We start from the raw sequence: 70,847 nt of genomic DNA, 5'->3' as shown, positions 1-70,847 counted from the left end.
ACACTGCTGCTTCTTTGATCAGACTGTACCCTATCTACTTCCAACTCCTCTCTTTCAAGCTCTCCACTCTCAAGACTCGAACTCCTCCTAATCTTTTCCTCAGTTAGAGATCCATCTTCATCATCACTATCAGAAGCCCAACGTGATGTAAATATGTTGGGTGCTCGAACATTTTCTTTTCCAATCAACTCTGGTTCTTGTTCATCATCCTGGCATTGCTGCTCAGGCAGTGAAGGAGATAAAGCAGCACCAAAATCAGATACCAGAGACTTGGATGCCATATGCTCCACTTCTTTGATCATGTTTGCAGAGAACGGTTGATGCTTATAAACCTGATTGGAAACAGTATTTGACACCTTGGAAGGTGAAGAAGGAGATGACAGAATGGTAGTCGTCACAACATCCCTGTTCTTGAATGAAATTCTTCCTTCCTTGTCTTCCAGGTCCCATACAATCGGGGAAAACTTCCTCTTTTTTTCCGGGGGCTGCTGAACCCCATCATCCATCATCTGTTTCACATCATTTTTAACCCTGGCAACATCGTCTAACCCACATCGCCTAGGACCCAGATCGAACTTATTCTTATGATTAGATGGATAATTGTATCCATTCTTAACGGGATTTGCATGAACATGGCCCCGATTCAATTTCTCAACATCAATTCTCCTCCGAACATCAACTCGCCCTGCCGCCATACCAATCAAGAACCACACAACTCTTCTCAATAAAAAGATTCAAGACAAAAGAAAACAAAATCTCCAAGAAAAAGCACAAAAAAAATATCCAATTACTTTTTTTTCTTTTTTTTAGGGTTCGTAAAAAGAATAAACCCTAGATATACAGACGAAGTTTAAAAATTCAATCAACAGAGAGAGGAATACAACAATTACACGTAGATTTCAGATATGGAATTCAAACAAAGATGAAAAAGGTAAAATCAAACAAAAAAAAAACGATGACAATCAAATCCAAAACCCTAGAACATGAAATTTTTGTGCTTCTTTTGGCGGATCTGATCTGACCTGACCTCGATAAATCAGAGGTAATTGAAGATCTTACCAGAAAGAAGAAGAAGGAGGAGACGGAAACCACACGCAAAGAAAATCAGAGAATCGGGACACAATCTCTTGGAAGAGTTTTTGTTTTATACGCGTTGCTTTGTTTTCAAGCCGCCCCTCGTCCCCTTTATAAATATTAATATAAAAAGCGCGTTGGGAGGTTAGGACTTTAGGGCTTTTATTATTTATTTAGTCGGTGCCCGTTTCATTTTCGAATGGGCTTTGAAGTTTCAACCCAATAAATTTATTAGTACTTCCATATTTTTTTCATATAAGAATTGATACAGGTGGAAAGTGAACGCTTTTCTCATGATTCAATCATTATGCCAAATTTTATTTATTTTTGTTGAAATCTAATTTTTCATGTAAACCATATAAATTAGAAAGTTTTAAAAAATGTTAAGATAAAATTAATTTAGAATATTCATCTACTAATAAGCATAAAAGAAGAAGATGAAATAAAAGCTTTTACCTCTTTCCTTCTACCTGCTACTTAATTTTCTCTGCCACTTCAACTAATTCTTCGAAAATAAGATGTTTTTTTCTGAATTTATTTTTTATACGTATATTTAATCATTTATATAGTATATGCTTACATATTTTTTTTTATTTTTTATTTTTTCTCTTTTTCTGTTTTTGATTGAAAATTTAATTTTATTGTAGTATTCATAAACGTTTACGAGCAAATGTATATATATAAAAATAAAAAAAAAGTTTAAGTTTAACTCTAAAATTAATTTATTGTGGAGTTATAATTTATTGCTGCTAACGCAATATTAACAAATAAATATTTTGTCGGCAACATAGATATATAATATATATTTAACATTAACTAGGAAAATTTAAATCGTTACTTGGGTTTAATTTAGAATGTTTTTGAGCATTAACTAAGCAATTTAAAATCATTACTTGGGTCTTGGATTGGAACTACAGAGCAACAATGATTTTCGCCAACGTGTAAATTATTCGCAGCGAATATAAAAGCAAAATATAGAAGTGATTGGTCAAATTTTAAATCAGATTTGTATTATATTTAAGTAAATTATGTTATATTGGGGTTTTGATTATATTATATGAACTGTTTTTTTAAAGGGTTGCTAGAATTAACAGAGTTTTATGGGGACAAAAGTTTTTTATATGCTCTGGGTTTGCGATCGACGGTGTCGAAGAGGTGACGTCAAGCATTTTAATCATGGCGGTATAGTGTTGCAGTGTTGTTATCTATCTAAGGTGTATGTTTTGGTAACTGATATAAGATGTTTTGGTAACTGCTTTCGATATTGTATCTAATATAGTAATTAGAGGTCATCGCGGTTGGATCGAGCCAAGATAAAAAGTTTTTAAATAGTGTCTCTATTTATGCTCTAAATATGGGCTTTCATTTTATCTAAACCCAATCCTATATAAAATAGGGTATTTCAGGTCCAGTATGTTAATTGTTTTTTTCAATTAAAATGTATTTTCAAATTTACAATTAACAACTAATTATATAAAGAAGTGCTTTGGATTCCACTGCTAATTGCGATCTGCTATTGAATCCTAACATAAAACCATAAGGCAATATTTATAATCAACCCAGTTTTTTTTATGCACATTTGGTTTAGGTTTCGGGAAATTAGTAGCAAACTATATATTTCAATTGGGTTTAGAATTTGGGTTTATACTCTAAATTATATATAGTCGAGCCTAGCAGAATTGAGCCGGGTCCAAGCTTTAAAAAATTCGCCTAAGGCCAAGCTCGAATGGACAACAAAACAAAGGAAGAAGCAATATAAAAAAGGAGCAGAGTCTCTAGCTAATGCAATGGACAACAAAAAAGAAGGAAGAAGCATAATTTGAATGGCAAAGGATGTTTCACAAGCTTACAATGTTCGTTGTTCTAATAGGGTCGGGTGTAAATTATTGTACTAAAAAATCATACAAAGTTCAATTCCTAGGAAAGAGAGGTGGATCACAAGGATCTCTTAAGTACCAAGTCTTTCCTTAGTCAGAATATCCCTTCTATCGTAATTTAATAGTACAATTAAATACTACTATTATACCCTCAAATATTGAAAGAAAAATAGGACAAGAAAAAACACAAGAGTTTTAACTAGGTTCGGTAAATTATACCTACGTCCTTGGGCACTAACACCAGATGATAACTTTATTATCTCCAAAATATTACAAACAAATAGAATTCCTTAAGAATTCTCAAATGGGAGAAGAGAGAAAACTAAGAGATAAAGATTGGTTGGGATGGTTGAAATGAGAAATGGTTAGGCCTATTTATAGTTAAGGTTCAGGGACTAACTTGCAAATGGCCTAAAAAATTAGGGACCAGACTTGGAATTATCCTATTCAACTTTAAACTCAACTTGCCAACCACTTTTTATTTTATTCTTTCGGTGCCAATTGCACCTCCCACCATTTTTGACTTTTCAACAATCTCCACCTTGAAGATTTGATTAGGATAATCACATCTTCACACACTTCCTTCAACTTCCCAAATTCGATAAAGCTATCTTTTGTAGTGCCTCCAAATGCGCTCTCGAGCGCCATACACCTGAAGGTGCTCAAATTCTCAGGATGTTAATCAAGTTCAAATAATGATTAAACTTGATTATTGTTACCACCTTGGTCATCATATCTGCGGGATTATCTGGTGTCGGAATCTTCTGAAGTAGAATTTTTCCTTTTTCAAAGACTTCTTACACAAAGTGATATCTTACGTCGATATGCTTGGTTCTTGAATGATAGACTTGATTTTTCGCTAAATGAATAGTGCTCTGACTGTCACAATATAGACTAAAGTGACTTTGAACAACTCCCAAGTCTTTCAACAATCCATTAAGCCAAATAGCCTCCTTAACAGCTTCTGTAACTGTCATATATTCTGCCTCTGTAGTAGACACAGCTACTGTAGACTGTAAGGTAGACTTCCAACTCACTAGGGCTTTAGCAAAACTAAACAGATACTCCGTAGTTGAACGACATTTATCTAAATCACCAGCAAAGTCGGAATCAACATATCCAACTACAAACTGACCAAGTGTTTCATCCTTCTCAAAAACTAAACCAATGTCTACGATTTTTTGAAGATACCGTAGAATCCATTTCACAGCTTGCCAATGTCCTTTTCCAAGATCATGTATATACCTGCTCACAACTCCAACAGCTTGTGAAATGTCAGGCCGCGTACACACCATCGCATACATCAAACTCCCAATTGCATTAGCATAATGGACTTTTGCCATATATTCTCTTTCTTCTTCAGTTTTCGGAGATAATTGAGCACTAAGTTTCAAATGAGAAGCAAGTGGGGTACTTACATGTTTTGTGTTTTCATTTACACCAAAACATTGTAATACATTTTTCAGATATTGCTTCTGATTCAAACAAAGCTTGCCTCTCTGTCTATCTCTACTTATCTCCATACCGAGAATCTTCTTGGCCTCACCTAGATCTTTCATCTCGAACTCTTGATTCAACTGAGCCTTCAGCTTATCTATCTCTTTTTGGCTCTTCGAAGCGATTAACATATCATCAACATACAAGAGTAGATAAATGAAAGACCCGTCATGCAGCTTCTGCAAATACACACAATTGTCATATTTGCTTATTGTGTACTTCTGCCTTCTCATAAAGCTATCAAATCGCTTGTACCACTGCCTCGGGGATTGCTTCAATCCATATAGCGATTTGTTCAGCTTACAAACCCAATTTCTACCACCAACATCTGTGTATCCTTCGGGGTGAGTCATATAGATCTCCTCTTCTAACTCACCATGCAAGAAAGCCGTCTTAACATCAAGTTGAGCTAGCTCCAAATTCAACTGTGCTACCAAGGCCAACAAAATTCTAATGGAGGAATGCTTCACAACAGGGGAAAATACATCATTGTAGTCAATTCCCTCCTTCTGAGCGTAGCCTTTAGCTACCAATCTTGCCTTGTAGCGAACATCTTTCTTGCTAAGAAATCCATCTTTCTTTGCGAATACCCACTTGCATCCGATTGCCCTTTTACCTTTCTGTAATTGCGCCAACTCCCAAGTATTGTTCTTCCGGAGAGACTGCATTTCTTCATCCATGACGTTTTTCCATTTGTCACTTTCTAAGCTTTGCATTGCTTCTTGATAAGTGACAGGAATATCATCATTAACAACGGGAAGGGCGTAGGCTACCATATCAGTAAATCGAGCAGGTCTACGAATTTCTCTCCGTGGCCTTGCAACTGCAACTGGTTCTGGTGTACTTAACGGTTCTTGGGTCAGAACCTCTTCAACCTCTAATTCCTCCATTGTGGCTGGAGAATTAGACTTATTAACTGGGCAAATCCCCATCTGCTCAAACTCTACATGTTTTGGCGTACACTCCACCTGCTGTGGAGTATCGCTTGTCTGAATATCTTCATCTGCTACCTTTTTCAATGTGGCAGATTCATCAAAAGTAACATCTCTGCTACAGATCATTTTCTTTGTATCTAAGCACCAAAGACGAAATCCCTTCACTCCAGAAGTGATTCCCATAAAGAGAGCTTTCTTTGCCCTCGGATCTAACTTTGACTCCTTCACATGGTAATATGCAGTGGATCCAAACACATGTAAGGAATCATAATCTGTAGCTGGTTTTCCAAACCATACCTCCATAGGAGTTTTTCTTTCTAAAGCAGATGATGGCAAACAATTAACAAGATGGTCAGCGTATGTCACAGCCTCAGCCCAAAATTGCTTGCCCAACCCAGCATTGGACAACATACATCGAACTTTCTCCAGCAATGTTCGATTCATACGCTCTGCCACTCTATTCTATTGTGGTGTATCCCTAACTGTGAAGTGTCGAACAATACCATACTCTTGGCACACATCGAATAACGGATCACTTTTATATTCCCCTCCATTGTTCGTCCTAAGCCACTTGATTTTCTTGCCAGTCTGGTTTTCGATCATAGTTTTCCATTTAAGAAAAACTCCAAGCACTTCATCCTTAGTTCTCATGGTATACACCCAAACTCTTCTGGAAAAGTCATCAACAAAAGTAACAAAGTAGTGTTTTCCTCCCAATGAAGGTGTCTTAGAAGGCCCCCACACATTTGAGTGAACATATTCCAAAATACCTTTTGTATTATGGATAGCAGTGCCGAATTTCACTCTCTTTTGCTTTCCCAGAACACAATGCTCGTAAAATTTTAGTTTGCAAGCCTTTGCACCTTTCAACAATCATTGCTTTGCCAGAATTTGCAATGATTTTTTGCTGGCATGTCTCAACTTCATATGCCACAACTGCATTGAGTCCAATTCTTTGTTACCGGAAGCTGCAGCGACTGCTCCAATAACTGTACTACCTTGGTAGTAATACAAGTTATTTTTCATGATGCCCTTCAATATCACAAGTGCACCAGATGTCACTTTCAAAACCCCATCTCTCATAGTAACAACTGAACCATTGGATTCCAAGGCTCCCAATGAGATGAGATTTTTCTTCAAACTGGGCACGTACCGAACATCAGTCAGAACTCTGCTTGATCCATCTTGATTCTTTAATTGGATTGAACCTATCCCAACAGTTTTACATGCATTGTCATTGCCCATATAAACAACTCCTCCATTTAGTTCTACTAAATCAGATAACCACTCCCGGTTAGGGGACATATGATAGGTACAACCCGAATCCAATATCCACTCATCTGAATGGAACGACAATGATGATGCAACCAGTGATAGTTCAGAGTCACTGGTATCATGCTTTGCAACACAAGCATCTACAGCAGCTTTTCCCTTATTCTTCAGCTTTGGACAATTTTTCTTCTAGTGGCCTTTCTCATGACAAAAGGCACATTCATCTTTCCCAAGTCTGGACTTTGATTTTTATCTCCCCTTCTGAGTTTTCTTCCGAGTGTACGAATGACCTCGGACTACTAAAGCTTCTGTATCTCTGATTGAGTTTTTCTGTTTGTCATTCTTTCTCTGTTCATAACTGTATAAGGCCGCACAGACTTCGCTCAGAGATATATCACTACTGCCATGAAGTAGAATAGTTTCTAGGAACTCAAAATCCTCAGGAAGTGACACCAACAGCATCAAAGCCAAATCTTCATCTTTAAATGTCTCATCCATATTTAGTAAATCAGTGACTAACTGATTAAATTTGGTGATGTGATCATTCATTGTGGTACCTGGGACGTAAGTGAAGCGAAACAATCTTTTCTTCAAGTGAAGCTTATTTTGACTGTTTTCTTCAAAAAATTTTCTTCAAGTGCCACCCACAACTTATTTGCAGAAGTCTCCTTTGAAAAAGCATACCTCTACTCTTGAGAAAGGCATGATCGAATTATACCACATGCCAACCGATTGATCGCTTTCCAATCTTTCTCCTGTACATCATCTGGTTTCTCTTCATCAATGGCAATGTCTAGACCCTGCTGAAAAAGGGCATCTAGAACCTCACTTTGCCACATACCAAAATGGCCCGTGCCATCAAAGATCTCCATGGCCAATCTTGCATTTGTAATTGTCGGTCTTGTCCACATGGACGATGTTGAAGCTCCTAAACTGTCCATCTTCTCCATAATCTTTCAATGTATCTAAGGAAATCTTTTCTGATGTGGAAGATCAGTTTAAACTGCAACCACAGAGCATACTACGATTAACCTTCGGCTCTGACACCACTTGTTGTTCCAATAGGGTCGGAAGCTTGTAAATTATTATACTAAAAAATCATACAAAGTTCAATTCCCAGGAAAGAGAGGTAGATCACAAGGATCTCTTAAGTACCGAGTCTTTCCTTAGTCAGAATATCCCTTCTACGTAATTTAATAGTACAATTAAATACTACTATTATACCCTCAAATATTGAAAGAAAAATAGGACAAGAAAAAACACAAGAGTTTTAACGAGGTTCGGTAAATTATACCTACATTCTTGGGCACTAACACCAGATGATAACTTTATTATCTCCAAAATATTACAAACAAATAGAATTCCTTAAGAATGCTCAAATGGGAGAAGAGAGAAAACTAAGAGAGAAATATTGGTTGGGATGGTTGAAATGAGAAATGGTTAGGCCTATTTATAGTTAAGGTTCAGAGACTAACTTGTAAATGGCCTAAAAAATTAGGGACCAAACTTGGAATTATCCCATTCAACTTTAAACTCAACTTGCCAACCACTTTTTACTTTATTCTTTCGGTGCCAATTGCACCTCCCACCATTTTTTACTTTTCAACAATGTTCACTTTTATGCTTAAACTGGGGTTTAATGTTGTGAATAATCCCTTTACTTTGTAGGTTAGAGTTCTTTGATCAAAATATGGGATTAAAGAAGATCTACCTGAAAATATTGCTCGAAGTAGGTAATCTTTTTATGGAGTGTCCTCTCTAAAGTATAGCCTTTACTGAGAGAGAATTTGTTTTGGTCTGTTGGAAATAGGGCTAAGGTCAAGTGCGGATAGAATCCATGAATTTGGGGTGTAGGACTTTTAGTAAATGAGATCCCATTTCACGGTAACCTTGATTTGGATTGCATTATTAAGGATTTGATCACAGAGAATGGGTATTGAAATCTTGATATTTTTCGCTTATAAGTCCCAGAGGAGACTATTAGACGAGTTGTAAGCATATCGCCTCTGCATCCCTCGGCGAGACCTGACAAGATCGTATGGATGGGCACCTCTTTGGGTAACTTTTTCCTTAAAAGTGCTTATTGGAAGTTAAAGGAGAGTTATTGGGATCCTAAGGATACGAATTGGAATATCCTGTAGAAATTTCAGGGACCCCAAAGGGTTAAAGTCTTTATTTAGCTTGTGCTCAAACAAAGGTTGCTCACTGATATGGAACAAGTAAGGTGTGGCATTGGGAGTGACAGTTCTTGCGTAGTGTGTAGCTTTGAATTAGAGGACATCTTACATGCAATTAGAGACTGTATTGCGGCAAAGGAAATCTTGGCACAGGTTATTCTTTCTGATAAACAAAGATGGTTTTGTTCAGGTAATATCCATGAGTGGTTAGTGGACAATTTGCAAAGCAAGCAAAGTTTAGCGCTGGGGGGTAGAATAGGCGACCCTTTTTTGGTATTCTTGCATGGCGTATTTGGAAAAATAGAAACATTTTCATATTCCAATGTATGACTTAGTGTGCTAGTGAAATTCTCAAGATCTCCTATATTGGGCTAAACAACATGCTTCTTTGAGTAATAATAGTCTGTACAAGTGAAGACAAATAAAGAAGATAATGCCATGGAAGGACGGATGGGTTCAATTGAATACGAATGTGGTTGTCATGAAATATTCTGGAATCGTTGCTTCTGGAGGAACCTTGCGAGATCATATAAGGAAGTGGATTTTAGGATTCAATAGATGATTGGGGAAGTGTTGAGTATTTGAGGCAGAACTATGGGGAATTTTTATAGATTAAACTTGTTGCAGAGCCGAAGCTATGAGAGAGTGTTGATCCAGATTGATAGTGTTGAGGCTGCGAAGGCTATTCAAAAATCTTCCTTGTCATCCTCAAATTCATCTAATTTTGAAGAAGGTTGGCCAGTGACTATTACAGCATATCTTAGGGAAGAAAATAAGAATGCGAATTTTATAACTAGAACGTCCTTTCATAGAGAGGAGGGATTGCTTTCTTATGTATTAAACTAATGTAATTTTGTTTCTTTACATAAAAAAAAAAGAAAAGAAAAAAAAACTCATGCTCCCTGTAAACTAATCATTCGGTTAACTGTTTCATGCAATAAAATTTTGGTTTGGTTGATGTTATGAAGTTGATCATTCTAATTATTTTACTGTTGTTAAGCTGCTTATGGATTTGGGCACTGTGAAGAAGAGATTAACGCCAAGGATGATGAAGCCACAACTTGTTTTTTTTCCCTTAAATTTTGACACAATGTTTAAAATTATATGTAGCTCTTTCGTAATTTATAAATAAAAAAATGATGCGCTTCAACACACTTAAACTCACATCCTTCTATATTGACAATAACACTCATATTAATTGAGTTAAAACTCGATCGATATTTAACTTGGAAATTTTGAGTGCTTTAACATATTGAAAATTGAATTTGCTCTTTTCTCTCCGGTAGGTATCAACCAAAAAGAGCACATTCTATTTTGAGCGTCTTTATATGGATTAATATCAAATTTTGATTTTCCTTTTTCATCAGGCTACTTTTTACAGGGTAGTCCATTGGAGCAAAATTTGGGCCTCATGTTGAATTTTGGGGGCCTTTTAATAAAATTTTCTTCTTAAAAACTTTGAGCCTAATATATATTTTTGCATCAATTTTGAATTTTTATATTTTTATATATGAAATTTTGATTTGATTTAATTTTCATTAATTATTAACATAATTGTTAATATAACACAAATTTAAGTTTATATATTATATACACAAATAATTATATTTACTCAATATAAAAATAAAGTTATGTATTTACTTATTTAAATATGTAGAATTGAATCAAGATTAAAATTCTACATATACATACATTTGAATCATAATCAAAGTTACATGTGTATACTTGAACTAAATCAAAGTTCATTTATTAAATTACACAATAAATCAAAATTCCTGTATAGTTTTAAAATTTATCCTTAAAAATAAGATAAAACTTTTTAATTAATTAATAACCGAGTTTTTATTTTCCGGAAAGTTAGATGGCAAATATCATTTTGAAATGGAATAGAAAATATAAAGAAAAAAAGTTAACTAAAAAATACTTACAGAAAAATAGTTACCTAAATTATGTAATACAATTTTCAGTTATGTACCTAATATTTTTTATTTTGTCAAAGTAGCTGTCTAAAGTTTTATTCCAATTAGCACTTTAAGTATTAACCGTTAATTACCATTAAATAAAAATTATTAACCAATCAAATTATGACATGTGTTATTTTAATTAAATAAAATATTTAAAATTAACATTAAGTAAATATTATATTAAATTAAAAATAAAAAAGTATTAGCTCTCAATCTCTCTCCTTCCATTTTCATTTTCTCTTAAAAAAATTCTATAAAATTTTGAAATAAGTTCTACTTCAATTTTCTCTCATTAAAACAACTCCCATTTCTAGTATTGAAATAAACCCCATCTTATTTGCTATAAAACCAAACCCACATTTTCATTTTCATTGTTAAGAACTATAAATAGGAAAAAAAACAAAACAAAAAAAAAACCATTTTCTTTATTTTGAGTCCATGCCAAGTTTTTTTTAGGGGTTTTTTAGTTTCACACATAACTAAGAAGATCAAGGAGGAAAGGGAGGGGGAGAGAAAGAGAAAAGATTGAGTAGTGAAATTTTTTATTTTTAATTTAAAATAATTTTAAATTTATTTTAAATTTAAACACTTTTATTTAATTAAAAATGGCACAAGTCTTAAATTAATTAGTTCAAGGATTTTTTTTAACCAAAGATAAATGTTGGTACTTAAAGTGATAACAATATACAACTTTAGATACCTACTTTAACAAAAAAAAATTAGATATCTAAATGATAAACGTTACATAATTTGAATATCTATTTTCCTTATAAACCATTAAAAAATTCAGCTCCCAATATATAGAAAAAGGAAATTTATAAATAAAAGTTTAAAGTCTCAAAGTTGATTCAACTTAGGTGATTTTCTTGCTCTTGTGTTTTAAGATTGAATTGGACTGATTAGTTAAACCAATTAAGAGTATGTCGGTATGCTAGTTTAGAACAAAAAATATATATATATTAACCCGTAAATTAACATAAATTAATTAAACTAAGCTAAAAAAATTGATAAAATTAATAGTTAAACCGAAGTATATATATTTTTATTAATTTATTTGATTTAAACCCCACAAAATCCATTCGATTGGTGGAACTCCAAAACATTACTTTGCTCTCATTTATGTATATACAGACAAATCAGTGCTTAGGTGTAGAAGTTAAAGTGGCGGTTGATTCCATCCGTAGGAGCTAATTAGAATCAAACTTATTCTTATACATAATTGAAGTGAATAATAGATACAGCCAGGATGGCAAAGCCAAAAACTAAACTGGTTTCTAACTTATATGGTAGTTGAGTATATATACATGTAAGGTAGGAAGACAAAGATCCAGTCTGTAATAATAGTCAAATCATGTGAATGTATATATTTGCATATATTCACACCAAAAATGAAATATAAAAAGAGAAGGAAAAAAAAGAGTAAGTTCCAAATCCGAACAAGTAGATATGTTTAGAGAAACATAGAGACTTTCGTTGTTTGTATAATAATGGAGTCAAATGGAGTTATCCATTGAAAATCTTGATGGGAATGGTGAGGGGTCAAACCGGCCAAGATGGCTTGTTACGAGAATAGCCAACATCCCATTTTCTTTAGCCATGGCCCCTTCATTGTTGAGAATTATGGGTTCATGACCCTCACCCCTCATTTACTTGTCTTCTTCGATCCCAACAAAACTCATTTCCCTAGCTTCATTCTTTTATGTTTTCACCATAAAATTTTTATTTTTTCTGTTTGGGCTTTGGGGTGGGGGACTCATTAATACGTGTTCCTTAGAACTGAAACGGGTTGTCGTGCACCCCACAACCGACCCACCCTTTGTGCTTGGTGCATATCATCTTCACTTGTGAGGAACACTCGTGCATGCATTTATGAACCAAAAAAAAAAAAACCCCTCATGCATGCATTTGAACATTGAAAACTGTGAAGAGGTTTTGGCTTCTACTTTCTAGTATTTTAGCTTCAAGATTCAGATTTAGGGTGAAAATTAAGACATACACTGTTAAAAGAAAAGGGACAAGCTCTCACTTTGCATATGGAAGTTTAGGTTCAAGCTTTAATAGTGACATTGCTCCCTAATTTATAATGTCTCCCCCCCCAAAAAAAAAATAGTGTTCATAAGTTAAATGTAAAAGTTTGCAACATGATTAATTTATAATTCAAACCAAACCAAATAAATTTAAATTATGATTTTAAATCTAATTACTATTTTTTAATTTAAGAATATGAGTTTCTTTTTGTCCCACTTAAGCATATAAGCTTAGCTTTTAAATGTTGAATTGTGCATCTAAATTAAATGATATAACTCGATGAATATTTGACACGTATATTCTAATAAAAAAATATAGGTACAATTTATCAAGAAAACCTCGTATATCAAATTGAATATATTTAAATCTAAACATAAATATTTAACTAAAAAATAACTTAAGTATTAAAATAAATATTGAAATTAAAGTCAGATACTAGATTGATAAAAAAAAAAACTTAGATAGTGAATGTGAAACTCATACCAAATCCTATATTAACAAAAAAAAAACAGAAAAGGAGAAAAGAAAGATGAATTTGATATTTGATATATGATATACATCCCAAGGTCTGGGGTCAGCCTGGCGAAGCGGCGGGTCAGCCAAGAAGACGACGAAAACATAAACACATGCTCACATGGTTAAGCACATGAACTAAACTACACTTCTGACCCCCACCCCTTTCTTTCTGCCATTCAAACTCTAATCATTAAATGATTTGAAATCATTTTGCTTTGCTTATTTTCCTTAATCTTTTTTCAATCTTATTTATATTATTGGCGCTAGGTATTTTAATTGACTTCTCCCTATAAATAAATTACTAGTTTCTCCTTCCTCTTCTTTTTTAAATCTAATTTTTAAAATATACCAGCTAAGAAATATTATTAATTACTCCATGGTTATTTCTGTGTATTATTTGGCTGTTTGAAGGAGAATTAGAATCCAATGCAAAACTTTCATCTGGATTAACCATTGATCTAACGTAACTTTGCTTTTAGTATGAACTTGACATTTTTTTTTATATTCATGTGGAGTAATTTTCTGAGTTTTTTTTTTTCAAATTGGGTTATGTTGATAATAATGTATAATATATGTTTGTTGAAAGCAATTATCCTAGATTATTTCAGATTTACAATGTGGGGAAAGAAAAAGAAATTATATAAAAATGTATTTATAAAAAATATATTTATCTTTTAAATTAATAATATTTTTTTTATGGATGGTTTAAATTAATAATAGTTTTGTTTCAAAGGAATGGTGATATTTAGAGGGGTGGTTTATTTAAAGATGTCATATAAAAAATATTTTTATAATAATAATTTTACATTTAAAATTTATTATTTGTACTTTTTTTATTAAATTAATGTACAATTTTTTAATACAACATTAAAAATAAAAAAAATGAAAGTAATATAATTTGAATCTGTATTAAAGGCGACTCCTTTCAAATCAAAACAAATTTATGTAGAATTAAACATGATTAATTACTTTATATTAATTTCACCATCTTTGAATGTTTGAGGTGAAAATTAAAATTAAAAATGAAATGTAAAATGTTAAAAACATGTAGGACCATGCTTTAATCCAATTATTCAATAACTTAAAAAGAAACACTTCAATTGGATGCATATCACCTCACCATGTCATCTATATTATTTATATTATTACATTTCAGATCATACAAATTATTTAATTAATCATTGGATTTTTATGATTTGAAAGTGAAAATAAAAAAGAAAAAAATTAATAATTTGTGTGACTCGAATTCTATCATTTGTTAAAGAAATAAAATATAGTGGTAAAATGAGAGGTTTTGTGGGTACGGATCATGCCCTGCAAATAGAATCTATATAGACTACACTTCTTCTATTTAACATTAATTAGAATAAGGTTTTTCAATATTTAAATAAATATAGTCGAAACTCCTCTTGTATTATTCGTTTTTTAATATTAATAAATTTTATTTTATTTATTCGTGATTTTTTCCTAGAAGAATGTTGGCGTAAAATTTGTATGTTCTTATTTTATAATAATTTAATTGCCATTATCAACGCAACATGGACTTTATTGAATTTGATTTAGGTATAATATTTTTTCCAGAAAAGTTGAGGTAATAATTTAAAATAATTGTATCATTACTTAGGAAAGAAAAAGAAAAAAAGACATCTCTATTATTTCTTATTCCTATATTTCGTGAATGGGATAAAGAATAGGAAGCAAGGGCAAAATGGTACAAGAAAGTAGTATAAATTGCGGTCTAAGTTGGTCACTTCACTCAGTCCCATGCACAACCCATCTCATCTAAAAGAATAAAAATATCAAAGAAGTAGGGACAACTATGGTTTCCAGAGTGGAAGAAGCAATGAGAAGGCAACAAAATCCAAACGGAAAAAAGGAGCATTTGCATCAGCAGTCGCCGGCGGCGTTGCAGAAGCAGCCGTCGATGATACAATGCAACAAAGGGAAGACTTCAAAGTTCAAGAGAAGCAGTTCCAACCTTGAAGAAGATGGCGCCTCTTCCGCCATTCTGTTGCTCGCTTGCATTGCCTGCACTCCCTCTTATTGATCAACAATTACATATATATATATATTAATTAAAATTATATACATATATATTATATGCTTAATTTCTTGCTCATGCCCTTACTCTCTTTCTGTCTAACTCCTTGTTTCTCTCTCTCTCTTTATGTAGTTGGAAATTTCCGATGGAAGTTTCCATCGGAAACTGTATTTGTATTTCTAACTTCTTTTTGCGTTGTATCAGTTGAAATTTATGCATTAAACTACTGTCTACTTTTTGCTTATGGTATCTGTATTTTTATTTTTAAATCATGAAATTTCTTTCTCTTTAATAAAAATAAATCATGAAAATAAATAAATATTACCGAAAATTTTTTTATCATTTATGTTTAATGACCATAACTCTTTCTTTTTTTGGTTAGCGAGAAAAAGTAGAAGTAGATTAGTAGAATGATATTCATCCTGTTTTCTCCATGGTGGGAAAAAGTACAAGTAGAATGATATTCATCGATAATAATAAAGACAATAAATTCGAATAATTAGAAAAAAAAAATTAATTATTACACTAAAATGACCCTTTTTCAATATATGAAAAGTTTAAAAAAGAAATTGAATATTTAATTGCTGGCATTCAATATTGATCTCAAATTCAAATAAAGGAATATTGTCTTTAATAAATCTAAAACTGACTTTAAAGAATGTTTTTGAACTCAAATTTAAATTTACGTGCAGTGCATATGGAAGAAGAATATAGAGGGAAAAAAATGGGGAAAAGACAGTACTGTTAAGTGAAAGTAACGAGACAGTAAAACGGGTGCCGTTAAATGCGAAAAATGTTGGGTAAAGAAGTGGTGCTGTCTGTCCGTGGACATTTTTATTTATATATGCAAAAATAAAAGAGTATCAAGTATATTTTTGTATTCAAGATTTATATCAAATTTACATGTCCATTTGTTTATATGAAAAATATTTTTTATTTTTTTGTGACTGTATATGATTTATAGAAAATAGTTTAGTTAAAGAAAAATTATTTACAAATCAATGTAAATAAACTCTCTTCACAAATTTGTATTTTAACCTCTGTATTTTTATTTTCAAGAACTTAGTCTATCTACTTTTCAGATTTGAAAATGAAGTCTAGTTGTTGAGATTGTTAAATTTTTTGTCAAATTTGTTGATGTCACATTTTTAAATAAAAATACTTACTTGTTAGTCATGTAACTAACAAATGATATTGTAATGAATCTGAATTTAACAAAATATTTTTAATATATGTAAAAAAATATAAAATATAAATTTATAGATATAAAATAAACTCAATCAAACAATAAAAAGATAAAAATCTTATATGTATGTTTGTTTCATTGAAAATAACTTTTATGAAATATTTTTAGAAAATCTATCAAACAACATAAAGTATTTTACATATATTCATTCAAATACCAAAAAATATAATTTTTTAAAAAAATGAGTCATTTTTTGAAAATCATTTTTAATAAAACAAGCATACCATAAATTATTTTTAAGAAAAAGCAATTAGAAGATTATAAACATATTTACTACATCTGTGGCTGACATGAAAATGGAGAGATTAGGGAAGGTACAAGGATACTTATAATCTATTATGGTTATCTTACCAGACAAAAATCCAAAATTTCAAAAGAATGCCCGCCATGTTCAGATAAGGTAATGCCCCTTTCTAACCACATATCTTTAACTTTTCGCATCTTTATATTTCTATTTTCTTAAATTTTAAATATGTTTTGCAATTTAAGATTTATTTCTTTTATGATGTACTAAAAGATATTTGAATTCCTTCTATTTTAATTTTGAGAAATTATTTTTTTGTTTTTTTCATTTAAAAATTTTGATACCTTTATGTAATTTTATCTCTTTCTAGCAATGTTAATTTGATTTTTGCTTTTAAATAATAAATAAATTATTATATTTTGACATAATGATAATAAATGATTATATTTTTGGTTAATTTGGTCCTTATTCCATTTTAATTAAATTTGCCCACTAACCTTTCAAAAAAAATTTAAATAATTTTTTAATGAAAATGACAACTAAAACATTCATTTAAAAATTCTATTTAAATATATTTATTACATAATTCTATTTTTTCACGTACTAAAATCATATCATTGATTACTTGTTTTGTATTTTTTAAAATATTCAGGTGTTTATGGGAAGTTTAATCGGTCATTCATGCCAATGATTCCATTTCACTTGGAATCACATCATGCTATTATTTCATTGCTCAAGCTTTACAATAAACGGTGAGGAGTAGTGACATGGAAGGTCTGAACCTACAAGGCCAACCGAAACCCACACGATTCCATCAACTGGGTTCGATTGGACTAGATTAATATCCCAATATACGAGAGTAAAGGGGGATAAAATAGAATCAAATTCATTGACCAAAAGGGAATAGTATCAGAATCATGAAACAAAAGAACAAAATTGAATCCAAAAGCATTATTTTATATTTTCCATATTTCTTTCAAACTTGAAAATATTAGTTATCCATTTCTAAATCCGATGAAATACCTAACTAATTCATAGATCAATGACACGAGACAACTTCTGGATCCGGTTTAATAAGAAGTCACCTTGTTTAATAGTGGCCTGGTAAAGAGCATTCTTCGCATCAGGGCGGTTAGTTTCGAGGACACCAGCAACCTTGTCAATCTTGCAATGAAGCTTCCCTGCTGCGATAAAACGAGATAGCTCCCTGGAATCATGAAGAAAAACCAATTAAATGAGAAGTTGCCTTAAAGAAACTCCAGCAATTCTAACTGCAATCGCAAGAAATTGTGGAAAAAGGTATGCATGCCTATATAGAGAGAGGTGTTAATCAGACGTAATTAGTTACTGATCAATGAACTCTACTGTCACCCCAAAAGCCTTTGCCATGGCTTCAATAGTAACACTCTTGTAGGATTCCAAAAATTGAGAGTAAACAACAGTCCTGACCTCTCTCATGTAAAACCGGAAATGTAGATGCAAATAGCGGTCCAATTTTATCTGCTCTGTCAGGCCAGCTGATATATATAGTTCAAACAAATCGAACGAACTGATCAGTTGAAAACATTTTAGCATTGATTAAATATGAGATAGCTCATAAATATTAGGAACATAGATAAGAAGGGATAAATATTGGGACAAACTGATGATTCTTATCTAGTTATAAAAAAAAAATAGCAGATCTATACATACCGAATGCTAAGAAGAATGATTTGTACTGACAATTGTAAAGAGAATTTAAAAATTCCGAAAGATGTGGAATTTTTCCAATCACAGTCAAGATTTCAGGAGCATCAACCACCTACAAAACATTTGGCCATTCAGTAACTTTAAATACCCAAAAATGTGTAATATAAGACATAGGACAGAAATGCGAGGCAAATAACAAAATAATACCTTTTGTTTCAGAGAAACTCTATCCAATGATATGATGCTTGTAAGCACAGTGTAAAATATGAATGTGTCATAAGGGAAAAGTTCGTAAGTTGTGAAGGTAGAAATGGAATCCAAAAATAGATTGGCAGCCTTCTTAAAATTTCGAGTGGACATGCAATACAAGCCTTCATACACCTTCAAACGGTTTTTTCTCTTCCAGTCACCTCCTTTCTCGAACAAGCTGGCATCCAAATAGTGAGCAGGCAATTAGTAAAAGACGTACATCTCAAGTATTGCAAGAGTCAGAACTAATGAATATTTGTCAATCGATAGGATTATATACATTTTTGCTTTATCAATACTGTTAGAAATAAGATCAAAATCCATATAGAAAAAGCCTATCTGCAACGAGCAGAAGACCAAGTCCATCTTTTGCCCAACAGCAACTGTCTTGTTTTCTGACACCTTCAGTTGCTCCAATGCTTTCTCCTAGATTGAGAAGGGCATAAGTCAAGATGACAAATATATGACTCGAAACATATATAGACAAAGAAGACATCAACTTCAAGAGAAATAAACTATAACTCTAAATACCTTTTCACCAATCTGAATGAAATACAAGAATTTAGCTAAATGTGCTTCTCGAACTTCACTTTCACCTAAGTTTTCTTCAGCATCAGCAATCCTACAATGCCAAAAGCCAGATTTGGATTAAACATATTCAATAGATAAACAACAATTAATCTAATATGAAGATGTGCTTCTTTCCCTTTTTCTTCTTAAAAAGGGGTTGGTGGTTGATGAAACCTATTGAGACGTAGTTGATGTACAAATTTTTAGAAGAAAACTAAGCCTTCTACTGTCCATGTATTATAACATTTGTCATTACTTATAGATTCTTGGTTGACAGACAACGCCATTAGTTCCAAATCCTAATTACCATGAAACTCTGAGGCAATTGAAAAGGAGTTATGATCTTGGAGGGGTGTACATCTTGTATAGAAAGAAAAAATGTTATAGATCCAAATACCTCTAACTAATTTTTGGAGGTTTTGGAAGGACAGAATGGGTAAGAATTACCCACCTCAAAGCTCTTGACATGTGAGTTTACACGGTTTTGTTTTTGGTTTCATAACCAGGAAGTGTTAGAATAACATGATGTTATATATGTTGACGATCACTTGTTTTTTTATAAATATTAGCGTTGTACTTCAGTTGGCACTATCTTGGTGCTCTTAGGGTTTTCATTTCATCTACCAAAAGAGGGGGAAGTGACAATTACCACTTCATCCCAATTCAAAATTTTTTTACTGGTTTCAAGAACTAGAGAGTTGATTGATTCAGCAAGAACCAAAAGCCATAGGGTACCCAATCTCTGAGCAGAGATTCTAGTTGTTTCAACTCAACTAGAGAGTTGAGATAAATTGGCAGAGGCTCCCATGTAGCTTTTCAGTACAATCCATGGCCACCTCCAGTCCCAGAATCTCGGCCAACCAACCACCAAGGACCATTCTACCCCTTTAATGGCTAATTACAGCTAAATCAAAAACTAATGGACCAATATCAAATAGATTAAACTGGCCCAAGCGAATAGGTCCAAGAATAACTAAAGGTCTCCAATCCTGACACCGGACTTGCCACCATTCTGATTGCTAATTTTATTTAAGCCTTCTACCTGTTAAACATAGAACACTGAACTAACCTGTTAAACATAGAACACTGAACTAACATCTATCGGACTCAGCAGTATCTGATGACCAGATCACTCCAGCATTTCATAGACATAATTCTAGTAAACATCATCACTCCAAACATGAAACCGTTAACACTAAAGCACCTCTCAAAGTAACCGCTTAACACTTTCACCTCCTCCATAGGCCATAAGCCTCATCAATCACGGAGCAAATGGTTCAGTCAACATGCTTTAGTCTAAAAGTTTCACATTATATTCTTATCAATTTTAGAATTAAATGAACAATAACAATGTGAGTTTGTCACTCTTTTACGTCTTGGTTGGCATTATTGCTATTGCAACATGCAAGGGGTTATGCGTAGTAGTAGGAATTTTACCAAAAACAATGTCTATTACTGGAATCTAAAATCTTATACTTCCCATTAACGATTAAGAACAGAAAACCTAAATTCATAATAAAGTTCCAATCACTCTTTAATATATCAAACAGGAAAAGAAATTGAAATTTCTTTTTCGAAAAACTCACTTTTCATCGAGCTTTTTAATCTCTTCCTCATTCTTTGCACGCATTGAGTCCAAAGCGCTGTGGTCCAGGTCCAGCACCTTGTCGGCGACTAGGTTTTCATAATATGGAGTCATATCTAAAACCGCCACAAAGACGAGCATACACGCAAAGCAATTCGTGTCAGATTTGAATAAGAATAAATTGCTGGGAAAAAGGAAGGAGAGAATTGGGGGAGTTACCATTGGATTTGACAGTGTTTAGGACCTCATCCTTGAGGCGGACCTTCTCGATGTCAGGGACATCCCGGTGCTTAAGAAGGAAGACTTTGTGAGCAAGGATTAGCTGCTGTGACTGCTGAGTTCCTTCTTGCGCATCCATGAGCACTGAGTTGGAATGAAGGAGTTCTGCTTTCTTTCTTAAAGGAAAAACTGCTGCGTTTTTGAGTTTGCTTGCGCAAGGAGAAATCAGCAAAAAGCCAAAAACAGAAATTTCTACCTTAAGGATCCTACCACGGTAGCTTGTAAGTCATTATAAAAAAAATGGGTTTATCCAATTTTTGGTTGATTTTTCCTTTTCAAAATTAGCCTTTAAATTTAACAGTTATTCTCGTATTAACATTAGAATTAAATAATTGTTCTTTCATCAAGACTTAAATTATGAACTATTTTAATTCATGTTAGTCTATAAATTTGATAATTGTTACTATATTGGATCTGAACTTTTTTTTCAGTATAACTATTTTTAAAGAAAATATGATTAATCTAGATAAAAAAAAGTTTAAATTCTATAATGAGAATAATTAACAAGTTTAAGGAATAATTTGAAAAAAAATCTAAAATTTAATGTGAAAATAATTATTAAATTTAGAGATTAACTTAAATAAAAAAGAAGTTTAAGTCTCTGGACTTCTAATAATAAATAAATATAGTTAAAATTTTATTCGAAAATATATCAAAGAAATAGATAATTTAATTCATTAGTTATTATTATTTCATTTTGATTTAAGTAAAAAAAGTGTAAAATTGTTTAAAAAAATGTCACAATACCTAGATAACGTAAAATTATTTAAAGAAGTAGTATTGAGTAATCAAATATTGTAAAATATTGACATTGTTTATATATATATATATAATTTTTATTTAGTAGTTCAAAACAGTTTCGTCTATTTTTTGTTAACATAGAATTTGAATGATGAATGAAAAGTAAATAATAAAATCGAAATCATGATAAAAAATGAATTTTTAAATTATTAAATTAATAATTTATTTTAATTATACCTAAATTAGATTATTAATTTTTCTATTTAACTTAAATTAAATAATAAATGGTAACTGTTGAACTGTTAAAACAGTTTATTTTGAATTAAATCCAGTCTGATTTCAACAATATTAAATTAAATTACATGTTATACTAGTTCAAAATAGACAAAAAAAACTACTAATTAATGAATAAAGAAAAAAAAGTGTAAAAAAAATATGATTTCTAAAAAATGAATAAATACTTATATTTTTAATTTTAAAACTTTAATATATATTATTTTTGTTTTTATATTTTCTCAAATTACATCAAATTCAATAAATATTTTTATTATAGTGTATATATACAACGGTTAGATAGTGATAAATTATTAAAAAAAATTAAACATACTGTAAAAAATAACACATCTATTGCTTTATGCTCCATTAGATACTATATTAATTGTGTTCTGTATGATATTAATACATGTTACAGTCTTTTAATGGAGTTGATGAAATTGTGGAGCTGTCTGAAAATGCTTTGAGTCGAAATTTGAATTAGTCATTTTTAATTAATAATGATTTTTTTGTAAATCGAAGAAAATCACAACGTCACCGAATAACGTTGATCTATCAAACAAGTTTTTGGTTAGAAAACTAATAAAAAAAAGACCTTTTTAAAATATTTGTCTACCCTCTCAAAACGTCTCATTTTCATTTTCATGTCTAGCGTTTATTTTTTTCAATACATACGGCTTAATATAAGTTATTATGGGTTGACAGTCCAAAAATGGTTTAATCCACTCTAATTTAACACAGCTACGCCAAATATCCACTTATCAATAGTGATTACTATAATAGCAAACCCCTTCAAAAAAATTTATAAAATATATATTTATTAAAATTTTATATAAAAACTAAATAATACTTTATGAAAATGGTAAAATTGAAGTTAAAAAAAATTATGATTTTATATAAACATATCTTTAAAACAAAAACAAAAACCTTTGTAATAATATAACTGTAAAAATAATGATTTTTTTTTCTCAATTGAATTTATATCCAAACCAACTCAATCAACATCAGTGGTATAACTATTGATATAGATATCAAGTAGTATAGATATCAAGTATCAGCTCGAATTAATAGAAAACACAGCTCACATCTCGATCCATATTCCTCAATCAATATAACATTAAATACAAAAATATTATATCCACCAAAATTTCTTCAGATTTAATACATATTTTACCATAGAAAGAACAGTTCTACGGCCAATCGTAGAGTTCGCGTGCGTGACAAATCTTAGTTTGGAGGCCATAAATTAAACCAACAAAATTTTTAAAATTTCACAGCTTACCCAAAGTCTGAAAGTATTGCAAATGCAGGGTGCTAAATTCTTAAACTCTCTTTTTCCCTCTCTTTCTCGAACTTGTTTCTGGTCCTTCTGCCTCTTCAGCCTTCTGTTCTGCCTCTAATATGGCCAACTGCAGCATACAGAACGAAACCAAACTCATTAGTTCAAGAAACAAATATGATCACTTGAGCGATCCCGCAGCAGTCTGTATAAACATTGAGAAAGAAAGTGAGAACTTTACCTCGTCAAGAAGTGGTTTAAGTTCCCTGTAACGAGCCTCAGCAAGATCAAAACCATCTTTACGGAGTTCCTGCAAAGTCAGAGACTTCATCATGTTTTGTACCCCAAAAAGAAGAGAAAAAATGGCGCATAATGTTTACTCGGACATGAAGCTCTGATATAATTGTCCACACATCAGTTTATATGTGTGCGGTTATTTAAAAGAGAATAGAAAAAGTAAAATAGAAAATGAGTGACGGATGGTGTTCTCCATTTAGAATAAGAAAGCACAATTATGAATCCATACATAGAAAATCCATTAAATTTAAAACAAATAAATAATAAATTATAAAATAAACAGACCTTGCCAGTGTGCTGAGTATGTTCATGGGCAGCCATTTGCCAGTACAAATTAGTACGTCTATAGAAATCCCTCAATGATTCTCCAGGCTGCAAAAGGAAACACATGACAATCAATAAAACTATGACTAACCTATGTAAAACTCATCAAAAATAGATTCAAACATCATTCTAGAATATTGGAAATTTAAAATGATTATTAAGGGGCTACCGTTGGTGTTCTCTGTGAATCTGAGAGGCCAAGGTTAGCTCTAATCTGCTCGATCCTGACTCGTTTCTCTTTCCTCCGCAAATTCTTTCCCTCGCCCCTTATTAAAGCAACAGCATCTCCCATTTGAACTGATTTCGTACCATCATTTGTACCCTGCAAGGGCAAGTGAACATAAAATCATATAAATTGGTTGGTCCATATATTTCTAACATGCCAAAGAAACAAGTATCTCTTTCCCAGACAATTATTACATATTTTCATCTTAATTTGTTTTTTAAGAAGAAATAGAATAAGAAAAGACATAATGAATTCCAAAAGCAGGCGAGATCTATGACATAATCTTCTCCCAATGATGTAACAGCAAAACCACTAGCAATTAACAAAAGTATTTTGGCTTAAACAAGTAAGCAATCACCTTTGCCTCGTCATCATCGTCAGATTCCTCATCATCGCTACCGCTCTCACCTTCATCTTCGCTATCATCATCATCATCATCATCTTCATCTTCATCATCTTCATCCTCTGAGGCTTCCACCCATTCACTTTCAGATGCCTATGAATTGACATGGATAAGCAAGAAGAGAAAGAAATCAAACATGCATGCTTAATTGTAAAACAGCATTCACTACCTAATCAAGAACTCGTAAAAAAAATTGGTATTGAAAATAGATGGATGTATATTTTAAAGATTCAGCTTTCAGGATTTAATCCAGAAGGTGCCCAGAGAGGGGGTCGTGGAGAGGAGAAAACTTAGTTAAATCACAATATCCATAAAACTTAGTTAAATCACAATATCCATTTGTATTCTTAATGAGATCTATCTAATCCTATTGAACATATGTCAGCAAGCTGTCACAGTATTCGGATATATGATGATAATGATTTGTGCCTGTCCAATGTTTAGAAATCACAATATCCATAAAACTTAGTTAAATCACAATATCCACTTGTATTCTTAATGAGATCTATCTAATCCTATTGAACATATGTCAGCAAGCTTACACAGTATTCGGATATATGTTGATAATGATTTGTGCCTGTCCAATGTTTAGAAATAAATATATGAACACTTAAAGAAGAGAAGAGAAGAGAATTCAACAAACCGGTATGATGCACTTCCATTCGTCAAGTTTACTAAGATTAAGAGAATATAAATCATCAAGTGTAATTTCTCGATCTTTAACCTCCATCATGCCCCCGTATATATATAAAGTGTCTTTACCAACAACCATGCAGGAATTTATTCGTCCACAAGGCTTTACAACCTGAAAATTGATGACAGATTCATGCATCAATAAATTGGACATATTTAAAAGCAATAAACAATTACTTCAATGCAGTATGACAAACCTCAGGTGAAACAGAATCTTGAACATTGAATTTAGATTTAGATTTAGTTTGCTGAGGCTTTGAAGTAGATTTGATTGACCTTTCATCATTGATTGTCATGCTTGCTACGATGTGCTCAGACATTTCATCAATGTTGCTTTCCTCATCACCAGCTTCTTCATCATACTCCATAATTTGGTCTTTATCATCTATGCCACTAGTCTTTGCTTCAATATTTACCTTATCATTATAATCAGAACCAGGTGTTTCTTGTTTTGAATCCTTTCTTGACTGCAGAACACCAATTGAAAAAGAAATTTGTATTATTAAAGTAAAAGCTAGCACAAGAGAATTACAATTATAATTGAACGATCAACAGAAAGAAATGCCTTTACAACTTGAAAAGAAGAAAAGGTAGTAGTGACAGATGTGTAACCAGAAGTTAGATCCAATACTTATAGGCTTATTACTGGCAATACCTTAACCTTGGTTGACTTTTCCTTCCGTAGCTCCAAAGGATACCTAACACAAACAACACTCTCATTTAGTGAAAAGAAAAAGAACAAAAATATCACCCACTAGCCCTTCTTAAAATTTGAACTAAAATGAGAGTGAAACACATTGATAGGAGGTAAAATAAAAAAGGGGACTGCGATGACTCCTTAAAAATGTAAAGTTATTGCTTCATTGACAATTATTTACTGAGCCTACAGCTACTAAGCTTTGCCTCTTTGGACAAGTTACCAGCTCACTATTCCAAACCAGTTGTGAAGTGGCAAAGTTTCAGTTAATGACTATAAAAGTTTTACTCTATAGCATGGGTAGAAACTAAAGATCCTAAGTTGTTGAATAGACCAAGCTTACCATCGGTGGTTATCTAGTTGGAAGCCATAAAGTTCATTCAAGAACAAGCTCATCATTACATCACCTGCACAAATATATATAGTCAGAAACAAAGAAGATGGCAATCAACTCAGAAGCATCACTTAACAGACCATTAATCCTGTGGGTGAAGTGAATATATTGAGAACCTCAAAAACAACAGTTTGGTAAACTGCAATTAGGTGTGATTGTTTAAACTGCAACAGTTTGATAAACCAGATATACTTTTCCCCTAAGGTACATCACTGTCAAAGGTCATTTAAAAAAGAGAAATTTCTGCAGAAGAAGATCAGAGAGATGATAGGAAATTACCTTCCATTTCCATATCTACTACACCCCCAAATAGCATAGCACGTTTCTTATGAACACACATGGAAAACCCGGCACGAGCACTAGGAGGCATCCCACTTTTTTTAACCTATAAGACAGGAGATGTTGTATCATATACAGACGAATATGTTGATCCAGTCAAAAGTAGATCACAATGTGCTTTCATTTTTATTGCCATTTATGCATACTTCTTTTTTTGAAAGAACCATTTATTCATACTTATAGGAGATAAGAAAGACCTAAAACCTTGTTCCACTCCCAAGTCTTAGGATCAAGAGACCACATGTCCGCATGAACAATTCCTTTCTCCAAGGCTGAGCTGTTCTTATCAGAAGACACTTCTTTGTAGTACCCTCCATATAAATAAATCTGAAAATTATATTTAAAGCAAAGAAATTAATTTATAAATATTACTTCTGTACGAAATGCTCTTGCTTGGAACTGGTGAGAAAAATTATGAGGCAAAATCCATTGTTAAGCTAACGGACAATATCAAGCATTAATCAGAACACCAGTTTAGATTTAAAGCATTCAAATAGATTCAGGATGCCTTTTTTGGCCAACTCACCTGATCTTGATACACGAAAAATTGGAAACCACTCCGAGCACTAGGCCACATGAAACCAAGCCTAGGCTTTATTTCTTGCCACTACACGCCAAAAGACATATCTTTAGTTCAAGAGCTGAATGAAACTTGACAAGTAAAACATCTAAATTAAATCAATAATAGACGCAAGAAAATGTTTACCTTGAACTCATCTAGGTCAAAGATGTGCAAATCATTATAATACCTATAGACAAGCAATTTCAGGGGGAGTCAAAGGTCAACCGCGAAAGTAAAAGGGGTAATAATGTTAAGCAAAATATTAGAATGTTATAGTTCATTGATGGAAAGGGTGAAGGGGGGAAGTGAATAAAGTAGTACCCGTAAAGTTAATGCATGATTTATCAATCTTATTATCATTGATATATGGTTTTAGAGAATCTTAAGTACTTCATATTTCAATAGCACAAGAATAAAAGAGAGGAAAAAGGAAAAGATACACAAACATAATTCCTGAAATCATAATGAATTTTGACTTAAATTCCTAAAATTTAGCAAAAGTAGAATCCCTAAAAGCTAGACAAGAAAGGTGTTCCTTAGATGAGAATCAATCTTACGTCGGAGCATCTCTGTATCATATTTTATTGATACCACATGACATGAGGTAATTAACTCATCTTCCAAATTCCAGAGAGTTCGTTCTCATACATATCAAGAGTTAGCTATTGTAATGACAGCTATGAACAGGTAATACATTATACACCACGCTGGTAATGTTGATAAGAACTAAGCAGAGCTTAAAGTAGAGAAGAAGAAATTGGTTTTAGTGTAATGAAAATTTTCAATTGTGAATAAGATTATGAAACCTCTAATAGTATCTCAAAAAGACCATTAACAACCTCACTTCTCTGAGCGTATCATAGAAGCCACCAAAAACAATAATCTTATGCTTGTACAGGACCTGCAAGAAGAACAACATAATACAAAAAGTTGAAGATGTAGACAATTTTTTTTTCCTAAATAGACATTAAACCCTAAAGAAAATGAATATAATTTGGCTCTCTGATTCCAAATGAAAATTTCATTTTCTTAGCAATTAAATATGCAAATATGTAAAGAAAACTAAACTTACCATTCGATGACCAGACCGTGGACTTGGACAACCTTTCAAATTTAGTTGTTCCCATTGATTTGTTTTTAGATCCAACATCCAGAAGTCCTGAAAGAATTCTCAACATTAAATCTTTAACTTTGGAAGAGATGATACAGAAGAGGTGGACGGAAGGATACAATGTAGTTTAAATCAGTTTCACCTTGTAATGATGGAACCGTTCTTGATTTGGAGATGTAAATTCACCACCTAAGAACAAAGAATACAGTATTGCATGAGATGAAGAAAAATCAAGAGTTAACATAATTGCTTATACAAATTGAAGCAAAGTTTAGCAGTCTACCAAAGATATAGAGACAATTTTTCCAAGCAACTGCCTGATGAGCACTACGAGGAGGCGGACTGTTGGGACTTGAAACCAACTTCCATTCCATCTTTTCTACATCAAACCTGTAAAGATCACCATACACAAATGTCTGCACCAATCCAAATCAGCATCTTTTGCTACCAAACCGAAACTGCAAGCATTCACCAACTCCAAATCAATTACTCTAGAACAGTTCGTTATAGAATCTAACCTTACTGCCATTGTAGAATTCACCCCCGTATAGTATCAACTCTGTATCTTTCAGAGGATTAACTGTTAACTACACAATTAAGTAAAAAAATCAATTTTAAAGGAAAAAAGTAAAAATAAAAAATAAAAGGAAAAGATTGATAGAAATGTATTAGCAGTCATTGGCAAGGCAGTACCGAGCAGTTCGATCGAGGAGATGGCGCAGGGACATTTTCATCAACATGAACTTCCTTTTTCTTTGCTTCCTCCTTTTGAATACTCAACTGTTCAAATAAAGAGTTTTAAACACAAAGTTCCAAAAATAAAATAAACCGAAATTACCTTCAAAGAAAATCTTAAAACTATATTTTCTCGAAAGCTGATTTTAAGCTTGAAACACACATACACATCTATATGAAATTAGAAAGAAGTGAAGATTTTTTAATTACCAAAATGGCGTCAATGTCATCTTCGGGAGAAAGTTTCTTGGACTCTCGACGAGCTCTCTTCTCCTCAGCTTTTGCTGTTTTCCTTTCCGTTTTCTCTTTGCCTTTGCCTGGCTTCTTCGATTTCTTCCCCATTTTTTACAAGTGTTTTTTTGACTAAACCCGCTCCTCCTTTTTAACACTAACTCAACCGAAAGCCTGCCTCTCTCCGAGTTAATACAGTACGAGAAACACAGGGTTTCAAACAAGCTCAGAACCCAGATATGGACACACTTTTTTTTCCACGTAACGGTGACGTTTCCTGATTTGTAAAACGCTAAACGTTCGAAAACATCGTCGTTTTAATATCCAAAATGCGGCCAAAAATATAAACGGGTCGACCTTGTGTTGAGTAAGCCCGCAAACCTTGGATTTTAATAGAAAGTCCCCGAAGGCGAAAGAAAGAAAGAAAGAAACGAGTAATTTGATCATCTTTAATCGGGTTGGGCCTAAATTTTAAATGCGGGCCAATGAAATTTGGGTTTAGGAGAAACACCCAAATAAAATACCGCAACATAAAAATTAGTTACTCTTACTGGCAATGGACACTTTAGCCTCAACTAAAAAATACAGTGTGTTTGGATAGATAAATTAATATTTTATATTTAATCTATTTTAAAATATTAGTATAATTTTTTTTTGTTGTTGTTGTTTGGATGAATACTTTTAAGAAGAAAATATATGCTATTGGAATTTATTATTGAAATTAATGATAATAAAAAAATACATACCTTAAAAAAAAACATATATAAAAAATACATATATGAATAAAAATATGGCATATAGATAATAATAAATACTCCAGCTGGTTATCACTCAAAAAAATATGGCATATAGATATAATTATATTTTAAAAATATATAAATATTATTAATAATATAAAATATAATATATGCATTGGACGAAATAAGTAAAATATAAAAACCACTTTCTAAGGGTAATTTTGGATAAAGGATTTTTTTTTTTTAAATTATCATAAATTTTAAATTTTCATTAACTTAATAAAAGTGTATTTGAAATCAAAAGCCATGGATTTTAAATTTTAAAAATGTGTAATTACACTGAATTAAAATTCTTTAAGAATGCAGTGATATTCCTTTAAGGAAGCACGAAAGGGCACAAATAAATGCAAATAATACCACCCACAATTATGGATTATCTTGAAAATGCTTCAACCAATTGGCAATTCCTTTATGGTTAATACAAAATGCGAATCACAATAGGTTGGTAACTTTGTGGGCTAGGAACAATTAGAGCTGCAGCAAAAGGTTAAAAAATTAAAATTTAAAAAAATATATGAAAAACTTTACGAATATATATAGATAGGTTATATAAAATTTAAAAGATTTGATAAAAAATATATCAACATTATATTTAATTATTTTTAGTTGTTTGTATTCGAAATTGTTAATAAACCTTTTTATAAAGATGATTTTAATTGAGAGATTAGATTGTACGAAATATATATTATCATTTTCCAATAATCACTATTTTTTACCTAAAATTAAGTTTAATAACCACTAATTTTTCAATATATGCTGAAAGAAAGTTTTATTTGAATATATGTGTTGGGTTTTTTTTCCCTAAATTTACCCATCTATGTTGTTTTTGGGACGCATTTTCACTAAAAATAAAAAAATTATTTTTTATTAGATTGTTAAATATTAGTGTTTGAGTTTCAAGTTCGATTCCCTTGTTACTCATATTTTTATTTTTATTTCATATTGTTTTAAATTTTTTTATTTTTAATTAATAATTTTTAGGTATTAGTTCTTTTGTTAGATAGTTAATTGTACTTTCATTATTGAGTCTTAAGTTTGATTAATTAAAAAGAGTTATTAATTCAAAAGATGAATTAAAAATAAAAAAAACTTGAAAAATCTAATCAAAAGAATTAATATGTCAAAAATATTAATTAAAAAAAATTAAAACCACATGAAATAAAAAAAAATACAAATGTGAGCAAGGAAAGAATCAAATCTAAAACTAAAAGAAAAAAAAATATTCTACTTTAATTCGACGAATTCAAAGTTTTCTATCTCATGAGAAATTATGATTATTGCGTTACATTCCTCGCAAGAAACAAAATAAAATTACTTATTGCATAGCAAAAGAAGTTTTATCCTTTAGAGTTGATTTACAATTTTTTTTAATTTCCCCCTGTTATAGTCCTGAAATTTCTTAGATTTAGACCAATCTAACGTGTTTTCTCTATAATTAATTAGTTATTCCGATTTGTTTAAAAAAAAACAGTTATGGTGAAAACACGCAATTGCCCTGTAACACGCGCATTTAATAACATCATTCTTACTTAAAATCCTATCAAATTACCTTCTTTTGAATTCCAATTTATGTTTGGTTTGGTGTAATGGATTAGCCATTACACCCCTATTCTGTGGGCCCCACTAATCCCCACTTAATCCCATGTTTGGTTTGATGTATTGCCTATTACAGGCCTATTACAACACGGATGTATTCCTCATTTTCTCTGCTTCAACAACGATTAGCCATTCCGTTCTAAAAGTAAGGATTAGCTAATCGTTTCTGTTTTACCCTCCCCAGCCAAAATCTGCTGCTCCACCCCACCCTCTCCCTCCCAACATCAACAGCAGTACACAACCCACCAAACTCCAAGGCAAAAGTCTTCGAAGACCTATCATCTCTTTTATTCTATTACCGATTGGATCCAAACAAAGGATTTTTTTTGCCCTTTTAATGGATCATTGGTATTTTATAGGATTTTTGCTTCTTATTTTGCTTCATCTCTGTTTGGTTTCAGCTGAGATCAATGGATTGGTGCTTGAAATGAAGAGAGGAACTTCTTCGGTTCCATTTGATCCCACTCGTGTTACTCAACTCTCATGGCACCCTAGGTCACTTTAATTTCTCTCTTCTTCTTTTTCGCATTTTGTAACTTTTTTCTGTTTAATTTACTCAAAATTGTGAACTTTATGTTTTTATTTTTATTTTTGGGGCTTTCCTTTACAAAGGATTTTTATCAAGTGAGGAATGCGATCACCTTATTACTCTGGTAAGCAACATTTTTTTAAACTAATTTGTTGATTAATTTCGATTTGTGATGTTAACCCCCTCCCCTTTTTTTCTTAAAATGTGTGAATTTCAGGTTAAGGATAAATTAGAGAAGTCAATGGTGGCGGATAATGAATCGGGTGATAGCATTGAGAGTGAAGTTTGAACCAGCTCTGGCATGTTTCTTCAGAAAAATCGGGTATATAATTAAATTGCCCCTTTTTTTAGTTTAAATCTGTGAAATTAGCTGGAATTCTGTTAATGGAAGATAGAAATATTACAGCGGTGAAGGCAGTTCACTTATTCTTCATAAATAACCAAATTTTGGATGGTAGTTTATGACAGATGATGTTTTAGGTGTCTTTTACTCCTTTCCCCTAATGATTCATTCACACTTAATCTAGGGCAAGCTCTTTACCTAAAGAATCCGTTTCCTCACTGAATGCATTGAAAGTTAAAGATGATAGTTGTGCTCTTTGGCATTGGCTTAAGCTTTTGGGATAATTACTTTCCCTTAATGCTGTATCAGATATCTCGAGTAGGACTCCTGATAACTGATTTACTTCTTATTTCTTCCTCTGCTATCTTGTTGCTCACTGGGGAATGCGTTACTGCTTTAATCATTCTTCAGTTTGCACCTTTTTCTTCACTGGAGTTCAGGTTCAAATGTGTACTGCTTAGTATTAGTTACTTGTTTCATTAAGTTTAGAGATCGTTTACTCAATACTAATTTTGATGACTCAGATTGTTTATTTTTGTGGACCGTGTTTGGAAAGCATTGTATATGCTGATTCTTGAAGTTCAAATGCTTATGTGGTGTCCTTTATTTCTCATGTGAAGGATGAAGTAGTTGCTGATATCGAAGCTAGGATTGCTGCATGGACCTTCCTTCCAGCAGGTATATATCATTTCTTGCTTGTTGTTACCCTATAATTTCTTAATCTACGTTGAATGGTGTTTTCTCATCTTATTTTAATATGGCATACCAACCAGAGAATGGGGAGTCCATGCAAATAATACATTACGAGAATGGTCAAAAGTATGAGCCACATTTCGATTATTTTCATGATAAGGCTAATCAAGAGCTGGGCGGTCACCGTATAGCCACTGTACTGATGTATTTGTCTGATGTTGAGAGTGGTGGGGAAACTGTGTTTCCAAATGCAGAGGTAAGCATTTGACTGTGAAATTTTTATTCCCCCTATTTATGTTTGCTCTCTTCCTATTCTATCATTGTTAAATGCTTACATTTCCATTTTATTTTGTTCATCACTTACTAGTCTGCCTTCTGCAGGGAAAACTTTCTCAGCCAAAGGATGATAGCTGGTCAGATTGTGCAAAAAATGGATATGCAGGTAATACTATGATTTCCATTGGAGATTTTGTGAAATGCTTACTGAGTTGTGTTTTTACTTTTCTCAGATATTAATATGCTAGATCATACCGATTTGTTGGAAGAATTTTCATTTGATTCTAGCTGATAAAATCTCACTTTAATGAACAAGTGAAATTAAGTTTGCCACTTTTGTTTGTATGATTGGTTTGTGATTTGTATTCCAATGAATTCTGCAGATATTACTATGAACCTGCTGTATATGTTCATAGCTTCTTATTTAATTGTTCTCGGATAAAATTGCCACCTTAGAAATCCAACCATATAATCCAACCATATACTTTTATTCATAATATACCTGTGGTATTATTAACATCGTGTAAGGCTAATATGGATAGGTGGTGATGGAACCTTACTATCATAATTTTGTTTTTGGTATGTATTTTATGAGCGTTAATTCATCATACTATTATTATGAGCGTTAATTCTGCTGAATATATCTAGATCTTTGTTTATAGAGAATCGACTGAATTGCAAAATTTTAGCATCTGCTATGATGAATGTCACCTGACTGGTAATCATTTCAGGGCACCCTGACTCAGTACTACGAACAGCTGCCAGTAAGTCTAGAGAATTTGAGGCTGTATACGGGAAACACCGAAGCAAGGGATCTGAAGACAAGTTGCCAATGCAAAGTAGTCTTGACGAAATGGTGGTTTTTATTCTGGAACTAATCAGCCTTACACGCTTAAAGACATGGGAGGAGGGCACTTGTATTAGGTCATTGACTCAACTTCAACAGAGGGCAAGGATGCTTCTGCATCAACATTGATTCAATGAAATCCATGTAATACTTGTAATTTTTCCCAAGGTCATTCATTTTCGGATATAGTTAGTGATGTGAATAGGATTGTGACTAATATGCTATCTAGCATTTTGTAAAGTTTGGGTGGGCTAGAAAATTGGAAAACATATTAGTTGGTAGCTGGAAGGTTGAAATGAGCTGACCGGCATTTTGTACAATGCATTTCTAATGAGAAAAATTTGTTAGTTATAATTATTTTAAATTTTATTAAATCATATATTTTAATTAAAATATATTTAATATTAATTATTTCAAATTATATTTTATAGTATTATATATTATGATTTTAGTAAATTCATATAAGAATATTGATTATTAAGAATTTTATTAAATTATATATTTTAATTATAATATATTTAATAATAATTATGTTAAATTATCTATATTATGATTTGAGTAAATTCATATAAGAATATTAATTATTAAAAATTTTATTAAATCATATATTTTAATTATAATATATTTAATAATAATTATGTTTAAATATGATTAAATTATTTATTATTGATATTAATAATCTTATTAAATTTTAAATAACAATAACAATAATCATTTACCTAAACAAATTTATGCTAAGGGTATTCTAGTCATTTTAGTTTTTTCCATTATGCTATTACACCTCTATTCCATTCAACCAAACATAAGATTACTATTATGCCTCTATTCCATTACATTCAACCAAACAGTTGATTTGCTATTACACCTCTATTCCATTACACCTCTAATCCAATACACCTCCAATCCAATAGACCTCTAATCCAATACAGTGAACCAAACGTGCCCTTATTAAAATATAGACTAAAAATTTCAAATTCTAATCATATTCAATCGCCTGATGTGCATTTGATAAACAAGCATCAAATCGAATCAAAGTTTCCATTCAACCATTGAAATACATCTATCTATTCCACAATCGAAACGACACAAGTAGTGATATCTCTCAAGTAAATAAACCAATTCAGAACACACAAAGAATTTCAGATCCCATATTCATGGCTGCCGCAGCTTCCTTTCCAGCAAGGTTTTGAACGGCGGGTTACAGAGATTCCCATCGATAAACATGTTGGCGACAACCTTATACATGGCTTCGGTGAGATGGACACCATCCCAGTTGATATATTGGGCAGGGTTGGAACAGGCGGTGACCGAAGGATTCCCGCACGTATTGAAAACCTCGAAGTTGTACGGCTCCCCTGTTCCGCAACATGCTTTGAAGCTCTCTTTGAATCCGTATTTTTCTGGGCTTTGCATCACCGTGCGATAAGCATTCCAGTAATCAGCGTAAACAATGATGGCTTGGGGGAACTGTTGTCTGAGATCCGACACCTTGGATTGGAGGACGAGGTTATGGGCGTTGCTTTGGTTGTTCACGCTTTTCACGCACCCTATGTCATCTCTGTCGTCTGAAGGAGCCAATGTCATCGCCAACGGTAAACAACCTGTCGTCGGCAGTGCTTCAACGACCACGTATTTTGCACCTTTCTTCAGCAATCCCTACAAAATCAATTGAACCAAGTCAGTGCCATATTTTATTAACATGATAAGAAGACACAAATTTTGTTGGTTACCTGTAAGAACTCAGTGAAACTATTTATGGCGAGCTTTCGAATGGTGTCGCCTGACACAGTTGATCCAAGAGTATACGCATAATCATTGACGCCAATTTCACCAACCCAAAACAGAGCATCATCAAACGCTTCTTTGCACTGATCCGATTCTGGATCTTTACAACCTTCACTCTCCAAATACTTGTCAAACCACATCATTTGTGTTTGAATCGACTCGGGAGTGATATCAAGCGAAAGGTTGTTCTTAACAAAGAAAGCATGGTTTATCACCGTCGAACCAGCAACCGCGAAGTTAACCCCGTAAGTTCTGTTGGCTTTTCTGTTACGGTACGGCGGCAAGAACGGCAGAGACAGTGACTGAGCCACGAAGTCGATGACGAGTCGGCCATCGGAGTAGCGGTTGGTGGGGTGGTGAAAGAAGGTGGTGCCGTAAGGTGGGTTGGAAACGTGGACAAAGCCGTTGGGGCCGGTGAGGGACCCGGTGTTGCCGGTGTCGGTGAAGGAGTCGCCGAAGGCGTAGATCTTCTTAAATGGGCGGCGTTGGTCAGTCTCAGTGATTCCAGAAGAGGAAGGCAGAAGAGATGATGTGAGGAATATTATGGTGAACGTAATGAGGATGTTTTGTGAGGAAGAATGAGTTGAGAAAAGGGTAGCCATGGATTGCGTACTACAGGTTTCTTCAATGTCCTTTGGGACTTCAGCATATATATATTGACACTGACACTATTTATTGAATGGCATCGCAATGCATGGTGGCTGTACATTTTCTGATCACACATATTCTGTTAGTTTGGGTGGAGTGAATGTAAAATTACATAATAAATATTTTATAAAATGATAAAAATAAATGAGATTTTAATTCAACTAAAAACATTTTAAAAGTTAAGGGTGTGTTTCATAAATAGTTGAAAATTTTTATTTTATTTAATATTTTAAATGTATTTAATAATTATTTTAAATTTTTATTAGATATAAAATTTTTAAGAAAAAAATGTTGAATAGAATAAGTAGGTAGCTACTTATCAAGTTGATTTTATCTTTTATTCAAAACTATTTAAAATCATATAAATAGTACTGGTTAAAGAAGTCAAGAGTGCTCTCTTAGGTTTTCCGAAGAAATAGGGAATACTGTGGCCGGGAAAAAGACGAACGGTGACTTCGAATTGATGGGTGATAGGAGCGAATTGGCTCTTCTTGAAGAAGAACTAATCCAGCTAACAGTGAAAAGCTCTTTAGTAACTCCATCGACGAATCTGACGCTTATATGTTCAGTTTGGACAAAGAAAACGTATAATCCAAATAGCTTGAGGGCACAGTTGCGAAGTATTTGGAAAACAAGGAAGAAGTTCGAGATTCTTATTGCAGGACAAAACCTGTTCACAATCTCTTTGGAAGATGAAGAAGACTTAGAACAGGTATTGGAAGGATGGCCATGGCTCTTTCGAAAACAATTAATAAGTTCAGATCTCGTAATATGTTTTTATATAAAAGACAAAATAAAATAAAAATATGTTCAAAATAATATAATTTACTTTGTATAACAAAAAAATATTGTGATTTATGTTTCGTTTGGTTATTAGTATAATAACATGAGAAAAATGATTATCTAATACATATGTTAAAATAATTTTACATGAAATAAATAAAAATTAAGTAGTAAAGATTGACGTTGAAATTAGAAAAATGAGTAATAAAAATAAGAGTTTTTCAAAATAAGCAAAAAAAAATTCTCTTTGTAAAAAATAAGTGAGATGAGCCGCTAAAAGTCACAAATTAAAATTAGTTTATTATTAACTCATATACTAAAATATAATTAAAAAATAATATTTTTTACCAAACGAGCATTAGAGTTCAATTTAAGATTTATAAGATTTAGGCTTCATGGTTTAAGTTTTAGCGTTTAAGGTTAAGATATAAGATTTAGAAATTAAAGATTTGGAGTTCAAGGTTTAAGAATTGATATTTAAAATTTTTGAGTTTAAGATTTAAAATTTAAAATTGAAGTTAAGAAACAAGTGTAAGATTTAGGATTTTCTTCTGTTATTTAATTATGTTTATTTTTTTAAATAAATCTATAGATTTAAATTGGAGCAGATATTATATTGGGTATTAATCAACATATTTTTATAACTACATATCTTTAAAATTTTATGATGTGGTGTTATTTTTTACTATCTAAAAATAACACTTTTTAGGATCTATCATAACATAAAATAAGTTAAAATATGCTCCAATCTTTGTACTCTATGTAGATTTAGAATTTAACCACTTTATTTTTATTTTTAGAAATTTAATATAATATGTAATAAAAAAATGACAATTTTTACATTGATAACAATTTTACAAAATAAAATTATGATTTAACAGTCAAAAAGAAACACGCCAACATTTTAATTTAGATAAATAAATATATAAAAAGCAAGCTTACCAATTGAGAAGAAGGGGGGGGGGTGGCGTGGGAAGGATTTGAATCTTAATATTAGACTTAAAATCACTGCAATTATTCACGTGAATTTTAGATAAATATGTTAATCTTGTTTTTATGTTGTTCTTTTTTTTTAATGAAACAATATTTCTTTTTATAACTAGAGGTAGTTTTTATTGGTTTTACGATATGAATATAGTTCTATTTGAGTCGAAGTGATATTACTCTTTTAATAATGTCAACTTTAGAATTTAAATTTGGTCTAAATGCCTGGAGAAGTAGTTCACTTCGACCTCTTCCAACTAATGTTTTTAGAACTGAGTATGTGGTTGAACCAAACAGATAATTAGTTTATTGGTTTGATTGGTATAATGAAATAATTATTAATTTTTTTTAATATATATATAGTTCAATTGTCAGTTCAAATGTTTTTTAACCAATTCAACAGGTCTGTATCGATTCTTGACCTAATCGATTCAAAGACCATTCTTCGAACCTATACTTCGATAAATTATAGGTCTAACTGATCCGATCAACTGACCTAATTTGATTCAAATATCACTGGCACCCATAATGAAATTCGCGATTTATAAAATAATAATGATGATGATGGTGGTGGTGGTGGTAGTAAGGAGTGTTTTATTTTAAAAAAGAGTAAACTCTAATTAAAGTCACTAAATTATTAGTAAATTTATGCTTTGATCACTTAACTTTAAAAAATTACAAAATGGCCACTAAACTATTCAAAATTTTTCATTTAAGTCATTGGGATATTAAAATCGTTGTTGTATGTCTTTCTTTGTTCACACCGTCTACACCAATTGAAAGCTCTTCTTCCCCTTTTCTTTTACAGTTTAATTTTTTTCATGAAACAACTTTGAATGTCACAAATCTATGAACCAGAATCCAAAAAACTTTTTTTCTTCAATCTCCGACACTAACCAAATGATCAATTTGAATCTAAGGTATGTTCTTCTACTTGTTGATAAGTACTGATCTATCATACTGTCCATTAATAGCCAGACTTAAAAAAAATTAACAGCCTAATGATTAAATTTTTTTTTAAATAATTTAATAATTTAAATAAAAATTTTTAAATAATTTAACAATTATTGTGTAGCTCAATAAAATTGAATAATCAAAATATAAACTTATTAACAGTTACAACCTCAGTTTACTCTAAAAGAAAGAAAGAGTAAAGAATATCAAATGCTGTTGGAAGAAGATACAAAAGTAGTTGAAACAAAATTTCTTTCTATGGAAGTAGTTGAAACAAAATTGGTTGGGGGCTTTAAATGTGAAAATAAAACCAATCAACTGTTTCTTCGGTGATTTGTAGGAAAAATCAACAATTTATTTGGTTCGTTAAAGAAATTAGAAATATAAAAAAAGAAGCTTTTTGGTTAGTGAAATAGAATAATAAATAAATAATATTAAAATGATTTGGTTGGTTAAAATTATATTAAAGAATACTTTTTGTTTACTTTTAACGTATTTTGAAATTAAATTAGAAAGTGATATATGATTTTTAATTTTATATAATTATATAAGAAAAGTTTATTTGATTCAATTACGTTTATTTTAAAAAATATTTATTTATTTTTATATTAAATAAATATAATTATTTGTATAGGTAAAATATAAAACAATTCATTATTAGTTGATTGTATTAAATTTAAATGGGATAAATTTGAAAATTATACATGAATTTTAACTCACCTTGCAGTATGATACGTGAAACTGTGTAATTCTATACATGATATTATGATTCGATTAAACTTTTGTAAATTATTAATATTGTTATCCACGTAGTACTATTTTACATTTGCATATTACATATATAAATAAGAGTTAATGTTTAGTATATTGGTAATGTACTTTTATTTCACAAGCAGTTTTAAAAAATTGATACGTGTTTATTTTTTAAAATATTTATTTTAATATTTTTTATGAATAATTATATTTATCTTGTATGAAAAAATTTAATATATTTACTTTTTTTAAATGTATAAATTAAAATAAAATTAAAGTTTTGATATTTATAATTAAAACAAAATGAAAACTTAATATTAAATTATTTTAAATTAAAATTTATATATCACATGCATAAATTTAATATTATGAGAAGTTAGTTTCTTATACTAATAATTCACAATTCGGAGGTGCAAATAATAAATTCACACTATGTTTGGTTGGGTGTATTGGCTATGCCAATACACCCCTAATCGGTGGAGCCCACTTATTACGCCTCTAATCCGTTGTTTGGTTCAATGTATTGCTATTACAGGGCTAAACCATTACTGACCTAATCGGTGAAATCCACCATTTCTAATCCCTCCCATTTGCTCAGTTTAGGTGCTGCTTCAGTTTACCTCGCTGTTTTACCCTCCCGATTTCTAATCCAAGCGTCTTCTGTTCCTTCATTTTGCTTCTGCCGATTTGCTCCAGTTTCTACCGATTTGCTCCCTCTGTTTCTTTTCTTTTCTTTTCTGCCGATTTGCTCCCTCGATTGAAATGTTCATTCTTCTTTTGCTGACACCCACAGTGTAACTCCCACTGCTGGTGACTATTTCGTCCGGTAATTTCTCGATTTCCCTTTTCTTTCTTATTTGGAGTTCACATTTTTAATGAACTATCTGCTGATTATAGATTTTAGATCTCTTTAATTTTCTGATAATTTTAGTGGGGTTTTGTTTTGAATTGTGTGGGATTTGAGAATTGGTAGGATCTAGTGAATTAGAATTGGGTGGCAAAACGAATTTGAGTTGAAACAGTGCTGACAAATTTGAAGTTCATATATGTTGAGTGAAACGAAACAAAAATATGAAACTTTTTGAACCTAAAGGAATGAAAGATCTATTTTTTTCTCAATCTTGCTGAAATTTCTTTAGTTCAGTGGTCTGCTTAAGTCAATTTTGACTTAGTACTAACTATTAGAGAGGCTAAAAAAAAGGTTATTTTTTAGTACATTCCTAAATTGCTGTCGACATGTATTTAGTATTTGAAAGCTAAGGAACATTGAAGATTTTCCTCTTTCGCCTTTTTTTTGCATCCTGAATTTGTGGCTAAATCTTGAAATAGTTTTGAGAAAATTACATTCCGTAGACCCAAAGAATCTTCTAACTTTAGCTCACACTTGATCCAAGCAATCGTTTTTTAGGTGGAAGATAGAGAGGCGATTGGGGGTTCAGCTTTTGAGGGACAAAGAGCTGTTTGTTGCACCGCAGATCTTGCAAAACTCGGTGTCTGTCCAGAAGGAGAAATGATTCATCGCCCTTCCACAAAGAATCCTGGCTGTGAGTGATCTTTCTGGAAAGGCAAGACTATTTTTGGTTCTTCCGGTTGCAATCTTAGATGCCTTCTTCATTCTTTGGATATTTACTTCTCTCTCTTCAACTTTAAATAAACTTCAGGTATTTTTTCTTTCTTCAACTTCATCGGCAGATCAAGTTAATAACAATATATGAAATTTTCTCACTAATGGATGCAACAGACTAAAAGGATGGTGGCAAAGCTGGATATATACAGGAAGTTCACAAATGCATTGGCAGTAGCAGTTATTGTCTCTATCGGTTGGATTTGCTACGAGGTAAATCAAGTCTATTACCTTTGATGCTTTCTTTAGGCTGCTTTATCAATAGACTTCAGCATATAATGTAGAAGAAAGCAAAGGACATGCTAGCAATTTAAGTGTAGTCTGGTATCTTTATGATGGGAAGTATAGGGTAGAGTAATCAAAAACTGCAACATATAGTGTGATGAAAATATAGCATTTTAGAAATAGCATCATTATCAAAACCTGCTGCACCTTACAACTGCGAAACTCTGCCTTTTCAGATTTACTTCAAGGCAAATGATGTTTACAACGAGCAGTGGTAGAATGCTTGGATCATCCCAGCCTTCTGGCAAATCTTATCTTTCTCTCTGCTATGTGTCATCTGTGTTCTTTGGGCTCCTTCTCAGAATTCTACGCGATAAATATCTAACTTATTGAGCCCTAAGCTTCTCTTTCTGCCTTTCCTTTTCTACTACGGTTGTTTATGAACTGTTTTATGGACATTCAAAATGAAAGAAGAAAAAACTTCATACTCACACCCTCAATTGTTTAAGATATTTCCTGATCGTTAATAAAGATAAAACTCGGCAACTTGAGATGTCTGTGTAGGCTTGATTACTTGTTTAATTTGTAGCTAGTTCCTCTATGTTACGGAATTTAAAGATGTATGGCTGTTTTATATTGTGGTTGATTTTCCTGCATATTTTAGTTTCAGTGTTGATCTTTGAGAATTTTATTTCAATGTCTTTGCAGTTTCTTATAGTTCACCGTTTTGTTATTCCGATCTTAATAGGTATGCTTACTCTGGTGAAGCAAATGAAGATTTTGACAAAGATGATACTAATTTGACACTTATAAAACCCTCTCCAACACCTTCAAAAGATTTTAGAACTGTACCGGAAACTAGAACGGCGCAGGGCAGCAATGGAGCATCCTCTAATGGTGATTTGGAAGAAGACAAGAGAGAGTGACATAAAAACCCCACCTGTGAATCTGTGATTCTTAGAACTCGGTTCAATACTCGGATTCACTTAAATCAAGGCCTTGTTATAGTTGTAACAATGATCCCACTTTTTTTGAACTGTAATGATATCAGGGTGGCCACCATTACAACCAAACATCAGATGTTGAGCTTTATCTTTCCCTCCTTTGATTTTATATTTTACATATTTTTTGGTTTTACCCCAAAAGTTTTCATCAGTTAGTTGTTACCAGGGGAACAAACAATCCTAGTATGCCTTTTTTTTTTAATGTTAATATAGTTTGTGACATGTTATTTAACATGTTTTTTTGTATCGAACATTATCTACTAATGTTGCAGAACAATGGATACCATACTTAACCGGGAAAGCATGTACCATGACAATATAAAGGAGGTTCCAGCAATTGAGAAAATTGGAAAGGATTGTAAATATTGGAATTTGAGGAACTTTCCTGGACCAATATTTATCTGGCAGTTGTCTAAGAATTTTATTAAATTATATATTTAATTAAAATATATTTAATAATAATTATGTTAATTTATATTTTACAGTATCATATATTATGATTTCAGTAAATTAATATAAGAATATTAATTATTAAGAATTTTATTAAATTATATATTTTAATTAAAATATATTTAATAATAATTATGTTAATTTATATTTTACAGTATCATATATTATGATTTCAGTAAATTAATATAAGAATATTAATTATTAAGAATTTTATTAAATTATATATTTTAATTAAAATATATTTAATAATAATTATGTTAATTTATATTTTACAGTATCATATATTATGATTTCAGTAAATTAATATAAGAATATTAATTATTAAGAATTTTATTAAATTATATATTTTAATTAAAATATATTTAATAATAATTATGTTAATTTATATTTTACAGTATCATATATTATGATTTCAGTAAATTAATATAAGAATATTAATTATTAAGAATTTTACTAAATTATATATTTTAATTAAAATATATTTAATAATAATTATGTTAATTTATATTTTACAGTATCATATATTATGATTTCAGTAAATTAATATAAGAATATTAATTATTAATAATTTTATTAAATTATATATTTTAATTAAAATATATTTAATAATAATTATGTTTAAATATGATTAAATTATTTATTATTGATAATAATAATCTTATTATAATTTAAATAACAATAACAATAATCATTTACCAAAACAAATTTATGCTAAGGGTATTCTAGTCATTTTAGTTTTTCTATTATGCTATTACACCTCTATTCCATTCAACCAAACACAAGATTACTATTACGCCTATATTCCATTACATTCAACCAAACAGTTGATTTGCTATTACACCTCTAATCCAATACATCTCTAATCCAATACACCTCTAATCCAATACAGCGAACCAAACGCACCATCAGTGTACAATTTGTAGCCAATTTCCACGACAATGATGCACCTAGCAGAACGGTGTCGTTTAGAATTCATTCCATCTAAGTCTGGCACACAAACAAGGGAGTGTCGGCGCCTATGTATCAACATTCGCATTGATTAATTTGTTTCGGTTGGTTAGTACGAATTTCCCCATTTCACCTGTTTTTTAAAATTGTTTTTATATGTTACACGTCATATTATTATATTTTGTAATCGCTTTCAATTTATTTTTATTTGTAAATGTTGACCTATTGAATTAATATCGCGAATTAATTCAATATCAATTTAATTAAAAATAATATTTTATATTTAAAATAAATTTTATTATTGTAAGTATTTTAATTTTTTAATTTTTTTAAAAAACCCAATAAAACTTTTATGTGTGATTAAATTTAAATCCATGTTATTTACATCAATAAAATTATTTACATCAATAAAATATTAACTTCAGCATTAAACTAAAACTTTATTTTAATATAATATTTACATTTTAATTATATTATAGATACTTTATATACGTGTGATAGAAATGTTGTTGATTTAGTTGGTATAATAAATTAACTCAACAATAACTCAAGATTGAAGAAAACATCATCATAAACATTTATAGTTATTTAGTATTTTTAATATGATGTATTTATGTGTTTAAATTTTATTTTTACTCACAATTCAATCTCTTTTTCTTTTCTTTTAATATTGTACATATTTTATGTGATAATATTGATCGGTTTCAAATCATACATTTCATTATTTATTATATGTTATTTCTTAACAAACTATATTCTAAATATGTAACACCCCTAACCCGTATCCGTCGCCGAAATAGGGTTACAAAATATTACCAAAATTTTCGAAACAATTTCGATTAACTTATGTCATTTACTATTCATATTAATTCATCTCAAGTTCAATCTACTTCATGTCAGAACTTTAGTCATTAATTAATTGAGATAACAATAACAATACGGACAGTACACTCAAGGTGTACAAATCTATTCTCATAGATGAATGTATTCATCAAACCATTCCATGTTCATATATAAACATTTCATACTTTCATTTTTCATGTAACATTATTTTCATATATTTCACTCAAATACACGTCAAAATAATTTCTTTTCATGTCATATTTCATTCCATGACAACTTATCTTTAGTTCATATTTAACCCTGTCAGAACTTTGCCCGTTGAATTTATTTGAAATATCGAAGGATACTCATATAATACACTTAAAGACAAGTTTGTAACCCGTCAATTTGTATCCAGTGATACCCTTTTAGGGCATATAATCGGAAAGCACACTTTCGAGCCACATATCAGGATGCTCATCCGAGCTAAATCTCAGGAAGTTCACAAAGAACTTTTAAATCAGGAAACTCATAATCGCTCACAAAGAGCCATATAACAGGAGCGCCGGATAGCCATGTCTCAGAGAGTTTAAGCGAGCCATGTCAGGACGCTTACAAAGAGCTGCGATTGTGTCCGCAACGTATGCAAGATCACAACCGATCAAATCATGTAACAGGATGCTCACAAATAGCTATAGTAGTGTACAACACATGCAAATTCACTACCAATCAAGATGCTCGCAAGAACTATGTAGCAAGATTACAACATATAATCAGTGAGATCGGGATTACCAGTCCAGGCTAGATCCTATTTTCAACATATAATCATGATTACCAGTCTAGGCTAAATCCTGATTTCAATGTAAGATCAGAATTACCAGTCCAAGCTAAATTCTGTCTTTAACATATGCTCGAGAAGGCTTATATCAAGATTACCCGTCCGGGCTAAATCCTTTTTATAATGAGGTCAAGGATTACTTGTCCGAGCTAAATCCCATCAGCAACACTTGCAGGACCTCATTCCATATGGGAAATCATCTTTATCCATCGATATTCAATATTCAACTGGAACTTGTCACTTATCGGGCATTATTATTTATCGGGCTTTGTTGGACATATGCTAATAATTTCAAATATATTCATAGTATTTATATGATTTATATGCACACATCCAATACAAGCATAAAAATATACAAAATTTAGTTACACGAACTTACCTGGCTAAATTGTAGACATACTAAGATTCAGAGGCATTTTGGTAATTTTCCATTTTCCCCAATTTTCACCAAATTTTAAATTAATAATTTCATTTAATTTATTAATTTAAACAATAAAACAATTCATTTCCTTCAATTTGGTCATTTTTGACATTTTTATAAAATTGCCCCTAAAGTTTTACTTTTATTCAATTTAATCCCTAAGCTTAAAACATTTAATTATCCATTTTTAATGTAAACCCTTACTATCTAAATATTCATATATTTATTCTCCTCCTCCTCTCCATTCCACATCCTTAATATATACATAATTCTACTATTTACTTATATGTTCATATCAAGCTATCCACTTGAGTCATAGTCACTAAACTATTTATATCTTGAGCTACAGAATTCCAAATTAAGATCCGCTTGATGTTTTTGAAACTAGACTCAAATATATTTCTACATAAAAATTTTAGAATTTATAATTTAGCTAATAAATACAATAAAATCTTTAAATTTATCCCTATTCTGCTACTTGACAGTTTCAACCTTTCTTTACTAAAATTTAATTATCTCTTAGTATGGGATTCAGATGATTTTCCCGTTTGTTTTTCTTGAAAATAGGCTCATTAAGAATTTAAAAATTTAAATTTAAACCCTTAAGTATTTTTATACAATTTTTAATGATTTTCTAAAGTCAAAGTAGGGGAACCCGAAATCATTCTGATGACTTTGTCTCACAAACTTTATTATATCTCATAATTTACAATTCCATTGTTTACATCGTTTCTTCTATAAAAAACTAGACTCAATAAAATTTAATTTCATATTTTATTCAACCTCTAATTCATTTTCTACAATTTTTGATAATTTTTCAAAATTAAACTACTACTGCTGTCCAAAACTGTTTTTGTGTAAAATGTTTATTACTAAGTTTATAACACCTTTATTTCTTTTCTCTAAAATATTTCCCATCCCTTTCTCTTATTTTCCTTCACTAACATATCATGAACATAAAACCTTATATAAGAAAACTCTACATCAACATCAACTCCATGCTTTTTCAATAATATCAAACTTAAAAATATATTGAAATCTTGATGTTCTTACCTTTTTCTTATTGATTTCAATCTTTAACTTGATTTTCTCTCTCTTCCAGCTTATATTTCTTGAATCTAACTTGATATTCTAGCTTCCAATAGTCTCATTGTCATCTTTCTTTCTTGATGGCTATGAAAATTCTTTTGATTTCTAGGTGAAAATGGTGGATTTTTGGTGAAGGACCAAATTGCAAAGAAAGTAAAACTTTCTTTCTTTCTCTCTTGTTCTCACGTTGATGCATGGAAAGGAAGGATGATAATTCTTCATCTTTCCTTCCTTTTATACTAAATAAATAATAAAGAAATAATAATAAAATATCTCATTAATAAAATAATCTTTATCTTTTTAAATAATTATAAAATATCATGAATATCATCATTGCCTTCTTGATTTCTCTCTCTTTCTAATTGACCATTTTGCCCTTCATTGTCTTTTAAAATTTCATCCTTTGAGTCATCATTTAATTTGATAAAATTACAATTTAGTCCCTCATAATTTTTTATCTATTCAATTTGGTCCTAATTCATCCATTTTCCTTAGTTTCTAGATCATTCCACCCTTAAAATATTTGCACTATTGGTCCTTCAACTTTTTCATATTTACACTTTAACCCCTCAAGTTTTGAGTATTTACTCTTAAGCAACAAAACTTTTTTACTTTTACAATTTAGTCCTTTCCTAAATCAAGATATCATAATATACTTCCCAATGTTGTCATAACTCAAAATTTCCCTTTTTGTTGCTTTATTTCCTCATTTTACTATATCAAAGATAATATCTTATTGTAAAAATTTTCTGAGTATTACAAAACATGTTATTTTCACAAGTATACGTGTGTGATAGAATTTCTAGTTATATATAGTACTCTTGACTAAGTTAATATCACGTATTAATCAGACACCACCTTAAATTTAAAGTGACTAAAAATCAATTTATTTAAAATGTAACAAACATTATTATAATAATGTTTTATTTTTTTATGTTTTTATAAATTTAAACCTAAAATAAATTCCCAAATAGTAGAATTTGAACATAAAATTCAAAAGACCACAAACCTTAGTTTATCTTTTTATATAATTTTTTTTGTAAATACTAAATTATGGTGCATCCATATGGGCAAAAAAAAAAATGTAGCATCCATATTATATAGAAGATTAAAATAAATAACAAATGGGGCATTTAAAGTATATTGTTAAAAATTATAAAGGGTTTGATTCAAATATTATTATATATGAATATTTTTCTATTTTTTACCATTATTGTCCTTGTCCCTAAGGTTAGATGGTGAACTCCCGACGTCGCTTTCTGAGACTCCTACTGTCCTTGTCCCTACGGTTAGTAAACCGACTTCCTTGAAGGATCTATAACCGATTTCTTTATGTAATACGCTCTATAATATAGTGTCGAAGGTCTTCACAAACTGCTCAAAGTTAATCTTGCTTTCTATAGTATCAGAGAATCAATCTGCTTTTGTTCCTAGATGTTGCGCGGAAGCGTGTGAAAGAGTAAAATTATTGTACTAAAAAATCACACTAAGTTCAATTCCCAGGAAAGAGAGGTGAATCACGAGGATCACTTAAGTACCAAGTCTTTCCTAGCCAGAATATCCCTCTATCGTAATTTAATAGCACAATAAATCACTACAATCACACTCACAAAATATGAACAATAAATAGTAAAGAACACCAGAATTTTAACGAGGTTCGGCAAATCTTGCCTACGTCCTCGGGCACTACCAAATATATTTCACTCCAAAATACAAGTGAAACTTTACAAATAGGGAGAGAGAACAATGCCTTAAGTAGAGAATGGCAAATGTGGGATGATGAGAATGAGCAATGGTTGGCCTATTTATAGTTGAGATTCAAGGGCCACCTTGCAAAGTCACTATTCACTTAGGGACCAAAAATTGCTATTTTCCCATGCCCAACACTAAATAAAATATTTGGTGCCCATAACTTTGACCTTTCCAAAGTATGGGTAGGTATGGGAAAGGTATGGGCAAGGTATGGGGTATGGGTATATTCTAATAATCTCCACCTTGAAGATTTGATTAGGATAATCTTATCTTCACACAATTCTTTCTGCTTTTGACAACAATACTTGATAGTGCCTTCTTCAACTGTTAAACTTGCAGGATATTAATCAAGTTCAAACAATGTTCGAACTTGGTTGCTGTTACCACCTTGGTCATCATATCTGCGGGATTATCTGCAGTCTTGATCTTCTGAAGACAAATTTTTCCCTCTTCAATAATTTCCCGCACAAAATGGAATCGTACGTCGATATGTTTTGTACGTGCATGATAGACTTGATTCTTTGCTAAATGAATAGCACTTTGACTATCACAATACACGTTAATATGCTCCTGAACCAACCCCAAGGTTTTAGCCATACCTTGTAACCAAACAGCCTCCTTTACAGCCTCTGTTGCAGCCATGTACTCGGCTTCTGTGGTTGACAATGCAACTGTAGACTGTAGTGTAGACTTCCAACTTATTGGTCCTCCAGCAAGTGTAAACACATAACCGGTGGTTGATCTTCGCTTGTCCAAATCACCGGCATAGTCAGAATCAACGTACCCAATAACACCTTTACCAAGTGTACTATCCTGCTTGAACAGTAATCCAACATCCACGGTCTTCTGAATATACCGTAGAATCCATTTCACAGCTTGCCAATGTCCTTTTCCAGGATTATGCATATACCTGCTCACTATACTAACTGCCTGTGAAATGTCGGGTCTTGTACACACCATTGCATACATCAAGCTACCCACTGCATTAGAATACGGAACTTGCAACATGTATTCTTGTTCCGTATTCGTCGAAGGAGATAGTTGTGCAGAAAGCTTGAAATGAGAAGCCAACGGGGTACTTACAGGTTTGGTCTGCTCGTTCATACCAAACTGCTGTAGTACTTTCTTCAAATACTGCTTCTGAGACAAGCTAACTCTGCCATGAGCTCTATCTCTACATATTTCCATGCCGAGAATCTTTTTAGCTTCTCCTAGATCTTTCATCTCAAACTCGAGATTGAGTTGAGTCTTCAATCTTTCAATCTCAACTTTGCTCTTAGATGCTATTAGCATATCATCAACATATAAGAGCAAGTATATGAAAGTTCCTTCTTGTAGCTTCTGAAAATACACGCAATGATCAAATTTACTTCTTGTGTACCTTTGCCCTTTCATGAACTGATCAAATCGCTTGTACCACTGCCTCGGAGATTGCTTCAATCCATAAAGCGACTTTGTCAGTTTGCAAATCCAATTTTCTTTTCCAGCAACCTTGAATCCATCTGGCTGAGTCATATAGATTTCCTCTTCCAAATCACCGTGTAAAAACGCGGTCTTCACATCAAGCTGAACTAGTTCAAGATCATATTGCGCAACCAAGGCTAGCAAAATCCGAATAGACGAATGCTTCACAACTGGAGAAAACACTTCATTGTAGTCTATTCCTTCTTTCTGAGTGTAACCCTTTGCTACCAATCTAGCCTTGTATCGAATTTCATTTTTACCAGGAAATCCTTCCTTCTTTGCATATACCCATTTGCATCCAATTGCCTTCTTTCCCTTGGGCAGTCTCACCAACTCCCAAGTCCTATTTTTATGAAGAGACTGCATTTCTTCATTCATAGCTTGCTTCCACTTTACACCATCAGAGTTACTTATTGCTTCTGTGTAAGTGGAAGGAACATCATCATCTGCAATTGGAAGTGCACAGGCCACCATATCGTCAAAGCGAGCAGGCTTACGAATCTCTCTTCTTGGCCTCCTATATGCAATTGAATCTTGTTGCTGTAGAAGTTCTTGGGTCGAAACTTCTTCATCATTTGTTCTTTCAATATTAGCTGGATCATCATTAACCTTTTCAAACTCCACCTGCTGCAAAGTACTACTGGTTTTGTCATCCTTTTGTGAATCCTCGTTCTTCATCATGGTTGATTCATCAAAAGTTACATCTCTACTGAAAACAATCTTCCTTGTATCAGGACACCAGAGACGGTATCCTTTTACACCACCAGTTATACCCATGAATAATGCTTTCTTTGCTCTTGGGTCTAACTTAGATTCTTTTACATGATAATATGCAGTGGAACCAAAAACATGTAAAGAATCATAATCAGTAGCAGGTTTACCAGTCCACATCTCCATAGGAGTTTTTCCATTTATTGCAGCTGATGGCAATCGGTTAATTAGATGGCACGCATATATAACTGCCTCAGCCCAAAATTCCTTGCCCAATCCAGCATTGGACAACATACATCGAACTTTCTCCAGTATAGTCCGATTCATGCGTTCTGCCACCCCATTCTGCTGTGGTGTATCTCGAACAGTGAAGTGTCGCACAATGCCCTCATCTTGGCATACTTGTAGAAATGGATCGTTTTTGTACTCAGTACCATTATCTGATCGAAGTCGTTTGACCTTTCGACCAGTCTGAGTCTCCACCATCTTCTTCCACTTCAGAAATGCATCCAAAACTTCACTTTTTCTTTTCATTAGATACACCCATACTTTTCTTGAATAATCATCAAGAAAAGTGACAAAATAGTGCATACCTCCCAAAGAAGCCACTTTGGTAGGTCCCCACACATCACTGTGAACGTAGTCCAGAATTCCTTTCGTATTGTGAATTGCTGAACCAAATTTTACCCTCGTCTGCTTGCCCAGAACACAATGTTCACAGAATTCCAATTTGCAAGAATTTGCACCTTTCAACAAGCCTTGCTTCGCCAAAGTCTGCAAAGCTTTTTCACCAGCATGTCCTAATCGCCTATGCCATAACCTGGTAGCCTCTGAATCTGCATCTTTCGCAGAAGCTGTTGATGTTGATCCAATAACTGTACTTCCATTTAAATAGTACAAGTTATTTCTTCTAGTGCCTTTCATCACCGTCAATACCCCAGCTACTACCTTTAGTAATCCATCTCTCAAAGTGATTGTGAACCCTTTAGATTCTAGGGCCCCTAATGAGATGAGATTTTTCTTCAAGCTGGGTACATAGCGAACATCTGTCAGAACTTGGATTGAGCCGTCATGGTTCTTCAATTTGATCGTACCTACACCCATTGTCTTACAGGCACTATCATTGCCCATAAAAACAACTCCACCTTCTAGTTCTTCAAGACTAGAAAATCAGTCCTTATTAGGACACATATGGTAAGTACATCCCGAATCCAATATCCACTCATCCGTTTGACATGCCATTGCCATGCCAACCAAGCTAAAGTCTGACTCCTCATCATGCTCCGCTACACATGCATTAGAAATAGACTTGCCCTTTTGTAACTTAGGACAATTCTTTTTCCAATGCCCTTTCTCACGACAAAAGGCACATTCATCTTTGGCGGGTCTCCCTTTGGACTTACCCCTTCTACCAGGTTTGCTGCTGTGTGAACGACCTCTTACTGTTAAGACTTCTGCGGTTGTATCTCTGTGATCTCTTTTATCTTTCTTTCGAGTCTCAGATCTATACAACGCACTACAGACTGCATCAAATGTGATCGTGTCCTTCCCATGAAGCAATGTGGTGGTAAGATGATCATATTCATCAGGAAGGGAATTCAACAATAATAATGCCTTGTCTTCATCTTCAAATTTCTCATCCAAATTTAGCAAGTCTGCTAAAATTTTATTGAATGAGTTCACATGGTCATTCATCGACATACCGGGTGCATACGTGAATCGATAAAGTTTCTTTTTCATATAAAGCCTATTTTCAAGACTTTTCGTTAGAAACTTTTCTTCCAGTGTATCCCATAACTTCTTCGCTGATGTCTCCCTCATGACAGAGTACTTCTGCTCTTTGGCCAAACATAGGCGGATTGTACCACACGCCTGTCTATTGATCTTGGCCCACTCCTTGTCATCCATCTTGTCAGGTTTTTCTTCAAGGGCTATATCTAGCTCTTGCTGACATAAGACATCCAGGATCTCACATTGCCACATACCAAAATTATTGGTACCGTCAAATTTCTCTACTTCAAATTTTGTATTTGTCACAGTAGTCATTGCTGATGACGATGCTGCTGCCATTTTTCTTCTCAATCCCAACTACTGTATACGTGAACAGTACCGTATACGTGAATAGTGCCGTATACGTGAATAGTACCGTAAACGGTCGTATTCTCCAAGTACGAATCTGGCTCTGATACCAATTGTTGCGCGGAAGCGTGTGAAAGAGTAAAATTATTGTACTAAAAAATCACACTAAGTTCAATTCCCAGGAAAGAGAGGTGAATCACGAGGATTACTTAAGTACCAAGTCTTTCCTAGCCAGAATATCCCTCTATCGTAATTTAATAGCACAATAAATCACTACAATCACACTCACAAAATATGAACAATAAATAGTAAAGAACACCAGAATTTTAACGAGGTTCGGCAAATCTTGCCTACGTCCTCGGGCACTACCAAATATATTTCACTCCAAAATACAAGTGAAACTTTACAAATAGGGAGAGAGAACAATGCCTTAAGTAGAGAATGGCAAATGTGGGATGATGAGAATGAGCAATGGTTGGCCTATTTATAGTTGAGATTCAAGGGCCACATTGCAAAGTCACTATTCACTTAGGGACCAAAAATTGCTATTTTCCCATGCCCAACACTAAATAAAATATTTGGTGCCCATAACTTTGACCTTTCCAAAGTATGGGTAGGTATGGGAAAGGTATGGGCAAGGTATGGGGTATGGGTATATTCTAATACTAGAAGATTGATAACTAATAGTGTGCTCGTGGCATTTAAATTGTTGCATCATATGAAGAAGAAATCCCGAGGCAGTGGCAGTGAGGTGGGGATGAAAGTGGATATTAGCAAAGCTTAGGACAGGGTTTACTGGGATTTCTTACGAGCCATGCTTGATGTGTAGGGGTTTCATAGAGATTGGATTCACCTAATGATGGTTTGTGATACTTCGGTTAGCTTCTCGAAGTTGGCAAATGGTGAAGAGGTAGGACCTATCAGTGTATATAGAGGTTTTCGGTAAGGGAATCCATTATCCCCGTAATAAGTGTGGAAGGCCTTTCGGTTTTATCCAGAGATGCTGAACGTTGAGGGAGCATTACTGGGTGAGGGTGTGTAGTTCGGGACTGCTGGTTTCCCATTTGTTTTTCACAGCGATGACTCATTCTTCTTTTTAAGGCTACAGATAAGGAGTGTGTTGATGTGAGAAATATTCTTAGCAAATATGAGCATGCGGCGGGACAAGCTGTGGATTATGGGAAATCGAGTGTGTGTTTTAGCCCCAACGTTGTCGACGGTGTTTGACAAAGGCTCTCGGGGATATTGGGTGTTACGAACCCTCTAGATCATAGTTGATACTTGGGTGTTCCTTCACTAATTGGAAGGAGTAAAAAAGCAGTATTTGATTTTCTTCGTGACCGTGCATGGCAAAGAATACAAAGATGGAATAAAAAATTCTTGTCTTGGGCGGGGAGGGAGATTCCGTTGAAGTCCATCGCTTAAGCAATACCATCTTATTGTATGGGTGTTTCCTTGCTATTGATTTGGTAGGGTCGAAGGGGGATGCATTGGCTTCGTTGGGATCGGATGTGTGGTAAGAAATGTTGGCGTTTGATGTTTGCAATAGAGTATAAAATTTACAAAGCTAGATATTTTTCTTGATACCTTGGGGGCTCCAAAGAGTTTATCCGAGCTATAACATCGGTTTATGACGGTAGCTTTTCACCGATAGTAGCGGAAGCCGCAGCGCAGTGGATTGTTCACTACTGTCATACGGAGGAACCATTTTTACTGATGCCAAGCAATTGTATCATGCCTGTCACAGTACTACTGATGACTGATTGGAGCTTGGGGGTATTATATCGGATTATAAGGTGCTCCTATAGTCGAGGAATATTGATGTTGCGGTTGCATGGATTCGTAGAACAAATAATGAGATAGCTTGATCCATTTTGATGATCATACTATTTAGACTTTAATTATATATTGTATTTTAAACTTTTTTACATTTTTAATTTATGTTTATCACGACCCTATCAGCTATTATTATTAATGTCACCTCAATACAAATTAATAATATTAATAAAGAGATATCAACTCAAATGAAATTAAGTACCAATAAACAAATTAAGAAGCAAAATATATATTAATACTTTTCTTTATTAGGAAATCTAGTATATGGATGTAATGCTAATGCTGAAACGACAATTGGGGAAAAATGAATGATGGCATTATAAAACTATTACCCACCAATTGAAAGGAGAGAACAAATAGGGAATTTCCTAAAAAAGAGTGTGTGCCTCAGCCTCTAACCTCAACATGCATGTGTTATATTTAACAAAACAAACATTCCTTCATATCCTCCTATTTTTGTCTCTTTAAAAACATGTTTCTATCCATTTTTTTTCCTTTGTTCCCCTCCTCTTTGGAAATCCCCTCTCTTATTATCTTATTAGAATCATATAATCTGTCATTCATGGCGGTATGTAATTTAATCTTACACATTTCTTTTATCTCACTTTCAATCATCTTCACATTTCCTAGCCTTAATATATATATTATCGATCTAAAGATTTTTAGATTACATTTGGTATGAGATTTTTTATTTTGGAAGTAAAAATTTTCTTATGAATTTATCCTTTGATTAATTCAATGGGATATTGTTTTCCTCTCAACTTTAGCCTCTTTAATGAGGCTGTAGACTATGTTTTTTCTTTCGTACAAATGAAGAAATACTCCTGCATCAATTAATCAAAGATTAGATTGAAACTTATAAGAGTGATATTTTCCCTATAAGAAAACTTCTTTTCAACCAAACCTTTAGATAAACTTTCCCTCAGAAGTAAATAGTATCTCAGAAATTACAGATTGACAATATATATACTATTATTATTATTGTGTACACCGTTAGTGAAATAAATTAACTTTGCAAACAAGTCCATAATGATGGGGTTTATATTTAGATATTACAACATGATATACATTTTTTAAATATGAAGGTTTGTATTTCGTATATAAGTGAGTGGGAATTGTACAAGAGTATTGATTGAAATTGGATGATGAGGAGCAGGAAAAAGGGAAAGCGTTGCCAAAGTTTGGGGAGTGGGACTTGAAGGATCCAGCAACGGCAGATGGATTTACGTTGATATTCAACAGAGCTAGAAATGAGAAGAAAACCAGAGCTACTGCTCCTCCTCCTCCTAGTATTGTCCCTCAAAAAGTAGATACTATCAATAAACCTCCCCCTTCTCCTCCTAAGGTATCTATCTATCTATCTCTGCTCGATTTCCTAACAATTTTAACTACCACGAATTCATATTCTGAACATTAATCTTATTATAGATTCTTATTATATCTATTCTTTTTTATATCATACTTAGAATTATCCATAACCCCTCTTCAATCCTTAAATAGGAAGATAACATTGCACTGGCAACAATACCAATGCCAATTGAGCCAAGACTCAATCGGTAGATTGCTATCTAGTTAGATAAGAATTTGGATAATAATGATAATAAATGAATTTAAGTATAGGTTGGATTATCCAAAATCATATACTCCAAATATTTTTAACAATTGCACAATTTCAGTTAAGCTTCTGGTACTTTATATTTATTTATTTACTTCTAATTGTCATTTGAACCCACTTTTTCTTTTTTTCAGACCAAATGCTTTTGCTTTGTTAGAGTTTAAAAGGGAGCATTTAGGGGAGATCGGAAATGGAGAATTGAATGATTTGGCTAATGATGAGCAACTTGCCTTTCCCCTATACATATATATATAATATTACACTATTCATAATTGGCTGAAATGGAATGGGACCACCTTCTACTCTTCTAATGTATCTACCTTTTCCTTTTCTTTTTCTTTTTAAAAGATTGCGGGCTTTGTTTCGAATTTACAAATCTTGAGTCATGCTACTCATTATTATTTACAGAGGGGGACCAAGGAGATGGAAGTACAAAGCACAAACGACCACTGACGATTGTATTTTATTCCAATTTTAATATATTTTACAAAATATAAAAAAGAGGAACCTTGTTTAGGAAAACTTCTTATGTGTATGTATATATTCTTTAAAATGCTTACTTTCATGCATTCAACATATACGGTTTAAACCGGACCGACCAGACCAGACCAGACCAGACCAGATCAGTTACCATTTCAAAAACCTGGCAAAGACAACCTACCTAGGAAAGAAGTCGAAGAAGAGGTGAAGTAGTTCACACACCATTTCAAAGGTATTGTATTAGTTTTGTAGTATGACATGAAACCGAGATAATTTACATATCCTGATTTCATTTTCAGCTTCAAAAACTAGCAACACAACAGCATCCTAACTACGATATATTATATATTGCCATCCCCAAAAAGCTTGTGGCAAAGGAACATGGGGTAGAAACAAGATAAATGGATTCTTGCAGTTCAGAAAATAAAATTTAGAATCCTTGCTAATGTCAGATCTAAAAAGCTAGGGAGCTTTGGCTGAAAATTCTTTTTACACAGGCTGCTGAACTGCAGTATCAGTACCACTGGCGATTCCGGTTTGTTCTGTAGCAGCAGAATGGCTGAATGGTGGAGGCTGATCCAGTCCGGCCATTGCCATTGTTGATGGAGCTTCCTGTTTTGAATGGTCAAATTTGCAGGCTGGTCCAAACTTGCAAATACCATAGCGGCTATAGTGTGAGCAGATGGTTTGATCCTGGATTTCAAAAAAAAAAAAAAAAAAAAAGGAGTTGAAGCATTAATTTGTTAAATGTGATCAGAACTGAGAATTGAATTACTATAACCGAAACCGCAATCCACTAAAAGGCCTTTCCCCACGAGCTACATTTATGTAGAAATTCATTTGTACAACAGAATAATCATTAACTAGTTGAAGAAATCAACTACCAATTTCTAAAACATGCAATTTCTATTGATTTTTCTTAAGGAACTTGTTTCAAAATAATTAGAAACATAAGGTGACAAAAAGAAATGAAGCAACGACAATTGTGAGAATATTTACTATTACATGTATTACTTTTGTGTTCATTTTATGTATGCATATACAAGCTTTGAAACAATCTATATCCATATCTGGTTTATATATGTTTCATGGGAAGAACCAAAATAAGCACAAACTTACAGGTCTGAGTGGCAATCCCTTGTCACTGAGAACACATGGAGCCATCTTTGCAACTCTATTTTTTGGATGATGATATTTGCAATTAGATTTAAACTTACAGTCCCCAGTTTTCAGGAAGTAACTACACTCAGGTTGGCCAGGCCGTGCAGGAAATTCATCAGCCACCATCTGAGGCTGGTTATGAGTATAGACAGCGGTTTCAGTTGCAGGGTTATTCATGACATATGCTGGGGCTGGATGCAAACTCCTTTCTGGTGGGGGGTATACAGTTGCCTTGACAAGGCACAAAAAAATAAGGTATTATGCAGAAACATACTGTAATAGGAATAAAAATAATAAAAGTCTGGGAAAGACATCATTTAAGAGATTGTGGGTGAAGGTAAGAACCATGTGATGCTAAGATCAACTCAATAGATGCTATGAACTACACAGCATGCCACGATACACCCATAGATGCTATAGACTCAAGGATAGTATACCACGATTAACACTAATAGCATAAGAGCAATGACAGTACCTGATACCCATTCCATTCTGGGTTTGGTGGCGGAACAACTTGCGGAGGTGAAAACATAATCGGTATATAGGCAGCAGTCTCATTCAATGCCCTAGGTGATGACCAGGGCACCATATTCACTTGTGATGCAGCTTGAGGTGAAACAGATCCACCATTACCATATCTGGAAGTTGGGTCACAAGCCCCAGCAGCTGTAGGATCAGGATGATTAAACCTGCAATTGGCTCCATATTTGCAGGACCCATTACGCATGTAATAGGGGCATTCTTTCTCTCCCTGTGATGAACTAAATCTTTTCAATTCCCAGAATGATTACTATAATTAATCACTAAAACTAGATCTGATACGATTCAGCTGATAGTAGAAAGAACTCGACGAACATCAGGACTTAGTATAGAGTCCACAAATTAAGAGCATAACTACCTGTCGGATAGGCAACCCAAGAAAGTTAAGCTCTAAAATTGGACTCGTTGAAGATTTTGCTGTTGAGTGGTTGAACCTACAAGCATTCCCAAACTTACATCCACCAGTTCTTAGGTAGTACTGCAAAGATCTCCAGCAAATTTGTAACATCAAATAAATGTACCATCAACGAAAGCACATTTCTTAAAGACGTAGCTGAAAATATATAAAGATGAGTTCCAGAAGCATCTGAACAAACACAAAAGATATTTTATAGATCATAGAATAAAAACAAGATGTGATAATGACCTGAAGGACCAGCTACCAAACCAAAACATAGCATAAAAAGCATTCAAATCAAATAAGTAAACACTCATCAAAGTGATGTCCATTACTATCATAAAGAGTTATTGTGCAAACATAAATTAAGAATATTGACCTTACATTCTGTCTGGCTAGGTTTCTCCGTTGATTCAACTTCTTCCTTGACCTTTTCCTTAACAGCCTGCAAACATCATAATTCCAGAACACCCAGAATGACAAAAGTCAGGAGAAAAGGAATAAATATAGGTCTGTAGATAACACCCAAAATCATCATAATTGCTATGGGATACCGGAGCGCGTACCTATGGTACTAGGCAAGGCGTAATGTATACATAGAAAAAACTAAAAGTTGTATTTATATCGACATGAAGACACTCAAATCCCAATATTAGATTATATAGCTGTTGTATGATGATCAACCACTTCAGCGAGGAAAGATGGATTTTTTCCACCAGCTGTCTGAAGCAGAAATAACCACATTTTCCTCAATAATTTAAAAAAACTTACCAGTGATTTTTTTTTTCAAAACTTCAACACTCATACCATATAAAACAACTTAAAGAAAATAAATCAAATTAATCTTTCATAAATTGTACTACTATTATAGAAGCAAAAACAAAAAGAAAGGGGGGGGCATAAAAGCAGCTCTCAATCAGGGAAAGCACTTCAGCACATATAAAGACGATGACTAATAAGAAGGTTGGAAAAAAAGACCTGGGTCGTCCTTCGGATAGGGTGATTAAACTTGCAATCAGATCCAAACTTGCAAAGTCCAGTCTTCATATAATAAGCGCAACTCTCTGCATCCGGTCTCACCGGATAATGCGACCTCTTTCCTTCACTTTGCTTCACGTTTTCACCATCAATCTCGTTATCGTTTCTTTCTTCCTCATTCTCGTCGTCCTCGTCTTCGGCAGCGTTTCCGTCGGCATCGTTGTTACTTTCTCTCTCTCCGTCATCTTTCCTACCAGTCTCCTCTTCTTCCTCCTTCAAATCGAGATTCTGGAGCTGCTGTTGGAGACTGCTTTCTTCGTGCTCGGTTTCAACAGCGGAGTGATTAAGATCATACGGTGAGAGGTCGGGACTCGAAGTAGAATCCGGATCGGGAGATTGAAGCCCTAAGTGAGGGGTTGAATCGGTAGGCGTAGTGTCAGGGACAGGAATTTCTTCAGATTGTGGCATTGTAAATCCACATTTCAAAACCCTAAACTTTGCAGAAGAAGAAAATAGGGAGGGAAGAAAGAGAGAGAGAAGGAATGTCTTTTTTTAGTGGGGAGTGGAAGTGAAAGCGAGTCATTGAATTTGAACCAGCGGCGAATCAAGTCCACATGGCACAGTGAGATGTTACCCCAACTCACTCACTATTTTCATTTCCAAACTCAGTTCGGGTTGGAGATTTTTCTGATTCATTAATTTAATAAATGAATTAACAATATTTTGAAAATCCATTATTTAAAAAATTAAATGCATTTATTAATAGTTCAAATTTATTTTTCATTAGATTATAGTAAAAATAATATATTCTAATAACTATTTGTATTTTATTGATAATATATTATTTTGTATTTAACACAAAACATTAGTTGTTTGCTTGTCTATAAACTTTTAGTTATTATCCGACTGTGTGTTAATAATAATTTCGTTTTCTTCATTTAATTTATAACAACTAACTTCAGCATTTTTTATTTTTTTTTTATTTTTATCAATCACATATTTATTTATACTATAGTTAAAAGAGTTAGTGTTACCATTAACTACGCTTGTTTGATACCTCAGTGAAAAAATTAATTTAATAAAAACAATCTTATAGAATTTTTCTATAAAAGAGTGAGAAAAGTAACAACTAGATGTAGAATATTTTCAATTAATTTTATTTTATTTTATTTATTTTAATATTATATTATTCTATAAACATTTCATGTTTAAATTTTTATTTTTGTTTAGAATAAAGTAAAATGTTTAAAAATTAATGATAAAATGTAAAATATTTATTTATAATTTAAAATTTACATTTATCAAACAATCTAATTATATTTATTAATTAATTTTAAGTAATATATCAAACAATTTTATAACTTAAATTCTGTATTTAAATTTTGCAATACTTAACTTTTAATACCTATCTTTTTAGCACTTAAATTTTCAATTTATCAAATAACACCTCAATTAAAAAATTACCAAAAAAACAATTTTTATAAAATAACATTTGTTATTTTGAGGGTATAATAAGAATAATGAAATTTGAACCCAATACATCATACTCTTAACTAAACTACTTTACCATTTAAATCTTATCATATATTAAAAGATTAACTTTGTATCATCCACCTACCAAATTAAGAGTATTCATAGTTCGGTTAAAACTGAATTAACCGATTGAACAAATCTAATTCGGTTAATCGGTCGGTGACTAAATTTAGTTATGTTGAAGATCGGTTAATGATTTTTTTGAATTTCGGTTATCGGTTAATTCGGTTCGAAATTGGGTAATTAACCGAAATATTTATTGTTTACAAGACTTATATAGTGTTTGATTATTAACTTTTAAGACTTATGTTCTGTAGACTTATGTTCTGTTTCTAATATCTTATTTGTTATTTTCACCTCCATTTAAAATTTTTTTAAACTTTAGCAATGTATTTTTTTATATATTTTATACTTATTTTAACCAAAAGAAAAAAAACATATAAATTTTTGTTAACTGACCGAATTAACCGAAATATTTTGGTTCGGATAATGTATTAAAAAAAAATTGATTCGGTTAACGGTTAAAAATTTTTACAATAAATTTTTTTATTTATCAAAAACCCATTTCTCTTAATCTATACTATGCATTAACATCCCGTTTGGTACTACATAATACTTAAGTATTAAAAAGATGGATAGAATGATAGATGTTATCATATGAAGATGTTAGGTTGTAGGAAGTTATGATATTTATTAATCTTCATATCTTGTGTTTGATGAGGGTTAGAAAGATAAATGTTATTTATGAATATATCATCTTACTCTTAAAATCTTTTAGTTGTTATGAATGCTATTAAGCGGAGGTTCATTATAATTAGTCTTTCACATTTTATCTTTCTTAACTTTTCACCTTTCTATATATTTATAACCGTTTTTTCAATTAATATATTAGAAAATGAGGGGTCTAATCTTCCATATATATATATATATATAGGAGTATACTACTTGTGATGCGTAGAATAATAATAAAAAATGCAATAGATATCCCCTCTATTCTCATATCTATCTCTTATCTATTATTCTTGTGTTCTTTACATTATTATTTTATAACATTAGTTTCATATTTATTTAATTGTTTTCACTATAATTATTATATTTTTCTTAGCAACATTATTATATTTATAAACTTAAAATATAATATATTTTAGTATAAGATAACTCAAATTGTATTTAACCAACTGTATAAAACAGCAAATTGACAATAAATCACAAATAATTCAAAATAGTCCTAATTTGAATATTCTTTTGCAAAAAAAATAAAAAGAATAATTATACTCATTATAAACTAATGTTTATTAGTAAAATTACATTTATATTAAAAATCGTATCATTAATTAAAATAAATTCATTATCCACATTATTTTTCAAATAATCAACCTAAAAATGATAATATCTTCACATAAATATCTAACATCAACGAGTATTCATTCCAAGAAAAGAAATTAAATAAATTAATGAACTCATATGCTCATATGCTTCAATATATTGTTCCAATAAATAAACTATTTTATATAAAAATGATTTAAAAAAATTAAAAGTGATACATGTACTAATTAATAAGATAATATTAGCTTCACAATCTTCTAATATTTAATTTATGCACCGTATTTAATGCTAGTTTCCTAGCAAATTTGCTTAACAAAAATGCATTACATATCAGCCACCTACAAAAGGACTTACCAAAAGATAACACAACACTTGGTTTATTTACTTTAAATTTTAGATAAATATTTTTTTCCCGGATAACAATCTTCCAACCCACATCTCCTTTTGTTCATCTAGGATAGTGAAGAAAACAAGCATATTAATTGGATTAATAGGGATTTTGTAGCAACAAGTTATTTTGTTCAAGATAGTCTTATAATTTTCATCAACTCATCCCAAAGTTGCATAGACCTTTGAGTAATCAAGTGTTCTGTCCCTAAACTCTTTGTTAATTATTTTATACCCTCAACCATTTTGCATCTCTATATCTCAACAATTTCATAAAATTCAGCCTTATTACTAGTATTCATACATGTTTTAGTCTTTCTAGCTCCACCGACTTTTCTAATCTTGACTCTACTAATAGATGGGGACCTTGAAAGGTTATTATCTTCAAAATCCATTGACAAGCCATGGTTTTCAGCTCCATTAAAGCCATCTTCTTCTACACATATACCATTTCCAATGTTCTTAGTTCTACCATTGTCATTCAAAACAAGTTTACCAAATGATAGGCTCAATCATACTATAACAACAAACAAAATGAGAGAGATAAATGACGTTTATTTCATGAAAATAAACAAATGCGTTAACATAAAAACTAATGTGAACATAGAGTTTATCTCAAAAAACTAACATGAATCATGGAGTTAATATATACATATATATTTATATAAATGAGCTTTTTCAAAAAAATAATTTTTCTCATGAAAATAAACAAAAATAAAGTAAAGAAATGGGTTTCAAATTCCTTACTTTGTCTTGGATTAGATTCAAAAGAGAACAGTAGTTAAGAAATTGTAGAGATTTCTATCATTTATTCAAAGCTCACACCAATCTCATGCATTAGAGATAAATTTGAGTATCAGTATAATTTAGAATTTTTGTTTAATCCATTAGAACTACTACCTACATTAAACATAAATATATATTCCTCTTCATCTGAATCAGAATCTGTTTCTGATATTAACTCATATAATATTTCTTCAGGATTTATTTCCTCTTCATAACAAATTTCTAAATCTTGTTCTTCAAGACTTTTAATCATTTTTTTAGCACTTCTCCCTCTATTAGGACATTTGGTGCTATATGACCTTCTTCATCACATATAAAACATTTACATATTTATTTTTTAGATTTTTTAGAAGTTTTTCTTCTAACAATTTTTTTTTTCTTATTATTACCAGTATATTTTTTATTTCCTGGTTTCCATTTAATAAATTTATATTTTCTATTTTTCTTTTTATGTTTTTTATAAGTATTAGGACGTATTGTTTTACATCCAAATTCCCATTCATTTTCTAGAACTTTTGTATAGTGACTATAACTTAATTTATTTTTTACTTGTTTAGCAGCTTTAGTCTGTAAACAATGTAAGGTTATTCTTTCTTTCGCAAAATTGATCCTATTTCCTATAGAATCTATATTTTCTTTTGATATACCTATACCTGCTTCTTTACTATGTTTATATAAATAGGACGTATATTTCTTTATACATATCTCGTCCCATGGCGGGAGTAGTTTATTAAAATATTGATTTTTTCAAAATTCTATATTTTCATTTTTTAACTTTTGATATTCATGAAGAAATTTTTTAGAAAATTCTTCTAGATATCTAATATCGCATAATTTAATTTTTGACAAAGTATAACTAGCTATACTATCTTGATCCTTTTTATCAAAATAACCACAAAATTTTATTTTTATAATATTTGTTAATCCTTTTAAAAGATCTTTAGGAGTACCTATTTGACTAAATAGTTGTCCTTTTTGGACTTTTCCTACTTCTGATTCTTCCCAACGTCTTAAGAATTGTAAAACATCTCCTTGAAAAGTTCTTACAAAATAATTTAAGAAATTTTCTTTTGACCAAGTACCGTTGTTGTTTACAACAATTGTCATTGACTGTGCCCAATCATCTATAGTTTTTTCATAGTCTGATATTGAAATATTAGTTAGGTCTAAATATATTCCACCTTGGGCCACATTTCTTTTATTTAAATCATCTATCCTATGTGGTATAGGTATAGTTTGACCTGGTTGTTGATTAGAAGATTCTCTTGTATATTCGGTTTTAATTTCATTAGTAGTTATATTTTCGGTTTGATTACCAAAAATCCTAGTTGTATTTTCAACTGTCTCAAAATCTTTATTTAAAGCTCTCAGATAATCATCTTTTTGAATATCTGATTCTATTTTTCTTTTACCATAAGGATCTATTTGTTCAATATCCATTGGTTCTAGAAGATAATTTTAGTGAAGATAAGTATTTTATTAATAGTAAAAGGAAGGTTTTTACAAAGAGAGAGTGTTTACAAAGAGAGAATACTGAAAGTAAAAGAAAAGATTTCTAAGCTATTTTTCGATGCCCTGTTTAGGCTTCTTACATTTCTATTTATAGCAAAATTTCTAAACTCCATTTAATTTTTTCTTCAATCCTGAACAGTGTTTCTGATAAGGATGAATTTATTATTGCTTCCACGTATCTTGTCAGTTCTCCCATCATATCTTTGTTTATACATGAATGCCTTGATTTTCAAATTACTGTCAATCTTGAAAATCTTTTTGAATCTCCAAGTGATCGTTATTTTGTCTTTATCCTTCTTGGATATTGTCAAGGTTCCAAGTTTCTATCTCATCCAAGTGTAGAGATTCTGGTGACAGTCTTGGTGAATTCCAAGTTTCCCATGTGTTTCTGATTTCATCAATTATGTGTAATGGATAATCATCAAATTCTATATCAGCTATCTTTTTTAACAGCTTTAATGATTCTTCATCTCTATTTTTCTGGATATTCCAATGTCATCAGCCACTATTCTTCTTCCATCAGTTCAGAGAGATTTTGGTAAATTTGAGAAATTTTAGAGCAAGGATAAAAGTTGTAATTTATTTAATTATATGAGGATATAATTGAAAAAAACAAGAATCAGCTCACAAAACACTTTGTGTTAAATAAATACTACCTCTACATCAGTGATAAATATCACCCAACTTGTGTATAAAAAAATGATGTATTAATTTACATCTCTACCAAACACATGGTTATTTTCATGTTACGTAATACTGACGTATTAAATAATACGATATGTGAGTATCAACCCAACCAAACAAGACATAAGTGATTGGTTGAGTTGGCATCACCCATCAATTATGTCCCAACTCAATAATACGATACGCGAGTATCAACCCAACCAAACGAGAATATCATTTTCTTTTATAATTTTTTTTTGTATTTTTATCATGTTTATAATTATGTGTTATTTTTATATATTTGTAATTTTTTACAATTTTCTATTAGTTAATAATATTTTTTTAAAGAACTATATATTTTTATATTTTTATTAATTTATATATATTTATAATTATTATGATTTGGTAATATTCTTTGACAAATTAAAAACAAAATATCATTTTCTTTGCGGCATGATACAATTATGCCATGCGACAAATATAACCTAAAAATTTTAAGAAATGGAACCGTTAAATTTTAATGGTCAACTATTAAAGTTAACAATTAAAGACCTAGTTGAGTTGAGCAAAGCAAATTTTTTCAATTCAAGATTGGAATTGAGTGTAAAAAAGAGTAAAGACTTAGTTTGATTTCTTTGAATAAATTCAAAGACTTCATGTACCCTTAAGCCATTAAAAATTTATCAAAAATTTATTTCTTTTACAAAACAACAAATATTACTCCACGGGTATAATGAAAATCACAAAATTTAAACCTAAATTATCATATTTTTTTACCAAAATATTTTACCATTTTGAACTAAAGTCATATTTGATTTTTATCAAATTTTTAAAAAAATTATTATATAAATATTTTCACTCGCATTATAATCTAATTTATTTTTTAAACAAACTAATTTATATACAATTGAAAAAGAGAATTAAATAAAAGTTTACTCGTTGTCGTTTTATTTATTTATTCGCAAATCTCAACTCTTAAATCTTAATCTTTCATTACGGTGAAGTTGAAGGCAAATTAAAGACAAGATTGTACTAATTAAAGCATTGAAATGTTCGTCTCCAACTAAATCCACCTTTTTTTTGTGATCTTAAACTCGCAAGTGATCCAAACACAAATTCTTATATATACACTATAGAGTAAATTTGATTTTCAAAATAAAATAATAAAAAAATAATATACTTTAATATAATAAACTTGAATCACTAATTAATTTATTTAAGTGTCAAAATTATTATTTTAATTTTTTAAAATTTTAACTTTCTTTATATATTCTTTAATTTTTTTAATTTTTATTTTCGACATGTAAGGCGAACAGTTAATGAGCATGCGCATATTCTGGCAAAAATGGGATTAAAAATGGAGAACAATACTTACCCTGGTCAGAGAAATGATGGGTCGGAGATTACAGAGGCGGAGGATGGTGATGACGGAGGCCAGATAGACTATAGAATTATGAGAAGAGAACCTTTTTACACTCGACGTTTGATCTTCTCCAGAGGCTGGTTTTCAAAGGAGATATTTCCAAGAGTTTTTTCTTTCTGGAAAACGACAGCTCTTACAGCTGGGTTGTTTTTATTTTCTTTTGATGATTTCCTTTTTAGTTTGTTATGTTTGAAGGCCAAGATCTGGATTGGGCCGATGTTTGTTGGACTTTTACTAGCTTTTTTATTAATACAACCTAGATTTCAAAAGAAAAAATATATATATATAAATTTTGAAATTTTTACAAATATTTTTAGTTTTTAAAAATTATTGTCATTTTTATTGAGAGAGGTCAATTTGCTCATTTTTAAAATTAACAGGGATTAAATAGATATTTACACTAATTTATTATTTGAATAATTCAAATTGTAAAATTCAAATCAGCTTGAACTCGAAACTTGAATTACTCATATTCAATTAACTAGAAATTCAATTTTTATTTTCAATCTTTTTCGAATTGAATCGAGTTTTGCTCTCCCCCTACTCAAAACTCTCTTCATTTTGGATTGGATCCGAATCCCTTCAACTTCCTGAAATTAATCCAAATCTTAAACGACTAAACTTAGTATAATCCAAACCCAAAATGAACATGTTAATGACTAGAAAATACTAACAGAAACTACTTAAGATTCAACAACTACGGTTCAATATTACAATTAATATCATTACATGTCATTTGTCTTCTTTGCACCCCTCTGAAAGTTGCAAGGAAACAGGGCAATGGTCACTCCCATAGAACCCTGCAAATTTTCAAGATCAATGCAGGATGTCTTATATGCCAAAAACAAAGCAAAGTATTTAAATAATACTGGAGTTCCAATAATTTGTTTCTGGCTAAAATTCTTAAAAAAAAAGCTCCCAAAATGTCATTTTCTTGAATAATCCCCTAAACTCTATGTTACTCAGATTCAAACGCAAGTGTCCGATATGGATGTGTCCATCATGGGTTTGCTGAAACTTTTAAAGTTTTTTCATTCAATTTTACCAAGGACACAAGTTAGAACCCTTATAATGCCTCAGGCACAAGGCAGAAAAGAAGTGCTAGGCTGAGTGAAGTAAAGCACAATCCGTATATGTGTGTGTTTTTCTATGTGTCTGTATATAGCATAAGATATATAATAAACTCTAACGTGGATCTATATCTATAAAACAAGCAATTTTTATTGGTCAATATGCATTATTTCCCTATGCTCCATGTCTGTTAATGAATACTCGAATATAGAGAGGTACATAGTTTAATACCGTCACATTTTTCCTAAAAAAAGGTATATGTCTAATTTAAAAAGTGAAAAATAAAAGAAATTGAAGAGACCTTCAATGAGGCGGGCCTTTTTTATGCCTATTGTCTTACAAAAAGGAAGCCTGGGCGCAGCAGGCATGCGCCTGATTAAATGGGCATCACCCAAAAGGGTTCTAGGCGCTTTGTTGTATAGTGCTAAGGTGCAAGGTGCAAGGTGCAGGGATGCCTAGGCGTGCTTGACAACACTATTTCCATGTATTTGGAGGGTTTTTGAAGGATCATATCCTCATACCCTGTCCAAATACATATTGGACAAAAGTGTCGGGCAAAGATACTTTAAGAAAAATGAAGAGTTGGAGTCACATAGTCTTTACTTCTATGGTTCCCATATAAAATAAAAGTTAGGGACTTATTTGGTTACAGGTTAAAGGTTAAAGGCTTGCACATACAAATTAAAATAGTTAGAAGCTTATTCGGGTACTGTAAAAGGATAGAACCTTACTGAGATGAAAGGGTAAAGTTCAGGGTCTTCTTTATTTTTTATTTTAGCCATTGTTTTTCTATGGTGACTTCTAATTTAAATGCTTCCATTTGCCTTTGTATGATATTCATGGTATACTTGCGTGTTTGAAAAAGAAGGCAACTCTATACAACATGATAATGGAGATATGGATTTGAAGGTTCATAGCTAGCTACCTAAAGATATTGAAGAAATGTGACCATGTGCTTGCCACTTGGCCCACACAAGCAGTCAAGCAACTCAAGCTAAAAAAAATGGCTTACACTAGCTCAACGTTTTATTGTAGCCAAGAGAAAAAAGGAAAAATTCACACCTTCTAATTCAATCCCTTTCCCATGCATTTCACATTCAGCAATTCTTTCCTTAAGCTTCTCTGAAACAATGAAATAGTCTATTCTCATTCGTTTTCCTCGATACCTGAAATAAA

At 31.8% G+C, this 70,847-nt stretch overlaps 7 protein-coding genes, 2 long non-coding RNA genes and 1 pseudogene across 27 annotated transcripts in view; 3 read left to right on the top strand and 7 right to left on the bottom strand.

Annotated features, from left to right (window-relative positions):
• LOC121211065 (cyclin-dependent kinase G-2) overlaps positions 1-1,213 on the bottom strand; it is a 4,456-nt gene extending 3,243 nt beyond the window's left edge. For 8 of the 14 annotated variants that reach the window (XR_005906446.1, XR_005906448.1, XR_005906449.1 and 5 more), the window contains exons 1-2: positions 1,060-1,210; positions 1-685 (exon numbers count right to left, since the gene is read on the bottom strand). The exon at positions 1-685 is cut by the window's left edge and continues 681 nt beyond it. Coding sequence is in view for 2 of the 14 variants with exons in the window: in XM_041083274.1 (XP_040939208.1) it covers positions 1-509 (509 nt within the window). In the remaining 12 variants the exon portion in view is untranslated. The other 6 variants (XR_005906439.1, XR_005906442.1, XR_005906443.1 and 3 more) reach the window with 2 other exon arrangements.
• Positions 1,214-17,741: 16,528 nt separating this feature from the next.
• On the bottom strand, positions 17,742-21,464 carry LOC121211064 (26S proteasome non-ATPase regulatory subunit 6 homolog). Of its 2 annotated transcripts, none has more exons than XM_041083271.1 (8): positions 21,184-21,464; positions 20,966-21,080; positions 19,341-19,431; positions 19,090-19,235; positions 18,768-18,987; positions 18,564-18,672; positions 18,220-18,388; positions 17,742-18,078 (listed from the first exon to the last, which is right to left on the bottom strand). In XM_041083271.1, exons 1-8 carry the CDS (start codon positions 21,320-21,322, stop codon positions 17,904-17,906), a joined length of 1,164 nt encoding a protein of 387 aa, XP_040939205.1. In that variant the 5' UTR covers positions 21,323-21,464; the 3' UTR covers positions 17,742-17,903. The 2 variants fall into 2 exon arrangements, with proteins under 2 accessions (XP_040939205.1, XP_040939206.1); XM_041083272.1 differs by having other exon boundaries at positions 18,321-18,388.
• A 1,905-nt stretch (positions 21,465-23,369) lies between these two features.
• Positions 23,370-29,798, bottom strand: LOC121211063 (kelch domain-containing protein 4). The gene is made up of 20 exons (XM_041083270.1): positions 29,528-29,798; positions 29,276-29,362; positions 29,101-29,169; positions 28,866-28,998; positions 28,725-28,771; positions 28,544-28,630; positions 28,311-28,372; positions 27,616-27,658; positions 27,436-27,516; positions 27,114-27,236; positions 26,850-26,955; positions 26,520-26,583; positions 26,135-26,177; positions 25,677-25,946; positions 25,430-25,591; positions 24,742-24,879; positions 24,327-24,479; positions 24,119-24,205; positions 23,778-23,846; positions 23,370-23,666 (listed from the first exon to the last, which is right to left on the bottom strand). The coding sequence occupies exons 1-20, from the start codon at positions 29,657-29,659 to the stop codon at positions 23,580-23,582; spliced, it is 2,043 nt and encodes a 680-aa protein (XP_040939204.1). The 5' UTR covers positions 29,660-29,798; the 3' UTR covers positions 23,370-23,579.
• Positions 29,799-33,329: 3,531 nt separating this feature from the next.
• On the top strand, positions 33,330-34,983 carry LOC107961014 (uncharacterized). Of its 2 annotated transcripts, none has more exons than XM_041083269.1 (4): positions 33,330-33,488; positions 33,584-33,762; positions 33,888-33,948; positions 34,514-34,983. In XM_041083269.1, the coding sequence occupies exons 2-4, from the start codon at positions 33,601-33,603 to the stop codon at positions 34,756-34,758; spliced, it is 468 nt and encodes a 155-aa protein (XP_040939203.1). In that variant the 5' UTR covers positions 33,330-33,488; positions 33,584-33,600; the 3' UTR covers positions 34,759-34,983. The 2 variants fall into 2 exon arrangements, with proteins under 2 accessions (XP_040939203.1, XP_040939202.1); XM_041083268.1 differs by having other exon boundaries at positions 33,333-33,491; positions 33,587-33,762.
• Positions 34,984-35,650: 667 nt separating this feature from the next.
• On the bottom strand, positions 35,651-37,220 carry LOC121211062 (GDSL esterase/lipase At3g48460). Its single transcript, XM_041083267.1, has 2 exons — positions 36,360-37,220; positions 35,651-36,285 (listed from the first exon to the last, which is right to left on the bottom strand). Exons 1-2 carry the CDS (start codon positions 37,014-37,016, stop codon positions 35,782-35,784), a joined length of 1,161 nt encoding a protein of 386 aa, XP_040939201.1. The 5' UTR covers positions 37,017-37,220; the 3' UTR covers positions 35,651-35,781.
• Positions 37,221-37,525: 305 nt separating this feature from the next.
• On the top strand, positions 37,526-42,762 carry LOC107944602 (uncharacterized; annotated as a pseudogene).
• Positions 42,763-56,238: 13,476 nt separating this feature from the next.
• LOC121211061 (uncharacterized) lies at positions 56,239-58,888 on the top strand. 2 transcript variants are annotated; one of them, XR_005906438.1, is made up of 5 exons: positions 56,239-56,367; positions 56,956-57,144; positions 57,549-57,726; positions 57,823-58,126; positions 58,392-58,888. It is a non-coding gene; the product is annotated as an uncharacterized lncRNA (long non-coding RNA). The 2 variants fall into 2 exon arrangements; XR_005906437.1 differs by having other exon boundaries at positions 56,288-56,367; positions 56,885-57,144.
• On the bottom strand, positions 58,105-61,637 carry LOC121211060 (zinc finger CCCH domain-containing protein 13). Of its 2 annotated transcripts, XM_041083265.1 has the most exons (6): positions 60,971-61,637; positions 60,372-60,437; positions 59,954-60,073; positions 59,531-59,806; positions 59,014-59,286; positions 58,105-58,587 (listed from the first exon to the last, which is right to left on the bottom strand). In XM_041083265.1, the coding sequence occupies exons 1-6, from the start codon at positions 61,436-61,438 to the stop codon at positions 58,384-58,386; spliced, it is 1,407 nt and encodes a 468-aa protein (XP_040939199.1). In that variant the 5' UTR covers positions 61,439-61,637; the 3' UTR covers positions 58,105-58,383. The 2 variants fall into 2 exon arrangements, with proteins under 2 accessions (XP_040939199.1, XP_040939200.1); XM_041083266.1 differs by lacking the exons at positions 59,954-60,073; positions 60,372-60,437; positions 60,971-61,637 and having other exon boundaries at positions 59,014-59,264.
• A 3,744-nt stretch (positions 61,638-65,381) lies between these two features.
• Positions 65,382-68,773, bottom strand: LOC121211059 (uncharacterized). Of its 2 annotated transcripts, none has more exons than XR_005906436.1 (2): positions 68,553-68,773; positions 65,382-67,024 (listed from the first exon to the last, which is right to left on the bottom strand). It is a non-coding gene; the product is annotated as an uncharacterized lncRNA (long non-coding RNA). The 2 variants fall into 2 exon arrangements; XR_005906435.1 differs by having other exon boundaries at positions 65,382-66,902.
• Positions 68,774-69,077: 304 nt separating this feature from the next.
• LOC121211058 (DNA-(apurinic or apyrimidinic site) endonuclease) overlaps positions 69,078-70,847 on the bottom strand; it is a 5,776-nt gene continuing 4,006 nt past the window's right edge. Inside the window, exons 8-9 of the mRNA XM_041083264.1 lie at positions 70,734-70,837; positions 69,078-69,400 (exon numbers count right to left, since the gene is read on the bottom strand). Of these exons, the coding sequence (XP_040939198.1) occupies positions 69,333-69,400; positions 70,734-70,837 (172 nt within the window). The 3' untranslated portion in view covers positions 69,078-69,332. The remainder of the gene's footprint in view (positions 69,401-70,733; positions 70,838-70,847) is intronic.

The sequence above is a fragment of the Gossypium hirsutum genome, chromosome A12 (genome assembly GCF_007990345.1).
Source record: "Gossypium hirsutum isolate 1008001.06 chromosome A12, Gossypium_hirsutum_v2.1, whole genome shotgun sequence".
Lineage (NCBI taxonomy): Eukaryota > Viridiplantae > Streptophyta > Magnoliopsida > Malvales > Malvaceae > Gossypium > Gossypium hirsutum.
The sequence above is the reverse complement of the archived record's forward strand: the minus strand, read 5'-3'. Positions and strand labels throughout refer to the sequence as shown.

Bases quoted from the DNA above. Each gene is read 5' to 3' on its own strand.
- LOC121211060 (XM_041083265.1), bottom strand. From the start codon at position 61,438: ATGCCACAATCTGAAGAAATTCCTGTCCCTGACACTACGCCTACCGAT. The intron at 60,438-60,970 runs GTCTTTTTTTCC...TGATGTTTGCAG, and splicing joins CTATCCGAAGGACGACCCAG to GCTGTTAAGGAAAAGGTCAA. The intron at 59,287-59,530 runs GTACTGTCATTG...TGCCTTGTCAAG, and splicing joins CAGAATGGAATGGGTATCAG to GCAACTGTATACCCCCCACC.
- LOC121211063 (XM_041083270.1), bottom strand. From the start codon at position 29,659: ATGGGGAAGAAATCGAAGAAGCCAGGCAAAGGCAAAGAGAAAACGGAA. The intron at 28,772-28,865 runs GTAGACTGCTAA...CTTTGTTCTTAG, and splicing joins AAATTGTCTCTATATCTTTG to GTGGTGAATTTACATCTCCA. The intron at 24,880-25,429 runs GTTTGTTGAATT...GTCAATTCATAG, and splicing joins AATGGAAGTGCATCATACCG to GCATCTGAAAGTGAATGGGT.
- LOC107961014 (XM_041083269.1), top strand. From the start codon at position 33,601: ATGCAAATAATACATTACGAGAATGGTCAAAAGTATGAGCCACATTTC. The intron at 33,763-33,887 runs GTAAGCATTTGA...TGCCTTCTGCAG, and splicing joins CTGTGTTTCCAAATGCAGAG to GGAAAACTTTCTCAGCCAAA. The intron at 33,949-34,513 runs GTAATACTATGA...TAATCATTTCAG, and splicing joins TGCAAAAAATGGATATGCAG to GGCACCCTGACTCAGTACTA.
- LOC121211064 (XM_041083271.1), bottom strand. From the start codon at position 21,322: ATGGATGCGCAAGAAGGAACTCAGCAGTCACAGCAGCTAATCCTTGCT. The intron at 19,236-19,340 runs GTATTTAGAGTT...TTCTCAATCTAG, and splicing joins TCATTCAGATTGGTGAAAAG to GAGAAAGCATTGGAGCAACT. The intron at 18,988-19,089 runs GTATATAATCCT...TTTGGATGCCAG, and splicing joins AGTATTGATAAAGCAAAAAT to CTTGTTCGAGAAAGGAGGTG.
- LOC121211062 (XM_041083267.1), bottom strand. From the start codon at position 37,016: ATGGCTACCCTTTTCTCAACTCATTCTTCCTCACAAAACATCCTCATT. The intron at 36,286-36,359 runs GTAACCAACAAA...TTGATTTTGTAG, and splicing joins GTTTCACTGAGTTCTTACAG to GGATTGCTGAAGAAAGGTGC.